The sequence below is a fragment of the Arachis hypogaea genome, chromosome 12 (assembly GCF_003086295.3).
Source record: "Arachis hypogaea cultivar Tifrunner chromosome 12, arahy.Tifrunner.gnm2.J5K5, whole genome shotgun sequence".
Classification (NCBI taxonomy): Eukaryota; Viridiplantae; Streptophyta; class Magnoliopsida; order Fabales; family Fabaceae; genus Arachis; species Arachis hypogaea.
Window position 1 is genome coordinate 29,394,288 of NC_092047.1, and position 72,089 is coordinate 29,466,376.

General features: G+C 38.2%; 3 non-coding genes across 3 annotated transcripts; 1 reads left to right on the top strand and 2 right to left on the bottom strand.

The window, feature by feature from the left end:
- The first annotated feature begins 37,541 nt into the window (after positions 1 to 37,541).
- On the top strand, positions 37,542 to 37,645 carry LOC112731672 (small nucleolar RNA R71). The gene has a single exon (XR_003167440.1). It is a non-coding gene; the product is annotated as a small nucleolar RNA R71 (small nucleolar RNA).
- Positions 37,646 to 48,220: 10,575 nt separating this feature from the next.
- On the bottom strand, positions 48,221 to 48,328 carry LOC112731365 (small nucleolar RNA R71). Its single transcript, XR_003167146.1, has one exon. It is a non-coding gene; the product is annotated as a small nucleolar RNA R71 (small nucleolar RNA).
- A 22,583-nt stretch (positions 48,329 to 70,911) lies between these two features.
- On the bottom strand, positions 70,912 to 71,018 carry LOC112731091 (small nucleolar RNA R71). Its single transcript, XR_003166883.1, has one exon. It is a non-coding gene; the product is annotated as a small nucleolar RNA R71 (small nucleolar RNA).
- Between the last annotated feature and the right edge of the window lie 1,071 nt (positions 71,019 to 72,089).

A 72,089-nucleotide genomic window follows, 5' to 3' on the forward strand; every position in this document is an offset into this window, starting at 1 on the left:
ACAAGTTCAGATCATACTTAGTAGGATCAAAAGTGATTGTGTATACTGATCATGCTGCTCTTAAATATCTACTCACAAAGCAAGATTCAAAACCAAGGCTCATCAAATGGGTGTTGCTTCTGCAAGAGTTTGATATAGAAATAAGAGACAGAGAAGGGACAGAGAACCAAGTGGCTGATCATCTGTCCCGGATAGAGCCAGTAGAAGGGACGTCCCTCCCCTCTCTTGAGACCTCTGAGACGTTTCCGGATGAGCATTTATTTGCCATTCAGGAAGCACCATGGTTTGCCGATATTGCAAACTATAAAGCTGCAAGGTTCATACCCAAGGAGTACAACAGGATACAAAAGAAGAAATTAATTACTGATGCAAAGTACTACTTGTGGGATGAACCCTATCTCTTTAAGAGATGTGCAGACGGAATAATCCGTAGGTGTGTACCTAGAGAAGAGGCGCAGAGGATCCTATGGCATTGCCATGGATCTCAATATGGAGGCCATTTCGGAGGTGAGCGAACAGCAACCAAGGTCCTCCAATGTGGCTTCTATTGGCCCACACTCTATAAAGATTCCCGAGAGTTTGTACGTAACTGTGACAGTTGCCAAAGAGCTGGTAATCTGCCTCATGGTTACGCCATGCCTCAACAAGGAATCTTGGAAATTGAGTTGTTTGACGTATGGGGAATTGACTTCATGGGACCTTTCCCACTATCATACTCAAACACTTATATTCTGGTGGCAGTTGACTATGTATCAAAATAGGTTGAGGCCATTGCCACACCCACCAATGATACTAAGACAGTGCTGAAGTTCCTCCAGAAATATATCTTTAGCAGATTTGGTGTCCCTAGAGTACTAATCAGTGATGGGGGCACTCACTTCTGCAATAAACAGCTTTACTCTGCCATGGTTTGGTATGGAATTCGCCACAAGGTGGCTACTCCATATCATCCACAAACTAATGGGCAAGCTGAAGTCTCTAACAGAGAATTAAAGAGAATCCTAGAATGGACAGTAAATACCCGTAGAAAGGATTGGGCACGGAGCTTGGATGATGCTCTGTGGGCTTACAGAACAGCATTCAAGACCCCTATAGGGACCTCTCCATACCAACTGGTGTATGGTAAGGCATGTCACCTGCCCGTGGAACTGGAACACAAGGCCTGCTGGGCAACCAGATTCCTAAACTTTGATGCCAAATTAGCAGGAGAAAAAAGATTGCTCCAGCTAAATGAGCTAGAGGAGTTCAGATTCACAGCTTTCGAAAATGCCAAGCTTTATAAAGAGAAATAAAAAAAGTGGCATGACAGAAAGCTGTCATCTAGAATCTTTGAACCAGGACAGAAGGTTCTGCTGTTCAACTCTAGACTCAGGCTATTCCCCGGGAAATTGAAATCCCGGTGGAGGGGACCATACGTGATTACAAGCGTATCACCATATGGTTATGTAGAGCTTCAAGATATTGACTCTGACAAGAAGTTCATTGTTAATGGACAGAGAATCAAGCACTATCTTGAAGGCAATGTTGAGCAAGAGTGCTCAAGGTTGAAGCTAGATTAAAAGCTCAGCAAGGTCCAACTAAGGACATTAAAGAAGCGCTTGTTGGGAGGCAACCCAATTTTTATTTATTTTCATGGTTTTTCATGTTTTATTAGGTTCATGATCATGTGGAGTCACAAAATAAATATTAAAAATTGAAAACGGAATCAAAAATAGCAGAAGAAAAATCACACCTTGGAGAAAGCACCTGTCTGGCGTTCAACGCCAGAACAGAGCATGGTTCTGGCGCTGAACGCCCAAAATGGGCAACATCCTGGCGCTGAACGCCCAGAACAAGCATGGTTCTGGCGTTCAACGCCAGAAATGGCTAGTAAATGGGCGTTGAACGCCCAAAATGGGCACCAACCTGGCGCTGAACGCCCAGAGTTGTGTGCAAGGGCATTTTGCATGCCTAAATTGGTGCAGGGATGTAAATGCCTTGACACCTCAAGATCTGTGGACCTCACAGGATCATTTCAAGATCTGTGGACCCCACAGGATCCCCACCTTCCCTCCTCATAATCCTAGTTTTTTTTTCACATCTTCTTCTTCATCTATTCCTTCTTCTTTTGCTCGAGGGTGAGCAACACTCTAAGTTTGGTGTGGTAAAACAATTATGTGAAGGATCTATAGCTCAGTGGTAGAACATATGGCTGCAATTCAAGAGATCCCTGAGATACCTCAGGGGATGCACTTTCCTCCACATAATTATTGGAAGCAACTGAGGATAGAAATACCAAAAATCACTAGGAATCAAGCCACAAAGGCAAGGAAGAGACATAAAAGAGCTCAAGAACATCATTGGTGCCTCAAGAAGGAAATGCCATCATCACTAAGGTGGACTCGTTCCTTGTTCTTACTTTCTCTGTTTTTCGTTTTCTCTATGTTAAGTGCTTATCTATGTTTGTGTCTTCATTACATGATCATTAGTAGTAAATAGTGTCTATTTTGATTTTATCCCCAATTAAGTTATAGTCTATTTTTCTCATCATCAGCAAACATGAATAAAATAGTAGATCTTTTGAATAAGAGGCAATAAAATTTCGAGTTTTTAATAAGAAAATTCTAATTAGTAACATGTGGTGGCAATGCTTTCTTCTGAATGAATGCTTGAACAGTGCATATGTCTTTTGAATTTGTTGTTTAAGACTGTTAAATATGTTGGCTCTTGAAAGAATGATGAACATGAGACATGTTATTGATAATCTGAAAAATCATAAAAATGATTCTTGAAGCAAGAAAAAGCAGCAAAGAACAAAGCTTGCAGAAAAAAAAAATATATATATATAATAAAATAGGCGAAAAAAAATTATAGAAAGAAAAAGAAAAAGCAAGCAGAAAAAGCCAAAAGCTCTTAAAACCAAGAGGCAAGAGCAAAAAGCCAATAACCCTTAAAACCAAAAGGCAGGGGCAAATAAAAAGGATCCCAAGGCTTTGAGCATCAGTGGATAGGAGGGCCTAAAGGAATAAAATCCTGGTCTAAGCGGCTAAACCAAGTTGTCCCTACCCATGTGCTTGTGGCGTGCAGGTGTCAAGTGAGAACTTGAGACTGAGCGGTTAAAGTCAAGGTCCAAAGCAAAAAGAAGAGTGTGCTTAAGAACCCTGTACACCTCTAATTGGGGGCTTTAGCAAAGCTGAGCCACAATTTGAAAAGGTTCACCCAATTATGTGTCTGTGGCATTTATGTATCCGGTGGTAATACTGGAAAACAAAGTGCTTAGGGCCACGGCCAAGACTCATAAAATAGCTGTGTTCAAGAATCATCACACTGAAATAGGAGAATTAATAACACTATCTGAATTCTAAGTTCATATAGATGCCAATCACTCTGAGCTTCAATGGATAAAGTGAGATGCCAAAACTGTTCAGAAGCAAAAAGCTACTAGTCCCGCTCATCTAATTAGAATCTGAGCTTCACTCAAAAACTCTGAGACATTATTGCTTCTCAACTTATTAGTCTTCTATTTTATTTGTCTAGTTGCTTGAGGACAAGCAACAGTTTAAGTTTGGTGTTGTGATGAGCGGATATTTTATACGCTTTTTGGGGTTAATTTCATATAGTTTTTAGTATGTTTTAGTTAGTTTTTAGTTTATTTCCATTAGTTTTTAGGAAAAATTCATATTTCTGGACTTTACTATGAGTTGTGTATTTTTCTGTAATTTCAGGTATTTTTCTGACTGAAATTGAAGGAGCTGAGCAAAAATCTTATTCAGGCTAAAAAAGGACTGCTGATGCTGTTGGATTCTGACCTCCCTGCACTCAAAGTGGATTTGCTGGAGCTACAAAACTCGAAATGGCATGCTTCCAATTTCGTTGGAAAGTAGACATCCAGGGCTATCCAGAAATATATAATAGTCCATACTTTGCACAAGGATAGATGACGTAAACTGGCGTTTAACGCCAATTCTCTGCCCAATTCTGGCGTCCAGCGCCAGAAAAGGATCAAAAGCTGGAGTTGAACGCCCAAACTAGCACAAAAACTGGCGTTCAACTCCACAAATGGCCTCTGCACGTGAATTGCTTAAATCTCAGCCCCAGCACACACCAAGGGGCCCCAGAAGTGGATCTCTGCATCATCCATCATAGTTTACTCATTTTTTGTAAACCTAGGCTACTAGTTTAGTATTTAAACAACTTTTAGAGACTTATTTTGCATCTCATGACATTTCAGATCTAAACTTTGTACTCTTTGACGGCATGAGTCTCTAAACTCCATTGTTGGGGGTGAGGAGCTCTGCTGTGTCTCGATGAATTAATGCAAGTATTTCTGTTTTCCATTCAAACACGCTTGTTCCTATCTAAGATGTTCATTCGCGCTTAATTGTGATGAAGGTGATGATCCGTGACATTCATCACCTTCCTCAAACCATGAACGTATGCCTGACAACCACCTCCGTTCTATATCCGACTGAGTGAGTATCTCTTAGATTCCTTAATTGGAATCTCCGTGGTATAAGCTAGAACTGATGGCGGCATTCATGAGAATCCGGAAAGTCTAAACCTTGTCTGTGGTATTCCGAGTAGGATTCAATGATTGAATGACTGTGACGAGCTTCAAACTCACGAGTGCTGGGCGTTAGTGACAGACGCAAAAGGATGAAGAACCCTATTCCAGTATGATCGAGAACCGACAGATGATTAGCCGTGCTGTGACAGAGCATGTGAGCATATTCTTCACTGAGAGGATGGGATGTAGCCATTGACGACGGTGATCCCCTACATACAGCTTGCCATAGGAGGACGTGCGTGCGTGAATTAGAAGACAGTGGAAAGCAGAGATTCAGAAGACAAAGCATCTCCAAAACTCCAACATATTCTCCATTACTGCATAACAAGTAACCTTTAATTTATGCTCTCTTGGTTATTCGCAATTCAACTGATAAACATAATTGACTTCCTGACCAAGATTTACAAGATAACCATAGATTGCTTCAAACCAACAATCTCTGTGGGATTCGACCCTTACTCACGTGAGGTATTACTTGGACGACCCAGTGCACTTGCTGGTTAGTGGTACGAGTTGTGAAAAGTGTGATTCACAATTTGTGCACCAGACACTCATCACCATTCTCACCTATGAACGCGTACCTGAAAACCACTTCCGTTCTACATGCAAACAAGCTTGAATGTGTATCTCTTGGGTTTCTAATCTAAGATTAGAACCTTCATGGTATAGGCTAGAATCATTGGCGGCCATTCCTGAGATCCGGAAAGTCTAAACCTTGTCTGTGGTATTCTGAGTTGGATCTGAGAAGGGATGACTGTGATGAGCTTCAAACTCGCGAGTGTTGGGCGTAGTGACAGACGCAAAAGGATCAATGGATCCTATTCCAACATGATCGAGAACCGACATATAATTAGCCATGCGGTGACAGCGCATTTGGACCATTTTCACTGAGAGGACGGGAGGTAGCCATTGACAACGGTGATGCCCAACATAAAGCTTGCCATGGAAAGGAGTATGAATGATTGGATGAAGGTAATAGGAAAGCAGAGGTTCAGGAGGAACAAAGTATCTTCATATGCTTATCTGAAATTTTCACCAATGAATTACATAAGTATCTCTATCCTATTATATATTTTATTCATCTTTTAATTATCAATTCTCTATAACCATTTGAATCCGCCTGACTGAAATTTACAAGGTGACCATAACTTGCTTCAAGCCGACAATCTCCGTGGGATCGACCCTTACTCACATAAGGTTTATTACTTGGACGACCCAGTGCACTTGCTGGTTAGTTGTGCGGAGTTGTGACAAAGAGTTGAGATTACAATTGTGCGTACCAAGTTGTTGGCGCCATTGATGATCACAATTTTGTGCACCAAGTTTTTGGCACCGTTGCCGGGGATTGTTCGAGTTTGGACAACTGACGGTTCATCTTGTTGCTTAGATTAGGTAATTTTATTTTATGTTTAAGCTTTTACATTTTATTTTCGAAAAATTTCAAAAAAAATTCTCTATTTTGTTCTTCAGAGTTTTTAAGAATGAATTCTAGAGTTTCATGATAATCTATTGAAGTCTGGCTGGCTGTGAAGCCATTTCTAACCGTTTGGACCGAGGTTTCAACTTATCATCACAAGAGCTTGTTGATTTCTATCAATTTTGCTGTTGAATGTAATGAACTATTAAAGCTTGGCTGGCCATTGGCCATGTCTAGTGTTTTGGACCAAAGCTTTCACTGAAGCTTGGCTGGCTAGTAAGCCATGTCTAATTCCTGGACCGGAGTTTTAGACTAACATTGCATGATTCCTGGAATTCTTATTAAGAATTTTGAAATCTTTATTTTCTTTTCCAAATAATTTTCAAAAAATTACAAAAAAAAAAATTAAAATCATAAAAACCAAAAATAATTTATGTTTATTGTTTGAGTCTAGTGTCAAATTTTAAGCTTGGTGTCAATTGCATCCTTTTTAATTTTTCTAAAAAAATTTTCGAAAAATTCATGCATGTGTCTTCATTGATCTTCAAGTTGTTCTTGATGATTTCATTGGGTCTGATCTTTAAATTCTCTTGTTTTGTGTGTTTTGTTGTTTCTCATATGCATTTTTAATTTGTTAGTGTCTCTAATATGAAAATTTCTAAGTTTGGTGTCTTGCATGCATTGTTTGTTTGAAGATTCAGAACATACAACAGAGGAATTACAGAGAAAAAGCTGGGCGTTCAAAACACCCAGTGAGGAAGGAAAACTGGCGTTTAAACGCCAGCCAGGGTACCTGGCTGGGCGTTTAACGCCAGGATGGCACAAGAGGGAAGATTTTGTTTTCAATTCAAATCTTTTTCAAATTTTCATAATTTTTTAAAATCAAATCTTTTTCAGATCATATCTTTTCAATCATATCTTTTCAAAATCAAATTTTTTCCATTTTTTTAAGTATTTTCGAAAATCCTTGCTACAATTAATGATTTAATTCAAAATTTTCTAAGTTGTTACTTGCCTATTAAGAAAGGATCAAATTTTAAATTCTAGAATCATGTCTTTTAATTTCTTGTTAGTTAAGTAATCAACTTTAATTTTAAAAATTTCTTTTAAATTGATTTTCAATCATATCTTCTCAATCATATCTTCTCAATCACATCTTTTTCAAAATCACTTAACTACTTTCTCAATTTTAATTTTCGAAAATCATCAATCAATTTTTTTTCAAAATTTCTTTTAATTATTTCAAAATCTTTCAAAATTTAATTTCGAAAATTCTTTTCCCCCCTCTCACCTTCTTCTATTTAAGGGAGTAGCACTCTTCCTCAATGTGCAATTCGGACTCCCTCTCTCTATAAGTTCAAATTCTCTCCTTTCTACCTCCTCCTTCTATTCTTCTTTTCCTCTGACATCTCAAGGAATCTCTATACTGTGACATAGAGAATTCCATACTTTCTTCTCCTTTCTTTCATATGAGCAGGAGCAAGGACAAAGGCATTCTTGTTGAAGCTGATCCTGAACCTGAAAGGACCTTGAAGAGAAAGCTAAGAGAAGCTAAAGCACAACTCTCTGGAGAGGACCTAACAGAAATTTTCAAACAAGAAGAAGCCATGGCAGCCGAAAACAACAACAATGCCAACAATGCAAGGAAGGTGCTTGGTGACTTTACTGCACCTACTCCCGACTTCTATGGGAGAAGCATCTCTATCCCTGCCATTGGAGCAAACAACTTTGAGCTGAAGCCTCAATTAGTTTCTCTAATGCAACAGAATTGCAAGTTTCATGGACTTTCATTGGAAAATCCTCATCAGTTTTTAGCTGAATTCTTGCAAATCTGTGACACTGTCAAGACCAATGGGGTTGACCCTGAGGTCTACAGACTTATGCTCTTCCCTTTTGCTGTAAGAGACAGAGCTAGGATATGGTTGGATTCACAACCTAAGGAAAGCCTGAACTCTTGGGAAAAGCTAGTCAGTGCTTTTCTGGCCAAATTCTTTCCACCTCAAAAATTGAGTAAGCTAAGAGTGGAGGTCCAGACCTTCAGACAGAAGGAAGGTGAATCCCTCTATGAAGCTTGGGAAAGATACAAGCAATTGATCAGAAGGTGTTCTTCTGACATGCTTTCTGAATGGAGCATCATAGGTATCTTCTATGATGATCTGTCTGAACTGTCCAAGATGTCATTGGACAGCTCTGCAGGAGGATCTCTTCATCTAAAGAAGACGCCTATAGAAGCTCAGGAACTCATTGAGATGGTTGCAAATAATTAATTCATGTACACTTCTGAAAGGAATCCTGTGAATAATGGGACAAATCAGAAGAAAGGAGTTCTTGAGATTGATACTCTGAATGCCATATTAGCTCAGAACAAAATATTGACTCAGTAAGTCAATATGATTTTTCAGAGTCTGTCTAGCATGCAAGCAGCAACAGGCAGTACCAAAGAAGCTTCATCCAAAGAAGAAGCTTATGATCCTGAGAACCCAACAATGGAAGAGGTGAATTACATGGGAGAACCCTATGGAAACACCTATAATCCTTCATGGAGAAATCATCCAAATCTCTCATGGAAGGACCAACAGAGGCCTCAACAAGGCTTCAACAACAATAATGGTGGAAGAAATAGGTTTAGCAACAGCAAGGCTTTTTCATCATCTTCTCAGCAACAGACAGAGAATTCTAAACAGAGCCACTCTGACTTAGCAACTATAGTCTCTGATCTATCTAAGACCACTCAAAGTTTCATGACTGAAACAAGGTCCTATATTAGAAATTTGGAGGCACAAGTGGGTCAGCTGAGTAAGAAAATTACCGAACTCCCTCCTAGTACTCTCCCAAGCAAGACAGAAGAAAACCCAAAGAGAGAATGCAAGGCCATAAACACGTCCCACATGGCCGAATGCATAGAGGAGGGAAAGGCAGTGATTTCCACTGAGGAAGATCTCAATGGACGTCCACTGGCCTCCAAGGAGTTCCCTAATGAGGAACCATGGGAATCTGAGGCTCATACAGAGACCATAGAGATTCCATTGAATTTACTTCTGCCATTCATGAGCTCTGATGAGTATTCTTCCTCTGAAGAGGATGAAGATGTTATTGAAGAGCAAGTTGCCAAGTACCTTGGAGCAATTATGAAGCTAAATGCCAAGTTATTTGGTAAAGAGACTTGGGAGGATGAACCCCCTTGCTCACCAAAGAACTAAATGACTTGACTAAGCAAAGATTACCTCAGAAGAGACAGAATCCTGGAAAGTTCTCAATACCTTGTACCATAGGCACCATGACACTTGAGAAGGCTCTGTGTGACCTGGGGTCAAGTATAAACCTCATGCCTCTCTCAGTAATAGAGAAGCTAGGGATCCTTGAGGTACAAGCTGTAAGAATCTCACTGGAGATGGCAGACAATTCAAAGAAACAGGCTTATGGGCTTGTAGAGGATGTCTTGGTAAAAGTTGAAGGCCCCTACATCCCTGCTGATTTCATAATCCTAGACACTGGAAAGTGTATTGATGAATCCATCATCCTTGGCAGACCCTTCCTAGCCACAGCAAAAGCTGTGATTGATATTAACAGAAGAGAATTGGTCCTTCAAGTGAATGAGGACTCCCTTGTGTTTAAAGCTCAAGGATCTTCCTCTGTAGTCATGGAGAGGAAGCATGAAAAGCTTCTCTCAATGCAGAGTCAATTAGAGCCCCCACATTCAAACTCTAAGTTTGGTGTTGGGAGGCCATCATCATGCTCTGAGTATCTGTGAGGCTCCATGAGATCCCACTGTCAAGCTATTGACATTAAAAAAGTGCTTGTTGGGAGGCAACCCAATTTTATTTAATCATATCTATTTATTTTCCATTGTTATTTTATGTTTTCTGTAGGTTGATGATCATGTGAAGTCACAAAAACAACTGAAAAAGCAAAAACAGAATGAAAAACAGTATTAAAAACAGCACACCCTAGAGGAGAAACTTACTGGCGTTCAAACGCTAGTAAGGGTAGCAGAATGGGCGTTAAACACCCAGTCTGGCACCATTATGGGCGTTTAACGCCAGAAATGGGCACAGAGATGGCGTTTAACACCAGAAAAGGGAGAAAAGCTGGCATTTAAACGCCAGAAAGGGGAGAAAAGCTGGTGTTAAATGCCAGAAATGGGCAGCAACCTGGCGTTTAACGCCAGGATTGGCAATCAAGGGGGCGTTTACATGCCAACATGATGCAGGGATGAGAAACCCTTGACACCTCAGGATCTGTGGACCCCATAGGATCCCCACCTACCTTATCTCTCTCTCTCTTCTTCACACCTTCCCATAACACCCTTCCCCAAAAACCCTCACCTATCAAATCCTACCCTCTTCTCCATAATCTCTTCACCAATCCACATCCATCCTTCATAAAAACCCCACCTACCTCACCATTCAAATACAAACCACTTTCCCTCCCAAACCCACCCATACATGGCCGAACCCTACCCCTCTCTCCACTCCTATATAAACCAATCTTCAATCCTTTATTTCCACATATCACAAACACTACTTCTCCCCCTTGGCCGAAACTTCCACCACCCTACGTCTCCCTTAATTCTTCTTCTTATACTCTTTTCTTTCTTCTTTTGCTCGAGGACGAGCAAACCTTCTAATTTTAGTGTGGTAAAAGGTTGCTTTTTGTTTTTCCATAACCATTTATGGCACCAAAGTTCGGAGAAACCTCTAGAAAGAGGAAAGGAAAGGCAAAAGCTTCCACCTATGAATCATGGGAGATGGAGAGATTTATCTTAAGGGTGCATCAAGACCACTTCTATGAAGTTGTGGCCAAGAAGAAGGTGATTCCCGAGGTCCCCTTCAAGCTCAAAAAGGGTGAATATCCGGAGATCCGACATGAGATTCGAAGAAGAGGTTGGAAAATTCTCACCAACCCCATTCAACAAGTCGGGATCTTAATGGTTCAAGAGTTTTATGCCAATGCATGGATCACCAAGAACCATGATCAAAGTGTGAACCCGGATCTAAGGAATTGGCTTACAATGGTCCGGGAGAAATGCTTAGATTTCAGTCCGGAAAATGTACGTTTGGCATTCAACTTGCCCATGATGCAAGGAGATGCACGCCCCTACACTAGAAGGGTCAACTTTGATCAAAGGTTGGACCAAGTCCTCATAGACATTTGTGAAGAGGGCGCTCAATGGAAGAGAGATTCAAGAGGGAAGCCAGTTCAACTAAGAAGGCATGACCTCAAGCCCGTGGCTAGGGGATGGTTGGAGTTCATCCAACGCTTAACCATTCCCACTAGCAACCGGTCTGAAGTTACTATAGACCGGGCTATCATGATCCATAGCATCATGATTGGAGAGGAAGTAGAAGTTCATGAGGTTATATCCCTAGAACTCTACAAAGTTGCGGACAAGTCCTCTACTTTGGCAAGGTTAGCCTTCCCTCATCTCATTTGTCACCTCTGCAATTCAGCTGGTATTGACATAGAGGAAGATATCCTCATTGATGAGGACAAGCCCATCACTAAGAAAAGGATGGAACAAACAAGAGAGCCCACTCATGAACCTCACCAAGAGCATGAGGAAATTCCTCATCATGAAATCCCTGAGATGCCTCAAGGGATGCATTTTCCTCCACAAAACTATTGGGAGCAAATCAACACCTCCCTAGGAGAATTAAGTTCCAATATGGGACAACTAAGGATGGAGCACCAAGAGCATTCCATCCTCCTCCATGAAATTAAAGAAGACCAAAGAGTCATGAGGGAGGAGCAACAAAGGCAAGGAAGAGACATTGAGGAGCTCAAGCACTCCATAAGATCTTCAAGAGGAAGAACAAGCGGCCATCACTAAGGTGGACCCGTTCTTTAATCTCTTTGCTCCTATTTTTCTGTTTTTCAAAAATTATGCTTTATGTTCTATCTCTGTTTGTGTCTTTATTACATGATCATTAGTGTCTTAGTGTCTATGCCTTAAAGCTATGAATGTCCTATGAATCTATCACCTTTCTTAAAATGAAAAATGTTTTCTGAAAAAGAAAAAGAAGTACGTGAATTTTAAATTTTAAAACAGTTTAATTATTTTGATGTGGTGGCAATACTTTTTGTTTTTTGAATGAATGCTTGAACAGTGCATATTTTTGAACTTGTTGTTCATGAATGTTAAAATTGTTGGCTCTTGAAAGAATAATAGAAAAGGAGAAATGTTATTGATAATCTGAAAAATCATAAAAATGATTCTTGAAGCAAGAAAAAGCAGTGAAAAGCTTGCAGAAAAAAAAAAGAAAGAAAAAAATGAAAAATAAAGAAAAAAAGAAAAAAAAGAAAGAAAAAGCAAGCAGAAAAAGCCAATAGCCCTTTAAACCAAAAGGCAAGGGTAAAATAAAAAGGATCCAAGGCTTTGAGCATCAGTGGATAGGAGGGCCCACAGGAATAACATCCTGGCCTAAGCGGCTAAACCAAGTTGTCCCTAACCATGTGCTTGTGGCGTGAAGGAGTCAAGTGAGAAGCTTGAGACTGAGCGGTTAAAGTCGTGGTCCAAAGCAAAAAGAGTGTGCTTAAGAGCTTTGGACACCTCTAATTAGGGACTCTAGCAAAGCTGAGTCACAATCTGAAAAGGTTCACCCAGTTATGTCTCTGTGACATTTATGTATCCGGTGGTAATACTGGAAAACAAAATGCTTAGGGTCACGGCCAAGACTCATAAAGTAACTGTGTTCAAGAATCAACATACTGAACTAGGAGAATCAATAACACTATCTGAATTCTGAGTTCCTATAGATGCCAATCATTCTGAACTTCAAAGGATAAAGTGAGATGCCAAAACTGTTCAGAAGCAAAAAGCTAATAGCCCCGATCATCAAATCAAGACTGATCTTCATAGATGTTTTTGGAATTTATTGTATATTCTCTTCTTTTTTTATCCTATTTTGTTTTTAGTTGCTTGGGGACAAGCAACAATTTAAGTTTGGTGTTGTGATGAGCGGATAATTTATACGCTTTTTGGCATTGTTTTTAGGTAGTTTTTAATATGTTTTAGTTAGTTTTTATTATATTTTTATTAGTTTTTAAATAAAAATCACATTTCTGGACTTTACTATGAGTTTGTGTGCTTTTCTGTGATTTCATGTATTTTCTGGCTGAAATTGAGGGACCTGAGCAAAAATCTGATTCAGAGGCTAAAAAAGGACTGTAGATGCTGTTGGATTCTGACCTCCCTGCACTCGAAGTCGATTTTCTGAAGCTACAGAAGCCCAATGGGCGCTCTATCAATTGCGTTGAAAAGTGGACATTCTGGGCTTTCCAGCAATATATAATAGTCCATACTTTGCCCGAGATTTGATGGCTCAAATCGGCGTTCCAAGTCAGCATAAAAATTCTGGCGTCAAAACGCCAGAAATGGCATAAAAGCTGGAGTTAAACGCCCAAACTGGCACAAAAGCTGGCGTTTAACTCCAAGAAAAGTCTCTACACGTGAAAGCTTCAATGCTCAGCCCAAGAACACACCAAGTGGGCCCGGAAGAGAATTTCTGCATTAATTACTTATTTCTGTAACCCTAGGCTACTAGTTCTCTATAAATAGGACCTTTTACTATTGTATTTTCATCTTGGTCATTCTGGTTCCCCCTCTGGGGCCGAAGCCAATGAACACCATTATCACTTTTGTATTTTCAACGGTGGAGTTTCTACACCCCATAGATTAAGGTGTGGAGCTCTGCTGTTCCTCATGAATTAATGCAAAGTACTATTATTTTTCTATTCAACTCAAGCCTATTTCTTCTCCAAGATATTCATTCACACTCAAGAACATGATGAATGTGATGATTATGTGACACTCATCACCATTCTCACCTATGAACGCGTGCCTAAAAACCACTTCCGTTCTACATACAAACAAGCTTGAATGTGTATCTCTTGGGTTTCTAATCTAAGATTAGAACCTTCGTGGTATAGGCTAGAATCATTGGCGGCCATTCTTGAGATCCGGAAAGTCTAAACCTTGTCTGTGGTATTCCGAGTAGGATCTGGGAAGGGATGACTGTGATGAGCTTCAAACTCGCAAGTGTTGGGCGTAGTGACTGACGCAAAAGGATCAATGGATCCTATTCCAACATGATCGAGAACCGACAGATGATTAGCCGTGCGGTGACAGCGCATTTGGACCATTTTCACTGAGAGGACGGGAGGTAGCCATTGACAACGGTGATGCCCAACATAAAGCTTGCCATGCAAAGGAGTATGAATGATTGGATGAAGGCAATAGGAAAGCAGAGGTTCAGGAGGAACAAAGCATCTTCATACGCTTATCTGAAATTCTCACCAATGAATTACATAAGTATCTCTATCCTATTATATATTTTATTCATCTTTTAATTATCAATTCTCTATAACCATTTGAATCCGCCTGACTGAGATTTACAAGGTGACCATAGCTTGCTTCAAGCCGACAATCTCCGTGGGATCGACCCTTACTCACGTAAGGTTTATTACTTGGACGACCCAGTGCACTTGCTGGTTAGTTGTGCGGAGTTGTGACAAAGAATTGAGATTACAATTGTGCGTACCAAGTTGTTGGCGCCATTGATGATCACAATTTCGTGCACCACTGGTGCACTAAGCAACCTAGAACATATTTAAAAAATGAGTTTCCTTGATTTAATTATTTTATTATAAGAAATTGAATATTCCAGTAACTAATTATTATATGTATATGCATATAATTTTTAATATTGATGGAACCTTTTTAATTCACTTTATCTATCTATCAATCGGTCCACATATGTATATACAAACACCTTTGGTACAACTCATGCTTATGAACTTGCAGATAGTTTCTTTTTTTTATAAGCATCAAGAACCATCACAAAATGCCAATCATTAAAAATACATAACAGAATCATGGCTCTACCAACCTGCTTCTAAAAGCTTCAATCTCTTTTTGCTGTGAGTTGATGTGAATTTTTGACACCTCAAAGTGACTCTGCAGAGAAGATTTTTCCTGCATTTTGACATTATGATATGTTGATCAAAAACATACTTGAACAAATATTTTCATAACACAGATTAATGTAAAACAATCATGCAGGATATACCATTCCACCGTATAGCCTTGACGAATTATAGCATAACAATCACAGGTTCCCCCGTTCCATCGTCAACGTGTGGGAGTATTTGATCAACCATCTTTCCGAATAAAATGCAGTCAATCTTGTTGTATCTACAAAAAATTACCAAATTAGGTGAGAGATGCGTCTCAAGTGTTTTGCAAATGGAAAAAATCACCAAAAAAATTGTAATTCAGAAAATAGCAAAGTTAATGTATGTAATACATACTCTAAATCTTCCAAAACAACTACCAAATGTTTAGTGTCTTTTCCCTTAGTGATAACGAAGTCCTTGGGATCCTCCTTACCAACCACTTCCGCAATCACATCTTCAAAAAAAAGGAACATTAAAATGTACCTGAACATTCCAACTGTATAAATAGAAATATTATTTATATCGATTAGAAGTGGAACGTACCAAACAAATCGCTTTAGTGATTCTTATCAGTGTTGAGAAGCTCAACTATGGTTCTGAATCTAAAGGCTTCCAGCGGAAAGATTAGTTCTTGAATATGATTTACTGTTGTCCTATGTGAAAAAGTCAGTATCCAGTGACTTGGGATTGTCTGTGCTATTCTGGTGTTCTTCACAACAATAAATTTTTTTATTGTAACATCCTACCACACAGAGCTTTATGCTTAAGCCGTAAAACTAAAGTGGTGTAGTATTACGACCTCTAAAATAAAAATATATTAATGGTAGTTAAAAAATATAATATCCGAGGAGTCTTGAAGGTTGGTTTAAGCAAATCATGAAAAATAAAAATGTAACGCTCAAGAAAACGATTACTTGCGTACAAAGAACGTATAGATAAATACATATGTAATAGGATTGAAGTGTCAAGGATACAAAATAGTCAAGCTTCGGGATCAACCTGCGAAACTAAGGCTGGCCGGAGAATATTTATATACATATATACAATCCCAAGATCCAAAATACTCAAAGCAGATCCTATGTCTCCATCAAGCCTCTTTGAGGCACAAAAGTAAAACATATATACAAGGAGAGTTCTATACATATAGATATATCTAAACATAGTAAAATACAACATTTAAAAGTCTCACTTCGCTCCAGAGTAAATCCAGACACCTAGTGAGATGGCTATTGACCTGCATCTGAAAAAGACAACACATGTATGGGATGACAACTGGGGATTCTCAGCATGATAATGGTGTCAGCATACATAATATATAAGGTCCTGGGAAAGCCATAGATGATCCTAGAACTCCGACACTCAGATATAAAGTTTAGAGTTAAAGTTTAAAGCCATAATACAAGGTGAGCTATCTAAGGTTCCAAAGTCTAACTCAATTCTACTTATTCCCTCAGCTTCTCACCTTCCTCCAATCTTGCAGAACTCCAGTGCACAGAAAAGCAAACAAAGCAAGCACAAGTAGGATACAGATACAACAGGTAGCAAATATAGCAAGTAAGCATAATAATCACATAGCCAAGCCCAATTAATGCACAATCACACAAAAAACACATATGTATATGATGCATGTCTGTCATGTGGCTGATGAGTCTCATCTGTCAGTTATAAAGCCAACCTGACATGGTCGGTAGCTAACCTTGGACTATCCCTCGTGTGCGCATCCCAAGAGTCTACATAGCTTTTTCTCAACTATAATCAAATTCAGCTCATTGGGGGAATCCGGGAAATTAAAATGCCCGGCCACATCTTGCGACGTAGGGTCAATAAAGTATCGAGTCTCGACATGGAGCAAGTGGTGGCAAGCCACTACATCTACCCAAGGAAACTCGTATCTCATATATAAAGTGCACAAGCCTATATATCATCCAATATCATTATAGCCAATATTCATCAATTATATAACAATTTCGAACTTCTCAATCATAATTCATCATATCTCAAACTTCCTTCACTTCCAAGTTACTACCCCTTCATAGTTCAACCCCCTTCACTATCATTACAACTATGTTTTAGGGTCTTAGAGAGTAAAAATAGGGGTTTAGAAGTTTGAAATTATGTTAAAATCACAAAATATAATGTTGCTAAAAAACAGGGTCCCGCATACACATGCCTGATCTCGCGTATGCGGGGGTGCATTTTACCCTGCTCGCGTACGCATATACACTCCTGCGTACGCGGGACATCAAAACAGAATAAAATGCATGCGTCGTGTATGAGTGTCCGCGTACGCAACCCCTTAAATTTTCATTCTCGCGTACGCATACACTCTCCCGCGTACGTGGGACATCAAAACAGAATAAAATACCCGCGTCGCATGTGTGCTTACGTACGCAAGTTCTGCAGAATGGTTAAAAATTGTTAAGTGCTGTAGAATCCACTTTTACACACCAAACTTTCGAAGTGCATAACTCTTCCGTTAGAAATCATTTTTAGTCTATTCTTCAAATAATGTAAATCTCACGGACCCAATTTTTATTTAAGACAAATTTAGAAAAGTTTGGGGGTCTGAAAGCCAAGTTATGACCCATCAAAATTCGGTCAAAAATTAAGCTTTTCTCAAAAACCACAAACCTCATATTTTTACAAGTTTGATTTTCCAAAACCAAAGTTGCAAATTCCATACTCAAAACCAAGAATATCCAAACATACCTAAACACTTTTCATTTGGTCTACCATGTATCAATAATCAACATTCATACTTCTCTCCCAACATCACAACATAATTCATTAATATGCCAATATCGATTGTCAAACAAACATCATCATTTTACCAACACCAATCACACTCATATTCAATGAATCTTTAATCCAATCATACCACATTAATTTATCATACAGTGTATTAACTAAAAATCATTAAGCATGTCCCAAACTCATAATTCAACTTATTCTAGGTCGTCTAACCTAAGTTTTCACAAAATATTATATATTACATATGAGAAACCAAAACCATACTTTGGCCAATTTCTCCCTAAACTAGAAACACCACAAATTGGCACCAAAATTCAGCCTCCAAAGTTTCCAACCTCCAAGATTTTAGCACTTAAGGTTCAACCAAGCTTACAACCTCCACAATTGTGTTCCAAAATCACATATACACTTCCTAATACATATTATTACATACATATATAAAATTCCAATACTCAACCACAAATAATCAAAGAATTTACTAGGGTTTGAGAATCCTTACATTACCCATGTCTTAATTGAACAAAATCCGCTAATCTCTCAAGTTTAATTTGAGCCTAAACACCAAGACATCAAATTTCAATAATCAAACTCTCAAATTTTTGAAAATTAGGGAGGGAGGAGAGGCTGAGATAAAAATGAGGTTCCTTACCAAAATTGGTTACCTGGCTTTGTATAGTTCGACGTGATGAATGTGTGGCCATAGACGGTGCGGCGATCGGAGCTCGGAGTTGAGTTACATGGATTTAAATTCAATTTAAGGATTTGTAACTTGGGAGTGTTCTACCTCCCCTCATGTGTGTTTCAACGTGAGTTTCATTTGGTGGAGGAGGGAAGAGCTTAAGCTCTTTAAGTGTTGATGGGTTGATTGGGTCTTAGGCTCGGTTCAAATCCGATTTACTTGGTTTGGTCTGTTTGACCTAATTTTAGGCCAAAATTTTTAAAATTAGTATCAAAATTCATGTTATAATTAAGTCTACCTTATTAAACTATAAAATTAAATTTTTAATTTTTTAATTTAATTATTAATTTATTTACTAATTATTCGTTAATTGTGTGATGTTTACATTTATGGCATACATTTGGAACTGAACAATCAAACCGCTCCATTTTTAGACCAACGCCTTAGGTATTGAAGCAATCATCCTATTCCCCTGGCATTTTACAAAATTACGAAAATGATATGAGTAAGTCACTCTAGGTAAATAATTTTAATTTTTTTAAATACTCTACATATGTAAAATACTCACCTTACTATTTTGCAGGACATCTCAATACTTTGCACTTCTTTTTTATTAAATTTGCTTAGAAGTTCTCATATCCTAATGACATAAACTTTAAAGCTCCACCAAAATTTCTTTGTATTAATATCATCTAGATAGTCATATGATTCCGCCGTCTCAATAGAATTTTTGTTTTTCGATCAGCAAATGATATACTCTCTCTTGCTCTAATAGGGGATCTAAATTTTTTGTGAACAAATCAAAGTGGATGTATACGTCTATATATAAACAAATTTGAAAAAAAATATTGTTGACAGCTAATAATTTTTTATCCATCAGATTCTGTGTTAGTTGTCCTCATTTGGATGCATTTGAGATGAAAATATATTTCATAATCATGTCAACCATTGAAATATGGTACTTGTCAATTATTGGGACTACAATTGTTCTCCTTTTATATATAAAAGAGATAAAGGAAATTGGCCAGGTGTAAACTAAAACTCACCGAATTAGAAAACGCTGACTTATGTTGAGCCATGGCTGGAGTGCCTTAATCCGAGGAGGGAATTGAAGTCTTAACTTTCAACATTGGTGTGGGGTGAGTGACCTATAATTTTTGTGTGACTTTTCTTATTTGGAGAATGGGCCACATCCTTTTTGGCTGACGATGAAGAAGGAGTTATTTTACCCTGCTTAGTTTGTATTAGGTCTTTATTTTTTTAGACTTCAAATTCAGTTTATGTACCAAAAAAAAAAGGAAAAAACTAAATGGGAAGACTCCAACGATGTGCACAAAGATACGTGGGATAGCTAAATGTGAATTGGGATTTTTTTATTTAAATTAAATAAATATAGTATTTATCAAAATAAATAAATGTTGAAAAAATTCTCAAAATATATCTTCAGTCGCATCTCAGATACTGAGGATTATTGTCCATAATGGCCACATCTCGGGTGCACTAACCCCGTGTTATGATAGAGTGTCTTCGAATCATATCTCGAATACAACCGAGATATGCGTGTTTTCTGATTTGGGTTAGTGCATCCGAGACAAGAAAAAATATCGAAATCTCCCCCTCAGCATCTGAGATGTTTTCCCTTATCGAAAGGCATTTCGATATTTTCTCTTATCTCGGATGCACTGACTCGAATAAGAAAACGTGCGTATCTCGGGTGCCATGTATCCGACATATGCTTATATTCATATCACGATTGTATCCAAATATGATTCGCAGACATCCTATTACAATACGGAGTCAGTGCACCCGAGATGTGGTCATTTTGGACAATGACCCTCAGTACTCAAAATGTGATTGAAGATGTATTTTAGTAATTTTTTAACGTTTATTTATTTTGGTAAATATTATGTTTATTTAATTTAGGATTAAGTATTGTTTTGGTCCCTAAAGTTGCGCGTGAAAATCGAAACAGTCCCTCATCTAATTTTCGATTTAAAATCATCCTTAACGTTTTTTTCGTATTAAAATCGTCCTTTTTAATAAAATTTTTATGTTATTCCTAAACTATCCCTATTCCTATTTTAATAATAAAAGTTATAAAATTTTAAAAAGAAAAAAAGAAAACGCGTGTTGGGGGGGGAAGAAAACGCGTGGGAAGGAGGGGGGAAGAAAAGGGTATACGAAGGGGGAGGGGAGGGGAGGGGAAGGGAAAAGAGGGAGGAGGAGGGGGACGGCGCCAGCGGCGGCAAAACTTAGAGCTGTCGTCGTCGACAGAAAGGAGAGAAAGGGATACAAAGAAGCGGGGGTGGGGAGAGAAAGAAAAGGGGGAGAAACAGGAAGGAAGGGGGAGAGAAGGGGTCCTCGCCGCCGCCGCTCCTCGTCGCTCCTCGCCGCCGCCGCTCCTCGTCGCTCCTCGCCAACGCCGCTCCTCGTCGCTCCTCGCCAACGCCGCTCCTCACCCTCGCGCCGCCGCCGTGCCCTCGCGCCTTGCCCTCCTCGTCGAGCCGTTTCTGCTCTTCCCCTCGCCCTCGTCATCGCCTCGCCCTCGTCGTCGTCGCCGTGACCTCGTCGCCGCCGCCGCCTCCTCCAAAACTCTGATGATGATGACAATGATGATGATTTTCTGAGTTCTGGGTTCTGATGATGATGATGATTTTCTGAGTTGAGTTCTTATTTTTTTGAGTTTGAGTTCTAGGTTTGTTTTTCTGAGTTTGAGTTCTGGATCTGAGCTCTGGGTTCTGATGAGGATGACGATGATGATGTTAATTTTTTGAGTTTTGGTTGGTGTGATGCAGATGGTGATGGAGTGGCAGTGGGTGGGGGTGGTGTTGGTGCTGGTGTTGGTGCTGGTGGTGCTGGTGGTGGTGTTGGTGCTGATTGTGGCGGTGGTGTTAGTGTTGGTGGTGGTGGTGGAGGAGGAGGTAATTGTGTTGGTAGTGGTGAGAGTATTTTTGTCCAAAAAAAATTAAAAGGACGATTTTAATACGAAAAAAAATGTTAAGGAAGATTCTAAATCGAAAATTAGATAAGGGACGGTTTCGATTTTCACGCTCAACTTTAGAGACCAAAACAGTACTTAACCCTTTAATTTAAATAAAAAAATCCATGTAAATTGCTATTGCCCTATTAGTACGTGAGATGGTTCCCATTCATGTAACTAAAAAGAAATTTTTAAATAAGAGTAACAAATTTATAAATATTGATCATTAATATTATTTTTTTGGACATGGATCTATATATATTACAATCATTTTTTAAATTTTTTATAAACTGTTTTTTGTAGTTTTATTTTGATATCCACTCATTTTTAATTATTTAATTTTTTCATTGAAAATCTGTTACGATAAACTTATTCGAATGTTTTTACTTTTCCAAAATTTACAATTTTAATAACTTTATGGTGCAACTTTAGGAAACACTTTAGGAATTGAAGATTGCTAAGTCTTGAGATTAAGAAGGATGTTAATGAAATGTAATTCAGAGACCGTCCTAAAGCTTATTAATAGAGTGTTGATTGTCTATTTAGAAAGAGTATAGATTTAGAAAAGAGATTTTTATTCTTGGATCACTCTCTCTAAAAGTAGTTAAAATTTTCCATTAAGATACTAGAGGGATTATCTTATCCCATTTTGTTGAATACCATTTTCTTTTAATGTCTATAACTCTAAAATAAACATTAAGTGCAAAGTCGAGGAGGAGAAAAATATCCTTATATAAAAGAGTGTTTTATGAATTTATAGAAACTAAGTAAAATTTTTTTTATTTTTATAATTTTTGAAAGGTCAACAGTAGTGGTGTGTCTAAAATGAATACAAAAAATTTTGTATGCATTGGATGTACAATTTTTATGAACTACTGAATTTCGTTAAATGAAAATCAAAAGATGTTATAAAAGAAGAGAATTAATAAATTTTAATAAATACAAAATATATTAGTACATAAATAAATAAGTATATATATTATATTTTTATATAATATATTTTAAATAAAAATAAATACAGAATATATCAATATAAAAAATCATAAATCTTTTTTATTTACTAAATTAATTAGTATGGAGTAAAATTTTATTATATTAAAATAAATTCATATTAAGATGTTATTTTTTATTATAATATATACAATATAAAATAATTAAATTTTATTTTATATTACTTCATGGATGATAGGTTATTTTACATTAAAATAAAAATATTTTAAATAATTTTTTTTGTTAAAAATATATCTTTATTTAAAATATTACACATATACTTATATGGAAGGGTTGATGTTTTTATAAATATCAAAATTTAATCACTTTGAGCTTTTTGAGTTGTTTTATATATTAATAAATGTAAAGAGAAAATTGAAACACAAAATAAGCAATATTGTTTAGGTTTTTTAATAATTTTAAGTATTTTTATAGAAATTAGTTCGATTGAGATAGAGCATGAATATTATATATAGGAATGTTCATGGATCGAATTCGATTTGCGGTGTTTATCTAAATTCGTTAAAAAAATTGTGGATATAATCCGATTCACAAATTAATAGGATCGAATCGCAGATTTCTGTATATAAATGGTTTTGATAATTAAGAACATGTAATATCAGACAAAGCTACCAAATCAAAGAGGTCATTTGTCCTGACAAGGGCTAGCAATTTGATGGCGATTTTGAAAAATATCAATCATCACCTTATAGTTCAATCTATTTGAAAAGAGTCCCGCTAAGGAGGGCTATTGAGTTATAAAATGAACATCTCCCATACTATCTAGAATAACCATCCGAGTATTAGGGATAATAAACATCTTTTCAAAAGTTTAAATTGATTTTTGAGTTCACCAAGGATCGAACTCTTGACCTTTCTGATTTAGAGCTCTAATACTATGTCATGATACCACTCATTCCAAAAGTTTCAACTAATGGAAAAAGGTAACACTAATGGTCATATCTCTAATACTCCCTAAATCTCCATTGTACACATTGTACAAATATTCCATTGGCTTCTCATACTTTCCCATTTGAAAATATTCTAACATTTCCTACTTCCAAAAAAAGATAAAGTTTTAACAAAAAAAATAACCAAATTAAAATGCTCTAGTACTCTACTACTAACCGTAATGAATAAGTGAACAGAGAAGAGATTTTAAAAGAAGTAATATCCAATTTGGTTCCTCAAGTTCCCAATTTATTTTAGATTAGTCCTTTACTTTTTAAAATGATTAAATAAGTCTTACTCTCAGAATCGTGAATCTTCGTTGGTCTAAAAGTTAAGAGATATTTTAACAACGCTGAAGTATACAGTTACGTGCTGATGTCGACACACAATGAATTCAACTCAAATTGATGTCTCAAATTTGATTAAAACACTCAAATTAATCCATTCACATTTATAAAATCCTAATCCCCAAATGTTTATCTTCATCATTCTGATATGTTCTTCATCTACGCTTTTGCGTTGTTCGTCGTCTCCTCTCTAAAGCTCTCTTATTTGCTCTTTCTGCATGACCCATAATTAACTCTCTCATTCACTAGACTGAAACCATATTTTACTGTGAAATCGTAGTTTTTCTCCTTACTAGTGCTTAATGAAGAACATGTTAGCATGTTGCTACAAGTTATAATCAATCAAATAAAATTTAATAAGATTTAGTTTTGGGAACATACGATTATAGAAAAAAAATTCTCTGTTTGCTCAAAACATTCACTCTGCAATCATTTCAACATCAAAAACTAAATTTAAAAATAAAAAATAAATATTATAGTACAAAGTGACTTCTAAATCTAAAAATGATAGTAAATATCAATATAAAATATGATAACTAGTTGTTCAAAAAATATTTTCAGATGAAAAAAGTAATATTTCATTAGCAATATGCTATTACACAAGCAGCAAGTACTTTTGTTAGCAAAATAACTTACTTCCACCGCCATTCATGGTCTTCCACAAATAATTGAATTTATGTCAAGCCAATATTGATCAATGTAATTACGACAATGGCAACAATAAATGTGACGAACAAAATGTTAGAAATAATGTATATTTTGTAGCTCTACATACTAGCATATACCTAATATAATTGCGGGATAATTGCACTAAATGACACAAGACTGCCAATAAATATTTGAAATGGTGTTCTCCTATACCAAGCAAATTATTGCACTGTCATCTTTAATAGATGTAACTATCCTTTGAATTTTACAAGAAGAGTAATAGAGTATGCTATGCATCTTTAGATTAGAAGCATGTTTTTCATCCATGGTAATTATATTGAAAGATAGAACAATGAAAATCAATATAACATTTTTTACTACTAAAAGAATTTCTAATACAAGACTGAAAGCCATGTACTTACTACTTGGTTATAGTATGAGACATCAACCCACTTCACAAGGGATTTGATGATGAGTTCCGACCCCTAAACCCGACAACACGGAATTTAGAATTTGTTGATTTGGTGACACTGGTCCTTTTACTAGTTCGCTTATTCTTTGAAGAAGCTTTTCTCGAGCTATTTGCACTGGAGGATTTTATAGAATTTGAAACCTTAATCCCTTCATATATTTTGCTGATGATAATCCTTTTTCGGATTTCAAATTTGATCCTTTATTCCCTAAATGGGCACGTCCACCAGGATTTTCTTAACTTTAGAAACTTTAACTAATTTTCTGTCCTTTCCACTCTGTTCATTAACTTGGGTCCTGGCGATATTCCTTCGTACTCCTTTTGTGATAGCCTCCAAACTCTCATTCTTCCTCATTGTCTCCTTTATTCTAGTTTCTAAGATCAAGTTCTTCTTTGTAACCAAACTGGTTACTTTCCCTGCAATAAAGAAAGAGTGTTTACGGTTATTGTTCTAACAAAATAAAATACAAAAAATTGGTTGTATAGAGAAGTACATGATAAGATTTTATCTTTTGCACCCATACCTCGGAAGGACTCCAACTATCCTCCTCAAAATTCCCAATAAACCCCCAAAATAGAAGGTCATCCAAGTAAAACTGGAAGTAGTAGTCACAGTTAATAGCTTCCTTGAAGCTAAGCTTGCAACCTCATCAACATAATCTATTTTTGGCACAATGTCTCATCAATTTTGTCCTCCCTGAACTTAAATTCATACAAAGCAGTGCACAAATAAAAAGCCACAATAACAGAATTGAAATCCCCTTCTTCTTTTTTACACTTCACTTTACCAATTACTCCCTTTATTCCTTTATTCTTTTTTCCTTTTTTCTGTCACTATAAATCTTTTGAACATCATTGGAGCAATTTATCTCAATATAAATTATATCCAAGCATTTAAGATTGTACCAAAAAGAGTGACAGTGAGAGATAACAAAAACCTAAGCACTCACATTTCACCTTCTGCAATGTGTGAATACGATGATGCTTCATGCAAAAATTGCTTCACTGAACACAAGCGGAGGTACCACGGAGGAGCACCTATGAAGCTCAGCAACTACGAGCTGAAAGAGATGAAGAGATGATGCAGAAGAGAAGAAATTGTTTTTGATAGGAAACGACATCGTTTGGCATGTTCCTCTTAACCAGCGTCGCTTTTTAAACACATCAGCAGTATTATAACCTTTGGTAACTTTTGGACTAACAGAGATTCATGATTCTGAGAGTGGGGGACTTACCTGGTCATTTTAAAAAGTAAAGTATTAATCTAAAACAAATTGGAAATTTCAGGGACCATTTTAAGCATTACTTTAATTTTAAAAGATCGTAGTCAAGAGAATTTATTGCTATTTGTAAAAAAGAAGAAAATTGATAGAATCTGATTTTAATGTAAAAATCATATAAAGAAAGTAGTATGATTAGAAATTAGCCACCCTAAATTACCTACTAAATACACTATTTCCTTTTTATATAAGACAGATACTATCAAATAAAAAGAACGAAAAAATTTGAAAAGTAGGGTTTAGTGGGAGTACGTACTCCGTATTCTATACAATTTTGGAAATCGAAGATGAGCGGTGGAGTGAGCAGGGAAGAGATCTTGAGGGTGAAACACGGCGAGACAACCATTAATATCGGCGTAAGAGATAAGGGGGAGAGCGAGGGAGGGCTTGCATCAGGGGAAAAGGAGGATCATATTTTGGGAGGGGTTTTTAAGCCTTTGAAGGTTTCTTTTAGGGACAAAGTTATGGATTTTAAGATTGCTAAAAGTTTTTCACTCGTTGAAATTTTGTCAGGAGATAACATTGCGGTAGTATGGAGATCTCTTGCCACCGAGTGTAACGTTTACCCAAGAAGCTAAGAATTGTTTGGCAGAACTTATAAAGATGTGGTACACGAAATTGACTCCGCAATATTCGCACAAATAGACCGACAAGTGTACCGGGTCGTCCAAGTAATATCTCAGGTGAGTGAGGATCTATCCCACGAAGATTGTTGGTTTGAACAAGCAATGGCTATCTTGTAGATCTTAGTCAGGCGATTAGAAAAGATGATAGTTGTTGCAAACAATGCATAAAACAGATAAATAAATAAAACGTTACTAGATAGGTGTGAAATCAGTGATGAGAGAACGGTTGAGGCTTCGGAGATGCTTCCTCCTTCTGGATCAACTTTTCTCACTGTCTACTCCAACTTTTGATTGATTCATTCCATGGCAGACTGTAAATGACTAATTAATGACAAGTCAGTGGTCATTAGTCTCCTCTACTTCAGATAAAATGCTGAGTCAACGGTCATCCAATCTGGACAGGGGTGAAGCTTTAGCAGTCCATTTCCCTTGGTGATCCTACTCAAAATGCCACAGACAAGGTCAGATCTTCTGGATCAGAGAACGCTGCTCTGTTGATTCTAGCCTATACCACAAAGGCCCTAATCGCCCCGTACCTCAGCTTCACTGATGTCTCCAAATACCCAACGAAGTCATGGATTAGCCGTCTAAGAGATGTAAAATCAAGCTTGTGGTTCAGCACTATCCCGTCAAGGACTCGCAAGAACCCATGTGAAATAGGGATGACGGTCAAGTTACATTCGCAATTCATTAGGATGAAGAACGAAGATACATCTTAGAATGGAATCAAGCATAGATTGAAATAGAATAGTGATATTATTAATCCATAAGAATTAGCAGAGCTCCTAACCACCTTAACCTAGGAGGTTAGTGACTCAAAACTTACAGAAAAGTAATGTAAAACGTGTAGAGTGGGCAAGAGTGAGGTCGAAGATCCTAAACATGGGTGATCTTCTCCTATATATACTAATCTAATAACTAAGGATTACAGAAATAGGATAAACTAGTCTTGTAGTGCGAAAATCCACTTTCCAGGCCCACTTGGTGAGTGTTTGGGCTGAGCTTGAGTGAGGCCACGAGTTGGTACTCCCTATGGGGCATTGAACGCCAGCTTTGGACTCCTGAATGGGTGTTGGACGCCAGCTGCTCCCTTTTGGGCGTTGGACGCCACGAATGGGGTTGGTGGCTGGCGTTGAACGCTAGTTTTGGGCCTTTATTTCCAAAGAAAAGTATGGACTATTATATATTTCTGGAAAGCCCTAGATGTTAGCTTCCCATAGCCATTAAGAGCGCGCCATTTAAACTTCTGTAACCCCAGAAATGCTCTTTTGAGTGCATGGAGGTCAGAATCTGACAGTATTTGCAATCCTTTCTTTGTCTCTGAATTAGACTTTGCCAAAACTCCTCAATTTCAGTTAGAAAATACCTGAAATCATCACAAAACACAAAAACTCAAAGTAAAATCCAAAAATATGAATTTTGCACTAAAACCTATGAAAATATAATAAAACTTAAAGAAAATATAACAAAAACTATATGAAAATGATGCCAAAAAGCGTATAAAATATCCACTCATCAGAACACCAAACTTAAACTGTTGCTTGTCCCCAAGCAACCGAAAATAAAGTAGGATTAAAAAGAAGAGAAGGATACAATAAATCTCAGAGTTTTTAATGAAGCTCAGTTTCAATTAGATGAGTGGGTCTATTGGCTATTCACTTCTGAATAGTTTTGGCATCTCACTTTCCTTTTGAAGCTCAGAATGATTGACATCTTTAGGAACTTAGAATCCAGATGATATTATTGACTCTCCTAGTTTAGTTCTTTTTTATTCTTGAACACAGCTTCTTTTGAGTATTGGTCGTGACCCTAAACGCTTTGTTTTCTAGTATTACCACTGGATACATAAACGCCACAGACACTTAACTGGGTGAACCCTTTCGAATTGTGATTCAGCTTTGCTAGAATCCCCAGCCAGTGGTGTCCAGAGTTCTTAAGCACACTCTTTTGCTTTGGATCACAACTTTAATTGCTCAGTCTCAAGCTTTTCACTTGACACCTTCACACCACAAGCATATAGTTAGGGAAGCAGCTCATTTGAACTGTTTAGGCCAAGATTTTGTTTCTTTTAGGCTCTCCTAACCATTGATGCTCAAAGTCTTGGATCCTTACTCTTGCCTTTTAGTTTAAAGAGCTATTGGCTTTTTCTATTTCTTTCTTTTTCTATTTTTTTCATTTCTTTCTCTCCCCTTTATTTTCTTTTTTTTCGATTGCTGCTTTTTTTTGCTTCAAGAACTAATTTTTGGATTTTTCAGATCACCAATAATACTTCACTTTTATCATCATTCTTTCAAGAGCCAACATTCTTAACTCCGACATCAAATATGCACTGTTCATTCATACATTCAGAAAGTAAAAGCAATGCCACCACATCAACATAATTGAACTATTCTTATTATATAACTCAAAATTTATGTATCTCCCTATTCGTTTTCAAATAAAATTTTCTTTCAAGTATGGTGAGAGATGCATGGAATATTTCATAGCTTTAAGACATAAATAAAGATGATCATGCATTAGAAACAGACAATAAAATAAAATACACAGAAAATAGAAAAATAACATAGGCAACAGGGAATTAAGGAATGAATCCACCTTAGTGACGGCGGCTACTGCTCCCTCTAGAGAATCCAATGGAGTGCTTGATGTCTTCTATGTCACGCCCCTACCTTTGTTGTTCTTTCCTCATGGCTCTTTGATCTTCTCTTATATCATGGAGGATGGTGGAATGCTCTTGATATCCCATCTGTAACTGATCCATGTTAGAGCTCAATTCTCCTAGAGAAGTATGCAATTGGTCCCAATAGCCTTGGGGAGGAAAACGCATCCCTTGATGCATCTCAGGATTTCTTATTGAGGCAGCTCCAGATGCTCTTGTTGTGGTCCATGTGTTGGCTCTCTAGTTTGCTCCATCCTTCTTTTAGTGATGGGCTTGTCCTCCTCAATGGAGATGTCTCCTTCTATGACAATTCCAGTTGAATTGCATAGGTGACAGATAAGGTGGAAGGCTTTTCAGCTTTTTTGTACAACTCTTGAGGTATTACCTCATGTACCTCCACCTCACTCCCAATCATGATGCAATGAATCATGATGGCTCTGTCAATGGTCACTTCTGACCGATTACTAGTAGGGATGATAGAACGTTGGATAAATTCCAACCATCCTTTAGCTACGAGCATGAGGTCAAGCCTTCTTAGTTGGACAGGCTTGCCTTGAGCATCGCTCTTCCACTGAACTCTTTCCACACAAATGTCTGAAAGGACTTGGTCCAGCCTTTGATAAAAATTGACTCTTCTAGTGTAAGGATGTGGGTTCACACTAGTGTCATGGTTTTTAGTGATCCATGCATTAGCATAGAACTCTTGCACCATCAAGATTCCAACTTCTGGGATAGGATTGGTTAGGACTTCCCAACCTCTCCTCTGTATTTCTCTTCGGATCTCCGGATACTCATTCTTTTTTAGCCTAAAGGAGACTTCCGGAATCACCCTTTTCTTTGCCACTACTTCATAGAAGTGGTCTTGATGAGCTTTGGTGATGAATCTTTCCATCTCCCAAGGTTCGAAGGTGGAAGCAACAGCTTTCCCTTTCCTCTTTCTAGAGGGTTCTTCGACTTTGGGTGCCATAAGTGTGAATGGAAAGCAAAAAGCAAGGCTTTTCCAATACCAAACTTAAAATCTTTGCTCGACCTCGAAAAAAAAGGAAGAAAAGAGTAGAAGAAGAAGAAGAAGAAGAAGAAGAAGAGAGGTGGCAGAGAAAGGGGGAGAGGAGGATTCGGCCAAGTAAGGGCTTTTGTGTAAGAAGTGTGTGTATGAAGGGTAGGATGAAGGGGTATTTATAGGGGGTGGGATAGGGTAGGGTTCGAATGAATGGGTGGGAAATTTTGAGTTTGAAGTGGGTGGGGGTTGGTGGGAGTTATGATGGTTTTGGGAACAAATATGGATGTGATTGGTTTAGGGTTTATGGGGAAGAGTGTGCGGGGAAGAGTGAAAGTAAGAGAGAGAAGAAGGTGGGGTACGTGGAGATTCTGTGGGACCCACTTATCTTAAGAGGCTAGGGAATTCAAATTTCCTGCACTCTTGTGGGCGTTGAACGCCCAGTTCCTGCTCCTGGCTGGCATTCAACGCCAGCTATGTGCTCCCTTTAGGGCGTTGAACGCCCATTGGGGGCCTCTTTCCTGGCGTCCAACGCCATGTCTATGCCTCTGTTGGGGCGTTGAATGCCCAATCTCTGCCCCCTGGCTGGCGTTCAATGCCAGCAATGTGCTCCTCATGGGCATTGAACGCCCACTCTGGCCTCCTTGTCTGGTGTTCAACGCCAGCAAGGTACCTGCTCCAGGGTGTTCTGTTTTCTGTTCTGACTATCTCTGTTTTTGTTCTAACTACTGCACATGATCATAAACTTAAACAAATATAAAAATTAAACTGATATAACTGAAATAAACTTAATGAAAAACAAAAATAACTTTAATTATGGTTGGGTTGCCTTACAACAAGCGCTTCTTTAACGTTACTAGCTTGACGGTTAGCTCCTTACGGAGATCGATAGGGGACCAGAATTTTGCCCTTTACATTGAACTTCTTGCCTGTGCTTTCATGGATGAGTTCCACATATTCTAAAGACAGGATCTTGTTCACAGTATGTGGAATGACTGGGTTGTCAGTGAAGGCAACTCTCATGCCAGGTGAGACGCCTTCAGTGGGGATTTTCTTATCCTTCTAGCCCTTGGGCACTTTCTTACTGCCATTCCACTCAGAGCTTGATGATGGTTGCCCCACACCAAACTTAGAATTGGTGTCTAGGGGCTCTGTTAGGCTCTGTACTGAGAGGAGTGGTTGAAGCACTTCATGTTTGTTAATGGTACTTCTTTCACTTGGGGTAGAATGAGGTTTATGAACCTTGAACACAAGATAGTCCTCATCTAATTGCAGGACTAGTTCTCCTCTATCTACATCAATTACAGCCTTGGCTATAGCTAGGAAAGGTCTTCCAAGAATGATGGATTCATCCTCTTCCTCCCCAGTATCTAGGATTATGAAATCAGCAAAAATGTAAAGGTCTTCAACCTTTACCAAGACATCCTTTACCAGTCCATAAGCCTTTTTCATGGACTTGTCTGCCATCTCTAGTGAGATTCTTGCAGTTTGTACCTCAAAGATTCCCAGCCTCTCCATTACAGAAAGAGGCATGAGGTTTATGCTTGATCCTAGGTCACACAGAGCCTTATCAAAGGTCATGGTACCTATGGTACAAGAAATTAAGAAGCGTCCAGGATCCGGCTTCTTCTGAGGTAACTTCTGTGAAACCAAGGCATTGAGTTCCTTGGTTAGCACTGGAGGTTCTTCTTCCAAAGTCTCTGTTCTAAATAAGTTGGAATTCAGCTTCATCAGAATTCCTAGGTACCGAGCAATTTGTCCCTCCCTACTTTTCTCTTCCTCATCAGAGGAAGAGTACTCTTCAAATGCTATGATCCTTAACCAAGCATTCAAGGGAACTTCAATGGGCTCCTCATGAACCTTAAGTTCTATCAGTTCTTCAAAAGGGAAGTTCTTAGTGGGCTTAGGGTCGCCAACTATCCCTATTGTAGCGTTCAACGCCAAGACCTGTATCTCCTTGGGTGTTGAACGCCCAGCTTGTATCACTTTACTAGCATTCAACGCCAGTTGTTGTGCCTCTTTGGGCATTGAACGCCCAGTAAAGACCTCCTTACTGTCGTTCAACGCCAGTGATGGTGCTTCTTTGGGCGTTGAACGCCCAGTAAGGACTTCCTTACTAGTGTTCAATGCCAATGATGGTTCCTCTTTGCGCGTTGAATGCCCAGTAAGAACTTTCTTACTGGCGTTCAACGCCAGATCATCTCCTTCAGATTCGGCCTCAATATCCACTGTGATGGCCTTGCACTCTTCTCTTGGGTTTACTTCAGTGTTACTTGGGAGAGTGTTAGGAGGGGTCTCAGGGATTCTCTTACTCAGCTGACCAACTTGTACCTCCAGATTTCTTATGGAGGACCTAGTTTCGGTTATGAAACTGTGAGTAGTCTTAGAGAGTTTAGAGACTATGGTTGCTAAGTCAGAAAGGCTCTGCTTAGAGGTCTCCATGTTTTGCTGAGAAGGTAAGAGTGGTGGTCTGTTGTTGAACCTATTTTGGTTTCTTCTACCTTAATTATTGTTGAAGCCTTGTTGAGGCTTCTGTTGATCCTTCTATGAAAGGTTAGGATGATTTCTCCATGAGGGGTTGTAGGTATTTCCATAGGGTTCTCCCATGTAATTCACCTCATCCATCAAGGGTTGATCTGGATCATAGGCATCTCCATCATAAGAGGTGTCTTGAGTGCTGCCAGCTTGATAAATCACTATTTTATGGTTTATCTTGTGCTCAATTGAGTGGATTTTATCAACTCTTTACCCACTTATTCATACTATTTGCATGGTTTTACATTTGCCTTCCTAATTATGTGCTATGATTGAAAACATGCTTCTTTGGACTTATAATTGCTAATATTAATCCTCTCTTATCACCATTAGATGCATTAATATGTGTGTTAAGTGATTTCAGATATTATAGGGCAGGAATGGCTCAGAGGATGGAAAGGAAGCATGCAAAAGTGAAAGGAATACAAGAAGATGAAGAAGTTGCTAAGCTGTCCAGCCTGACCTCTTCGCACTCAAACGGCTATAACTTTAGCTACAGAGATTCAAACGACACGGTTTTAGTTGCGTTGGAAAGCTAACATCCGGGGCTTTGATTTCATATATAATATGCTATAGTTCCCCTGATGCTAGGCGACGCGACCGCGTGATCCATGCGGCCACATTGCAGTGACGGAAATCAGCGTGTTTGAATTCTTCTCCAGCGATTTCCGGGCTGTTTTCGACCCAGTTCGCGGCCCAGAAAACACAGATTAGAGGCTATAAAGTGGGGGATTGTATCCATTTATAAGGGAGGCTCTCATATTCACAATTTTAGGAGTAGATGTAGTTTTTAGAGAGAGAGGTTGTCTCCTCTCTCTTAGGATTAGGATTTAGGACTTCTCTTAGGTTTAGGAGTGACTCTCAATCCCAGGTTCAATGTTCTTTTTATTTATTTTCCTAATTTAATTTATGAATGTCCATGTCAGATTTAAGTTCTTTTGTGAATGCAATTCGAGGTATTTTCAGATTTAATTTTGCTTTGCTTCATTTATAAATGTTTTAATTTAATTTAGATTTTTCTTCCTTTTGGCTTTGGTTAAAGTAATTGGTGACGCTTGAGCTGTCAAATAAAACAGTGGTTGAAATTGGCAGATTCTGATTGAACTAGGATTGCTCTAAAGCTAGTCTCTCCACAGGAGTTGACTAGGACTTGAGAATCAAGCCAATTAGCCCACTTAACTTTCCTTTGTTTAGTAAAGGCTGACCAAGTGGGATTAAAAATCCAATTCTCATCACAATTGATAAGGATAGGACTTCCAGTTCTTATACTTTGCCAAGAGTTTATTTTATAGTTATTTATTTATCTTATTCTTCTTGTGTAACATACTGCTCCCTTACTTTCTAAAACCCCTAATTTACAAGACTCATAACCAATAATAAGAACATACCTCCCTGCAATTTCTTGAGAAGACGACCCGAGGTTTAAATACTCGGTTATCAATTTTAAGGGGTTTGTTACTTGTGACAACCAAAACGTTTGTACGAAGGGATTTCTGTCGGTTTAGAGACTATATCTACAACGTGACTGTTTTTTTATGAAATTCTTTACTGGCAAAAATCCTAACGTCAAAATGGCGCCGTTGCCGAGGAATTGCAAACGTGTGCCTTATTATTGGTTATTGTAAATATTTTTTGCTTTTTGTTTGTTTATTTGTTTTTATTTTTGTTTTTATTTTTACTTTTTCATAAATTAAGAGGTTATTGGTTTTTATTTAGTCATCAAAAAAAAAATTTTCAAAAATTTGTTCTTAGTGTTCATCTTGATCTTCAAGTTGTTCTTCGCATTCATCTTGACCTTCAAGTTGTTCTTAGTTGTTTTCTTCGTTTTGATCTAAAAATTTGAAATTTGGTGTCATTTTATTGTTTTTCTCTTTCCTCATTAAATTCAAAAATATTTTTAATTAATTTTTTCGAAAAAAAAATTTTCAGATTTTTATTTTTAAAATTTTTATCTTATCTTATCTTATTTCAAAAATCAAATTTCAAAATTTCAAAATTTCAAATTTCAAAATTTAATTTTCAAATTCAAAATTTAAATAACCTTTTAATTTAAATTTATTTTTATTTTCATTTTTAATTGCTACTATGAACTCTCACCCCTTTGGCTATGAGTCTGGTTATAATTATGTTGCAGGAAGAAGAAATTACAATGAGAACAGGCATCAAGGTTGGAACAATCAAAGATGGGAGGAGCCACAAGGATTTAATCAACCCTCATGGCAACAACCACCTCCAATAGACTATCAACAACCACCATCATATGCCTATGAACCTCCTCAACACAACTTGGGACCACCATACTCACAAGCTTTTTTCCACCACTCACCTCCATATGACCCTAACCCTCATCCACCATACTAACCACCTTATGAACCAAATGAACCCTCCTATCTACCCCAAACCTCCATGGAGAAAGCACTTGCCGATCTAAACTCTACTATACAAGCTCTTTTCACCCAAATCAGACCACCGAATACCTTCAACAATCAACCCTCAAGCTCTAGTGCACTTCCTTGTCAACCATAGAATAATCTCTCCATCCCATCACCACCATCCATGGAAGAGCACCCACATCCATCAATCCAAGAGCAAGATGATCCCAATTATGCTATTGATATGGAACAGGAAAGAAGGAATCATCTTGGCGAATCCATACTTCATAAAGAGCTAGAGGAGGCTCTACGGGTAAGGGTAGGAGAGACCCTTGAAGATGAAAGAATAGTTGAAAGAAGTTGTCATGGAAAGAAAAACATCGAGGATGAGTACGATTTTATACTTAAACAACTGGACAAAGCAGCAATTATTAAAAAAGAAGAAGTGGTTGCAGACTTAAGAGATGTTGTACCTCCATTGGAAAGTCCAGTCACAGAGCCTCCTTCCACGGTGTTTGATGTTGATGTTGAGAAGAGCGTACAACCTCCAAGGCAGATCATGGTTGAAGATTTTGTAGAGGTTGATCAAGAGGTAGAAGATGTCAAAGAAGAGCACAAGGGAGTGGAGCTTGAAATTACCTTGCCAAAGTTTTTGGAAACCCCTCCCCCTAAGTTGCCATCATCCTTCACAACATTCAAGTGGGTAAAATTCATATCCCTTAGCTTTCTAATCCCACTTGAATATGGGCTACTGGAGACGGATGGTCAACTTAGAGATCTTTGTGGCATTAAGGGTAAGAGGAAGATGGTCAGTAGTAAGAATTGTCCTGCAAGGTTCATCATGGTTGGAAGCTTTAAGTTTAAACGAAAAGGTTGGTTTAAAGCTCAACTGAATGGGTCTAGGAAGCTGTTTGGTAGCTGCAGTGAGAATTCAAATTACTTATCACCCAGTTGGAAAAATACAGATCCCGATAAAGATGGGTGTAAAAGCAAGATTTGGGATCCTGGAATCTGCTCTGACATTTGTCACCCCGGGAGCCTAAGAATCTGTTTGAAGCTTCTTAAGGGCTTTACATGCCTAGTTTGGGACCCCGGAGGTGACTGGAGATACAAACATTGGTGGAGATTTCTGGATGAGTTCAAGCACAAGCCACCATAACAGGGAGCTCGCTAATTTTCACTTTCCATGATTTAGATTTAGTTTGAGAGAGGTTCTCTCCTCTCTCTCCTAGGATTAGGATTTAGGATTTAGTACTTCTCTTAGTGTGTAAGAGTAACTCTCGATCCAGGTTTAATATTTATTTTAATGCTTTTATTCGTACTTATAAATGTTGCCAACTTGACTTATGAACCATTTCCATGTTATGATTTGAATTAATGATTATTTGAGGTATTTCAGTTATTGATTGCTTTCTTCTTAATTTGTGTTACCATTGCTTTCCATCTAAGGACATTTTTATTCCAGCAATTTACTTTTTCTCTTTTTGGTCTTTGGTTAAGAAATCAGTAACTCAACAGTTATCAAACTCAACATAATTGATAATCGTTATCTTGCTAATTGAACTGAACTTCAATAATCCCAACTTTTTCTTAGGAAATAAATAGGATTCGAAGATCAAACTAATTAGTCCCTTGACTTTCCTTTACTTTAGTAAAGGTTAACTAAGTGGAATTTAGATTCAACTTTCATTATTGTTGAGGGAGATAACCAAGTTGTACTTCCAATTCTTTTTACCTTGCCAGAAGTTTGCTCTACATTATTTATTTATTTTAATTGCCATTTAAATTATTTGTCATATCTACTCTTCACTCTCAACCCCGATTTTACAACCTCCATAACCAATAATAAGAACACACTTCCTTGCAGTTCCTTGAGAAGACGACCCGAGGTTTGAATACTCGGTTAACAATTTTTAAGGGGTTTGTTACTTGTGACAACCAAAACGTTTGTACGAAGGGATTTCTATCGGTTTAGAGACTATATCTACAACGCGACTATTTTTATGAACTTCTTTACTGGCAAAAATCCTAACATCACAGCTGCAGCTTGCATTCCATTCAAATGCTGAGAGATCATATTGACCTGTTGAGTCAAGATCTTGTTTTGAGGCATTCAGAGTGTCAACCTCTAGGACTCCTTTCTTTTGAGGTTGTTCACAGGATTTCTCTCAGAAGTGTACATGAATTGGTTGTTTGCAACCATTTCAATAAGTTCTTGTGCCTCTGTAGGCATTTTCTTCAAGTGGAGTGATCCACTAGCAGAATGGTCCAGTGACATTTTGGACATCTCAGATAGACCATCATAGAAGATTCTTAGGATATTCCACTCTGAGAGCATGTCAGGAGGACATCTTCTGATCAGTTGGTTGTATCTTTCCCAAGCTTCATAGAGAGATTCACCCTCTTTTTGTCTGAAGATTTAAACTTCCACCCTGAGCTTGCTCATCTTTTGAGGTGAAAAGAACTTGGCCAAGAAAGCATTGACCAACTTTTTCCAAGAGTCTAGGCTTTTCTTGGATTAAGAATCCAACCACATGCTAGCTCTGTCTCTAACAGCAAAGGAGAAAAGCATAAGCCTGTAGATCTCAGGATCCACTCCATTGGTCTTAATAGTATCACATATTTGAAAGAATTCATATAAGAATTGATGTGGATCTTCCAGTAGAAGTCCATGGAATCTGCAATTCTGTTGTATTAGAGAGACTAACTGAGGCTTAAGCTCAAAGTTATTTGCTCTAATGGCAGGTATGGAGATACTTCTTCCATAGAAGTTAGAAGTGGGTACAGTGAAGTCACCAAGAACCTTCCTTGCATCTTCTCCATTATCCTGATCGGCTGCCATGTTTGTATTTTCAGTTTTTTGTTCGAAAATTTCTGTAAGGTCTATTCCGGAGTGTTGTGCTTTAGCTTGTTGTAAACGCTTCCTCAGGGTCCTCTCAGGTTTAGGATCAGGATCAAAGAGAGGTTCTTTATCTCTGTTCCTGCTCATAAACAAGAAAAAGAAAAACAAGAAAGAAAGAGAATGGAATTTTCTATGTCAAAGTATAGAGAACTCCGTGTGAGATGTGAAGAAAAAAGAAGAATGAAGATAGAGGAATGAGAAGAGGAATTCAAAAATTAAGTAAAAGGGAAAATTAGAAGTAAAATATTTTTGTTTTTATTTTATTTATTTATTAAATTCGAAAAACAATAAGAAAATTAAAAGCTAATTAACTAAAAGAATTTGAAAATTGAGTAGGTGATTTTCGAAAAAGAAGAGAGAGAAAGAGTAAGAAGTTTTCGAAAATAGAAGAGATAAGAATTAGTTAGGAAGTTTTGAAAAAGAGGGAAGAGAAAACAAGTAACTAATTAAGAAAGATTTGAAAATAAGTTAAGATAGGAGATTTGAAAAATATTTGATTTTAAAAAAAAATTTTGAAATTTAAAATTGAAAAGGAAAAGTTAACAAGAAAAGATAAGAATTGAAAAGATTTGAAAAAGATTTGATTTTGAATTTTGAAAAGATTTGATTTTGCAATTTGAAATTAAGATAAGATAATGATTTGAATTTTAAAGAAAGATAAACCAAAGATAGGATAAAGATTTAAAAAGTTTTGAATTTTAAAATTTTAAAAGAAAGCTAAGATAAGAAAGAATCAAATTAAAAGAAAAGATTTTAAAAGATTTAAAAAAAAAAAGATAAGATTTGAAATTTGACTTTACTAACAAGAAGACACCAAACTTTAAAATTTTCAAAGCAAAATAAGAAAAAAGGCAAAATTTTCAAAATTTTTTTAATAAAGATAGAAAAGATATTTTTTTATTTTTCAAATTAATGAAGAAAGAGAAAAACAACCAAAAGACACCAAACTTAAAATTTTTTAGATCAAGGACACTAGTTTTTTTTTCGAAAATTAAAAAGAAAAACACCAAAAGACACCAAACTTAAAAATTTTAAGATCAAAACAAGAAAGGAAACAAGAACAACTTGAATACCAAGAAGAACACTTAAGCACCAATTCGAAAATTTAAAGAAAATAAAGAACACACAAAGGACACCAAACTTAAGAACTGACACTAGACTCAAACAAAAGACAAAGAAAAGATGGATTTTGAAAAAGTTTTTGAAAAAGGAAACAAAAGACTCAAATAAAAGTAAAAAGTACCTAATCTAAACAACAAGATAATCCGGTAGTTTGTTAAATCCGAACAATCCCCAGCAACGGTGCCAAAAACTTGGTGCGTGAAACTGGCTCCGCAGTATTCGCACAGATAGACTGGCAAGTGCACTGGGTCGTCTAAGTAATACCTCAGGTGAGTGAGGGCCGATCCCACGGAGATTGTTAGTTTGAGAAAGCAATGGCTATCTTGTAGATCTTAGTCAGGTAGATAGAAAATATAGTTTGTCATGAAAAACACATAAAACAGATAAATAAATAAAATGTTACTAAATAAATGTGCAATTAGTGATAGGAGAATGGTTGAGGCTTCGAAGATGCTTCTTCCTTCTGGATCAACTTTTCTCACCATCTACTCTAACTTCTAATTGATTCATTCCATGGTAGGCTGTATATGATTAACGCCGGGTCAGCGGTCATTAATCTCCTCTGCTTCAGATCAAACGCCGGGTCAGCGGTCATCCAATCTGAACGAGGGTGAAGCTCTAGCAGTCCATTCCCTAGGTGATCCTACTCAAAATGCCACAGACAAGGTCGGATCTTCCGGATCAGAGAATGCTACTTCTTTGGTTCTAGCCTATACCACAAAGGCCTAATCGCCCCGCACCTCGGCTAAACTGATGTCTCGAGAAGTCCCCAACGAAGCTATGGATTAGCCGTCTAAGAGATGTATAATCAAGCTTGTGGTTCAATACTATCCCGTCAAGGACTCGCAATAACCTATGTGAATAGGGATGATGGTCAAGTTACACTCCCAATTCGTTATTAGGATGAAGAACGAAGATACATCTTAGAATAGAATCAAGCATATATTGAAATAGAATAGTGATATTATTAATTCATAAGAATCAGCAGAGCTCCTAACCTTAACCAAGGAGGTTAGTGACTCATACTGTACAAAGAAACATTGTAATTCGAAAATATCGCATATAAGTCTCCCCGCAAAACAAGGGTGATCCTTGTGCTATATATATTAATCTAATAACTAAGAATTACAGAAATAAGTTAAAATAGTCTTGTAGTGCAAAAATCCACTTTTAGGACCCACTTGGTGAGTGTTTGGGCTGAGCTTGAGTGAAATCCATGAGCTAGTACTCCCTTTAGGCTTCCAACGCAAACTTTGGACTCCTGAATGGGCGTTGGACGCTAGCTACTCCCCTTTGGGCATTGGACGCTAGGAATGGGGTTGGTAACTGGCGTTGAATGCCAGTTTTGGGCCTTCATTTCCAAAGCAAAAGTATGAACTATTATATATTTCTGGAAAGCCCTGGATGTTAGCCATTGAGAGTGCATCATTTGGACTTCTATAGCTCCAAAAATGCTCCTTCAAGTGCATGGAGGTCAAATCTTGACAGCATCTGCAGTCCTTTCTCTGTCTCTGAATCAAACTTTGCCAAAACTCCTCAATTTCAGCCAGAAAATACCTGAAATCATCATAAAACACACAAACTCAAAGTAGAATCCAAAAATATGAATTTTGCACTAAAACCTATAAAAATAGAATAAAACTTAAATAAAACATAATAAAAACTATATGAAAATGATAACAAAAAGCGTATAAAATATCCACTCATCTGGGACCCAGTGGTCCTGGGAGGCTAGGAAATTCGAATTCTCTGCCCCCTTGTGGGTGTTTGGTGCACGAAATTGTGATCATCAACAATGGCGCCAAAGGACTTGGAGCTCTTAAAAGTGAATCACACTTTGTCACAATTCCGCACAACTAACCAGCAAGTGCACTGGGTCGTCCAAGTAATAAACCTTACGTGAGTAAGGGTCGATCCCATGGAGACTGTCGGCTTGAAGCAAGCTATGGTCACCTTGTAAATCTCAGTTAGGCTAATTCAGATGGTGATGGAGAATTGATAATTAAAAGATAAATAAAACATAAAATAAAGATAGAGATACTTATGTAATTCTTTGGTTGGAATTTCAGATAAGCGTATGAAGATGCTTTGTTCCTCCTAAACCTCTGCTTTCCTATTGCCTTCTTCCAATCATTCATACTCCTTTCCATGGCAAGCTTTATGTTGGGCATCACCGTTGTCAATGGCTACTTCCCGTCCTCTCAGTGAAAACGTTCCAAATGCGCTGTCACCGCACGGCTAATCATCTGTCGGTTCTCGATCATGTTGGAATAGGATCCATTGATCCTTTTGCGTCTGTCACACGCCCAACAATCGGGAGTTTGAAGCTCGTCACAGCCATCCCTTCCCAGATCCTACTCAGAATACCACAGACAAGGTTTAGACGTTCCGGATCTCAGGAATAGCCGCCAATAATTCTAGCCTATACCACGAAGGTTCCAATCTTAGATTAGAAACCCAAGAGATATACATTCAAGCTTGTTTGCATGTAGAACGGAAGTGGTTGTCAGTCACGCATTCATAGGTGAGAATGGTGATGAGTGTCACATAATCATCACATTCATCATGTTCTTGGGTGCGAATGAATATCTTAGAGAAGAAATAGACTTGAGTTGAATAGAAAAACAATAGTACCTTGTATTAATTCATGAAGAACAGCAGAGCTCCACACCTTAATCTATGGTGTGTAGAAACTCCACCGTTGAAAATACATAAGAACAAGGTCTAGGCATTGCCAAATGGCCAGCCTCCAAATGTGTCTAAGATAGCATAAGACTTATCAAAGATCTCCCTAATACAATAGCAAAAGGTCCTATTTATAGAAAACTAGTAGCCTAGGGTTACAGAAATGAGTAATTAATGCAGAAATCTTCTTCCGGGCCCACTTGGTGTGTGCTTGGGCTGGACATTGAAGCTTCCATGTGTAGAGACTTTTCTTGGAGTTAAACGCCAGCTTTTGTGCCAGTTTGGACGTTTAACTCCAGCTTTTGTGCCAGTTTTGGAGTTAAACGCCAGAATTCTTGAGCTGACTTGGAACGCCTATTTGGGCCATCAAATCTCGGGCAAAGTATAGACTATTATATATTGCTGGAAAGCCCAAGATGTCTACTTTCCAACGCAATTGAGAGCGCACCAATTGGGTTCTGTAGCTTCAGAAAATCCACTTTGAGTGCAGGGAGGTCAGAATCCAACAGCATCTGCAGTCCTTTTTCAGCCTCTGAATCAGATTTTTGCTCAGGTCCCTCAATTTCAGCCAGAAAATACCTGAAATCACAGAAAAATACACAAACTCATAGTAAAGTCCAGAAGAGTGATTTTTATTTAAAAACTAATAAAAACATAATAAAAACTAACTAAAATATACTAAAAACATACTAAAAACAATGCCAAAAAACGTATAAATTATCCGTTCATCAGTGTTGAACACCCAACTCCTGCTCCTGGCTGGCGTTTAACGCCAGCTTCATGCTCCTCATAGGGCGTTGAACGCCCATAAGAGACCTCTTTCCAGGCGTTCAACACCAAGTCTCTACTTCCTGGCTGGCGTTCAATGCCAGCAATGCTGCTCTGCTTGGGCGTTGAACGCCCATTCTTACTCCTTGGCTGGCATTCAACGCCAGCAATATTTCTCTTCTTGGGCGTTGAATGCCCATTCTTGCCCCCCTTGTCTGGCGTTTAACGCCAGCAAGGTACCTGCTCCAGGGTGTTTTGTTTCCAGTTCTGACTATTTCTGTTTCTGTTCTAACTACTGCACATGATCACAAACTTACTGAAATAATTATATAAAATAAACTTAAAGAAAAACAGAAATAACTAACTATGCCTCCTAACAAGCGCTTCTTTAACGTCACTAGCTTGACGGTCAGCTCCTTTACGGAGTTAGATAGGGGCTCAAAATTTTTCACCTTACAGTGAACTTCTTGCCTGTGCTCTCATGGATGAGTTCCATATGTTCTAGAGACCGGATCTTATTCACAGTATGAAAAATGACTGGGTTGTCAGTGAAGACAACTCTCACGCCAGGTGAGAGGGCTTTAGTGGGGATTTTCTTGTCCCTCTAGCCTTTAGGTACTTTCTTCTTAGTACTTTTATTCTCAGTGCTTAATGATGGCTGCCCAACACCAAACTTAGAATTTGTGTCTGGGGGTTCTGTATAGCTTTACACTGAGAGAGAGGGTTGGAACACTAAGTGTTGCACAACTGCCTCTCTTTTGTCAGAGAGAGAGTTGGGGATAGGCATCTTGAACAAGATATGGGACTCCCATAATTGTAGAATCAACTCTCCCTTTGCTACATCAATGATGGCATTGGCAGTGGCTAGGAAAGGTCTTCCAAGGATGATGGATTCATCCTTGTCTTCCCCAATATCCAAGATTATAAAGTCCGCAGGAATGCAAAGGTTCTCAACCTTTACTAAGACATTCTCAACCAGACCATATGCCTTTTTCATTGACTTGTCTGCCATCTATAGTGAGATTCTTGCATCTTGTACCTCAAAGATTCCCATTCTCTCCATTACAGAGAGTGGCATGAGGTTTATGCTTGACTCTAGGTCACACAGAGCCTTCTCAAAGGTAATGGTGCCTATGGTGCAAGAAATTAGTAAGCGTCCGGGATCTGGCAGCTTCTGAGGTAGTTTCTGTTGAACCAAGGTATTGAGTTCCTTGGTGAGCACTGGAGGTTCTTCTTCCAATGTCTTTGTTCCAAATATCATGGCATTCAGCTTTATGAGGACTCCTAGGTACCGAACAACTTGCTCTTCCCTAGTTTTCTCTTCCTCATCAGAGGATAAGTGATCCTCATAATCCATGATTTGCAACAAGGCATTTAATGGAACTTTTATGGTCTCTGATGAGCGGATAATTTATACGCTTTTTGGCATTGTTTTTAGTATGTTTTTAGTAGGATCTAGTTACTTTTTGGGATGTTTTCATTAGTTTTTATGTTAAATTCACATTTCTGGACTTTACTATGAGTTTGTGTGTTTTTCTGTGATTTCAGGTATTTTCTGGCTGAAATTGAGGGACTTGAGCAGATTTCAGAGGTTGAAAAAGGACTGCTGATGCTGTTGGATTCTGACCTCCCTGCACTCAAAGTGGATTTTCTGGAGCTACAGAACTCAAAATGGCGCTCTTTCAATTGCGTTGGAAAGTAGATATCCAGGGCTTTCCAGAAATATATAATAGTTCATACTTTGGCCAAGAATTGACGACGTAAACTAGCATTCAATGCCAGCCTTTTGCCCAAATCTGGCGTCCAACGCTAGAAAAGGATCCAAAACCAGAGTTGAACGCCCAAACTGGCACAGAAACTGGCGTTCAACTCCACAAATGGCCTCTGCACGTGCTACACTTAAGCTCAGCCCAAACACACACCAAGTGGGCCCCGGAAGTGGATTTATGCATCAATTACTTACTCATGTAAACCCTAGTGACTAGTTTAATATAAATAGGACCTTTTACTATTGTATTAGGCATCTTTTGATCATCTTAGGATCTTAGGATCATCTTTGAACGCATTGTTCTTAGATCAAGGGGGCTGGCCATCTCGGCCATGCCTGGACCTTCACTTATGTATTTTTAACGGTAGAGTTTCTACACTCCATAGATTAAGGTGTGGAGCTCTGCTGTTCCTCAAAGATTAATGCAAAGTACTACTGTTTTCTATTCAAATCTTCTTATTTCTCTTCTAAGATATCCATTCGCACCCAAGAACATGATAAAGGTGATGATTATGTGTGACGCTCATCATCCTTCTCCCTTATGAACGCGTGCCTGACAAACACTTCTGTTCTACATGAATTAAGCTAGAATGAGTATCTCTTAGATCTCCTAACCAGAATCTTCGTGGCGTAAGCTAGAATGATGGCGGCATTCAAGAGAATCCGGAAGGTCTAAACCTTGTCTGTGGTATTCCGAGTAGGATTCAGTGATTGAATGACTGTGACGAGCTCCTAACTCGCGATTGCAGGGCGTTAGTGACAGACGCAAAAGGATAGTAAATCCTATTCCAGCATGATCGAGAACCGACAGATGAATAGCCGTGCCGTGACAGGGTGCGTGAGCATATTATTCACTGAGAGGATAAGATGAAGCCATTGGCAAGGGTGATGCCTCCAGACGATTAGCCGTGCCGTGACAGGGCAGTGGATCATTTTCCCGAGAGATGACCGAAAGTAGCCATTGACAGTGGTGATGTATCACATAAAGCCAGCCATGGAAAGGAGTAAGACTGATTAGATGAAGATAGCAGGAAAGCAGAGGTTCAGAGGAACGAAAAGCATCTCCATTCGCTTATCTGAAATTTCTACTAATGATTTACATAAGTATCTCTATCCCTATTCTATTATTTAATATTCGAAAACTCCATGATTATTTTATATCCGCCTGACTGAGATTTACAAGGTGACCATAGCTTGCTTCATGCCAACAATCTCCGTGGGATTCGACCCTTACTCACGTAAGGTATTACTTGGACGACCCAGTGCACTTGCTGGTTAGTTGTATCGAGGTTGTGACAAATTATGAATGTGTAATCACAATTTCGTGCACCAAGTTTTTGGCGCCGTTGCCGGGGATTGTTTGAGTTTGGACAACTGACGGTTCATCTTGTTGCTCAGATTAGGTAATTTTCTTTTTATTTTCTTTTCAAAAATTTTTCAAAAATAATTTCAAAAATCTCTCATCTGTTTTCGAAAAAAAATAAAAATGTTTTCAAAAAAAAAATTCATTCAAAATTTTTAAGAATGAATTCTAGTGTTTCATGAAGCATGCGAAGCCTGGCTGGCTGTAAAGCCATGTCTAAATTTATTTGGACTGAGGCTTGCAATTTGTTATAAAGAGCAATATACTCTCGTGTTAAAGACTAAAGCTTGGCTGGCCATTGGCCATGTCTAGTGTTTTGGACTGGAGCTTTTTCATTGAAAGCTTGGCTGGCTAGTGAGCCATGTCTAATTCCTGGACTGAAGCTTTAGATTAAGAATGCAAGATTCCTGGAATTCATATTAAAAATTTTGGAATCCTTATTTTCCTTTTTCATATAATTTTCGAAAAAAAAATCCAAAAAAATTAAAAAATCATAAAAATCAAAAATATTTTTTGTTTCTTGTTTGAGTCTTGAGTCATGTTATAAGTTTGGTGTCATTTGCATGTGCATCTTGCATTTTTTCGAAAATTCATGCATTCATAGTGTTCTTCATGATCTTCAAGTTGTTCTTGGTAAGTCTTCTTGTTTGATCTTGATGATTTTTTGTTTTGTGTCTTTTCATGTTTATCATATGCATTCTTGAATTCTTAGTGTCTAAGCATTAAAGAATTCTAAGTTTGGTGTCTTGCATGTTTTCTTTGCATAAAAAATTTTTCAAAAATGTGTTCTTGATGTTCATCATGATCTTCATAATGTTCTTGGTGTTCATCTTGACATTCATAGCATTATTGCATGCATTCATTGTTTTGATCTAAAAATTTCATGCATTGCATAATTTTCATGTTTTTCATAAAAATTTCAAAAATCAAAAAAAAATATCTTTCCTCTTTTCTCTCATCAAATTCGAAAATTTGGATTGACTTTTTCAAAAATTTTTGAAAATCAAATTGTTTCTCATGAGTCAAATCAAATTTTCAATTTGAAAATCTTATCTTTTTCAAAATCTTTTTCAAAAATCAAATCTTTTTCAAAATTATTAGTTATTTTTGAAAATTCCAAAAATATTTTTCAAAAATCTTTTTCTTATTTTTATACCAAATTTTCGAAAATAACATAAACAATTAATGTTTTGATTCAAAAATTTGAAGTTTGTTACTTGCTTGTTAAGAAAGATTCAAACTTTAAGTTCTAGAATCATATCTTGTGATTTCTTATGAATCAAGTCATTAATTGTGAATTTAAAAATCAAATCTTTTTTTCAAAACTAATTCCTATCATATCTTTTCAAAAAATATCTTCTTATCTTATCTTTTTCAAAAATTTGATTTCAAAATATCTTCTCTAACTTCCTAACTTCCTATCTTTTCAAAATTTGTTTCAACTAACTAACTAACTTTTTGTTTGTTTCTTAACTTTTTCAAAACTACCTAACTAACTCTCTCTCTCTCAATTTTCGAAAATATCTCCCCCCTTTTTCAAAATTTCTTTTTAATTAACTATTATTTTAAATTTTAAATTCTAATTTTCAAAAAAAAAAATATACTAAACATTTTTCAAAAACTATTTTCAAAAATCACTAACTCCTTTTCAAAATAATTTTCGAAAATTATACCTCCCCCATCCTATTCTATTTATTCATTCATATCCTAACATCTCATCTCACATCTCTTCCATTCGTACAGTTGCATTTCTTCCTTTACATCACATTCTTTGTCTCCCCCTCTTTTCTTCCACTCACAAAGGGATCCCTATACTGTGGTATAAAGGATCCCTATTATTATTATCATTTTTCTGTCCATTCTTCCTTGTCATATGAGCAGGAGCAAGGATAAGAACATTCTTGTGGAAGCATATCCAGAACCTGAAAGGACTCTGAAGAGAAAATTAAGAGAAGCTAAAATACAACAATCCAGAGATAACCTTTCAGAAATTTTCGAACAGGCAGAGGAGATGGCAGCCGAAAATAATAATAATGCAAGGAAGATGCTTGGTGACTTTACTGCACCTAATTCCAATTTACATGGAAGAAGCATCTCCATTCCTGCCATTGGAGCAAACAACTTTGAGCTGAAACCTCAATTAGTTTCTCTGATGCAGCAGAACTGCAAGTTTCATGGACTTCCATCTGAAGATCCTTTTCAGTTCTTAACTGAATTCTTGCAGATATGTGATACTGTTAAGACTAATGGAATAAATCCTGAAGTCTACAGGCTCATGCTTTTCCCTTTTGCTGTAAGAGACAGAGCTAGATTATGGTTGGATTCTCAACCTAAAGACAGCCTGAACTCTTGGGATAAGCTGGTCACGGCTTTCTTAGCCAAGTACTTTCCTCCTCAAAAGCTGAGCAAGCTTAGAGCTGATGTTCAAACCTTCAAACAGAAAGAAGGTGAATCTCTCTATGAAGCTTGGGAAAGATACAAACAGTTGACCAAAAAGTGTCCTTCTGACATGCTTTCAGAATGGACCATCCTGGATATATTCTATGATGGTTTATCTGAGCTATCAAAGATGTCACTGGACACTTCTGCAGGTGGATCCATTCACCTAAAGAAAACGCCTGCAGAAGCTCAAGAACTCATTGACATGGTTGCTAATAACCAGTTCATGTACACTTCTGAAAGGAATCCTGTGAGTAATGGGACGCCTATGAAGAAGGGAGTTCTTGAGGTTGATACTCTGAACGCCATATTGGCTCAGAATAAAATATTGACTCAGCAAGTCAATATGATCTCTCAGAGTCTGCATGGAATGCAAGCTGCATCCAACAGTACTCAAGAGGCATCTTCTGAAGAAGAAGCCTATGATCCTGAGAACCCTGCAATAGCAGAGGTAAATTACTTAGGTGAACCTTATGGAAACACCTATAACTCAACATGGAGAAATCATCCAAATTTCTCATGGAAGGATCAGAAGCCTCAACAAGGCTTTAATAATGGTGGAAGAAACAGGTTTAGCAATAGCAAGCCTTTTCTATCATCAACTCAGCAACAGACAGAGAACTCTGAACAAAATGCTTCTAATTTGGCAAATCTAGTCTCTGATCTATCTAAGGCCACTGTAAGTTTCATGAATGAAACAAGGTCTTCCATTAGAAATTTGGAAGCACAAGTGGGCCAGCTGAGTAAAAGGATCACTGAAATCCCTCCTAGTACTCTCCCAAGTAATACAGAAGAGAGCCCAAAAGGAGAGTGCAAGGCCATTGACATAAGTGCCATGGCCGAACCTGTGAGGAGAGGAGAGGACGTTAATCCCAAGGAGGAAGACCTCCTGGGACGTCCAGTGACCAATAAGGAGCTTCCCTCTGGGGAACCAAAGGACTCTGAGGCTCATCTAGAGACCATAGAGATTCCATTGAACCTCCTTATGCCCTTCATGAGCTCGGCTGAGTATTCCTCTTCTGAAGAGAATGAGGATGTTACTGAAGAGTAAACTGCCAAGTTTCTTGGTGCAATCATGAAGCTGAATGCCAAATTATTTGGTATTAATACTTGGGAAGTTGAACCTCCCTTGTTCATCAATGAACTTAGTGATCTGGATCAACTGACATTGCCTCAGAAGAGATAGGATCTTGGAAAGTTCATAATACCCTGTACCATAGGCACCATGATCTTTAAGGCTCTGTGTGACCTTGGTTCAGGAATAAACCTCATGCCCCTCTCTATAATGGAGAAACTGGGAATCTATGAGGTGCAAGCTGCTAAAATCTCACTGGAGATGGCAGACAGCTCAAGAAAACAGGCTTATGGACAAGTAGAAGATGTATTAGTAATGGTTGAGGGCCTTTACATCCCTGCTGATTTCATAGTCCTGGATACTGGAAAGGAAGAGGATGAATCCATCATCCTAGGAAGACCTTTCCTGGCCACAGCAAGAGCTGTGATTGATGTTGACAGAGGTGAAATAGTCCTTCAATGGAATGAGAACTCCCTTGTATTCAAAACTCAAGGATCTCCCTCTGCAACCATGGAGAGGAAGCTTGAAAAGCTTCTCTCAAAGCAGAGTCAACCAGAGCCCCCACAGTCAAACTCTAAGTTTGGTGTTGAGAGGCCACAACCAAACTCTAAGTTTGGTGTTGAAATCCCATATCCAAACTCTAAGTTTGGTGTTGGAAAGTTTCAACAAAGCTCTGCACATCTGTGAGGCTCCATGAGAGCCCACTGTCAAGCTATTGACATTAAAGAAGCGCTTGTTGGGAGGCAACCCAATGTTTATCTAATTCTTATTTTTATTGTTTTTCATGTTTTCTTAGGTTCATGATCATGTGGAGTCACAAAATAAATATAAAAATTGAAAACGGAATCAAAAACAGCAGAAGAAAAATCACACCCTGGAGGAAGCATCTGCCTGGCGTTCAACGCCAGAACAGAGCATGGTTCTGGCGCTGAACGCCCAAATGGGCAGCATCCTGGCGCTGAACGCCCAGAACAAGCATGGTTCTGGCGTTCAACGCCAGAAATGGCAACAAATGGGCGCTGAACGCCCAAAATGGCCACCAACCTGGCGCTGAACGCCCAGAGTTGGATACAAAGGCATTTTTACATGCCTAAGAGGTGCAGGGATGTAAATCCTTGAAAACCTCAGGATCTGTGGACCCCACAGGATCCCCACCTACCTCCACTCACTTCTTCTCACCACTCTCTTTCACACAACCCCATAAACACTCTTCCCCAAAAACCCTTCACCAATCACCTCAATCTCTCTTCCCCATCACCTCTTCACCACTCACATCCATCCACTCTTCCCCATAAACCTACCTCATAAACCCCACCTACCTTCAAAATTCAAAACCAATTTCCCACCCATATGGCCGAACCAATACCCCCCTCCCTTCCCTATATAAAGACCTCCATTCTTCACCAAATTCACACAACACACCCCTCTACCCTCTCCTTAGCCGAAACCACAACCACCTCCCCCCCTCCACATTTCTTCTTCTTCTTCTTCTATTCTTTGGTTTATTGCTCGAGGGCGAGCAATATTCTAAGTTTGGTGTGGTAAAAGCATAGCTTTTTTGTTTTTCCATTACCATTGATGGCACCTAAGACCGGAGAATCCTCTAGAAGAGGGAAAGGGAAGATAAAAGCTTCCACATCCGAGTCATGGGAGATGGAAAGGTTCATCTCCAAAGCCCATCAAGACCACTTCTATGATGTTGTGGCCAAGAAGAAGGTGATCCCTGAGGTCCCTTTTAAACTCAAAAGAAATGAGTATCCGGAGATCCGACATGAAATTCAAAGAAGAGGTTGGGAAGTTCTAACAAACCCTATCCAACAAGTCGGCATCTTAATGGTTCAAGAGTTCTATGCCAATGCATGGATCACCAAGAACCATGATCAAAGTAAGAACCCGGATCCAAAGAACTATGTTACAATGGTTCGGGGGAAATACTTGGATTTTAGTCCGGAAAATGTGAGGTTGGCGTTCAACTTGCCATACATGGAAGAAAACGCACGCCCCTACACAAGAAGAGTCAACTTTGATCAAAGGTTGGACCAAGTCCTTATGGACATATGTGTAGAAGGAGCTCAATGGAAAATTGACTCCAAAGGCAAGCCGGTTCAACTAAGAAGATTGGACCTCAAGCCTATAGCTAGAGGATGGTTGGAGTTTATTCAATGCTCAATCATTCCCACTAGCAACCGGTCTGAAGTTACTATAGACCGGGCCATCATGATCCATAGCATCATGATTGGAGAAGAGGTGGAAGTTCATGAGATTATACCTCAAGAACTCTACAAGGTGGCTGACAAGTCCTCCACCATGGCAAGGTTAGCCTTTCCTCACCTCATTTGCCATCTATGCAATTCAGCTGGGATTGACATAAAGGGAGATATCCTCATCAAAGAGGACAAGCCCATCACTAAGAAAAAGATGGAGCAAGCAAGAGAGCCCATTCATGGAGCTCAAGAGGCGCAAGAAGCTCATAACCATGGGATTCCGGAAATGCCTCAAATGCACTTTCCTCCACAAAACTATTGGGAGCACATCAATACCTCCCTAGAAGAATTGAATTCCAATATGGGACAACTAAGGGTGGAACATCAAGAGCACTCCATCATGCTTCATGAAATAAGAGAAGATCAAAAAGCAATGAGGGAGGAGCAACAAAGACAAGGAAGAGACATAGAAGAGCTCAAGGACATCATTGGTTCCTCAAGAAGGAAATGCCACCATCACTAAGGTGGATTCATTCCTTGTTCTTGCTTTCTCTGTTTTTCGTTTTCTATGTTATGTGCTTATCTGTGTTTGTGTCTTCATTACATGATCATTAGTAGTTAGTAACTTTGTCTTAAAGATATGAATGTCCTATGAATCCATCACCTCTCTTAAATGAAAAATGTTTTAAATCAAAAGAACAAGAAGTACATGAGTTTCGAATTTATCCTTGAACTTAGCTTAATTATATTGATGTGGTGACAATGCTTCTTGTTTTCTGAATGAATGCTTGAACAGTGCATATGTCTTTTGAAGTTGTTGTTTAAGAATGTTAAATATGTTGGCTCTTGAAAGAATGATGACTAGGAGACATGTTATTTGATAATCTGAAAAATCATAAAAATGATTCTTGAAGCAAGAAAAAGCAGCAAAAAAACAAAGCTTGCAGAAAAAAAAAGAAAAAAAAATAGGCGAAAAAAAAAATAGAAAGAAAAAGAAAAAGCAAGCAGAAAAAGCCAATAACCCTTAAAACCAAAAGGCAAGGGCAAATAAAAAGGATCCCAAGGCTTTGAGCATCAGTGGATAGGAGGGCCTAAAGGAATAAAATCCTGGTCTAAGCGGCTAAACCAAGCTGTCCCTAACCATGTGCTTGTGGCGTGTAGGTGTCAAGTGAAAACTTGAGACTGAGCGGTTAAAGTCAAGGTCCAAAGCAAAAACAAAGAGTGTGCTTAAGAACCCTGGACACCTCTAATTGGGGACTTTAGCAAAGCTGAGTCACAATCTGAAAAGGTTCACCCAATTATGTGTCTGTGGCATTTATGTATCCGGTGGTAATACTGAAAAACAAAGTGCTTAGGGCCACGGCCAAGACTCATAAAGAAGCTGTGTTCAAGAATCATCATACTGAACTAGGAGAGTCAATAACACTATTCGAAATCTGAAGTTCCTATAGATGCCAATCATTCTGAACCTCAATGGATAAAGTGAGATGCCAAAACTATTCAAGAGGCAAAAAGCTATAAGTCCCGCTCATATGATTGAAGCTCTGTTTCATTGATAGTTTGGAATTTATAGTATATTCTCTTCTTTTTATCCTATTTGATTTTCAGTTGCTTGGGGACAAGCAACAATTTAAGTTTGGTGTTGTGATGAGCGGATAATTTATACGCTTTTTGGCATTGTTTTTAGTATGTTTTTAGTAGGATCTAGTTACTTTTTGGGATGTTTTCATTAGTTTTTATGTTAAATTCACATTTCTGGACTTTACTATGAGTTTGTGTGTTTTTCTGTGATTTCAGGTATTTTCTGGCTGAAATTGAGGGACTTGAGCAGAAATCAGATTCAGAGGTTGAAAAAGGACTGATGATGCTATTGGATTCTGACCTCCCTGCACTCAAAGTGGATTTTCTGGAGCTACAGAACTCAAAATGGCGCGCTTCCAATTGCGTTGGAAAGTAGATATCCCGGGCTTTCCAGAAATATATAATAGTCCATACTTTGGCCAAGAATTGACGACGTAAACTGGCGTTCAACGCCAGCCTTCTGCCCAAATCTGGCGTCCAGCGCCAGAAAAGGATCCAAAACCAGAGTTGAACGCCCAAACTGGCACAGAAACTGGCGTTCAACTCCACAAATGGCCTCTGCACGTGCTACACTTAAGCTCAGCCCAAACACACACCAAGTGGGCCCCGGAAGTGGATTTATGCATCAATTACTTACTCATGTAAACCCTAGTGACTAGTTTAATATAAATAGGACCTTTTACTATTGTATTAGGCATCTTTTGATCATCTTAGGATCTTAGGATCATCTTTGAACGCATTGTTCTTAGATCAAGGGGGCTGGCCATCTCGGCCATGCCTGGACCTTCACTTATGTATTTTTAACGGTAGAGTTTCTACACTCCATAGATTAAGGTGTGGAGCTCTGCTGTTCCTCAAAGATTAATGCAAAGTACTACTGTTTTCTATTCAAATCTTCTTATTTCTCTTCTAAGATATCCATTCGCACCCAAGAACATGATAAAGGTGATGATTATGTGTGACGCTCATCATCCTTCTCCCTTATGAACGCGTGCCTGACAAACACTTCTGTTCTACATGAATTAAGCTAGAATGAGTATCTCTTAGATCTCCTAACCAGAATCTTCGTGGCGTAAGCTAGAATGATGGCGGCATTCAAGAGAATCCGGAAGGTCTAAACCTTGTCTGTGGTATTCCGAGTAGGATTCAGTGATTGAATGACTGTGACGAGCTCCTAACTCGCGATTGCAGGGCGTTAGTGACAGACGCAAAAGGATAGTAAATCCTATTCCAGCATGATCGAGAACCGACAGATGAATAGCCGTGCCGTGACAGGGTGCGTGAGCATATTATTCACTGAGAGGATAAGATGAAGCCATTGGCAAGGGTGATGCCTCCAGACGATTAGCCGTGCCGTGACAGGGCAGTGGATCATTTTCCCGAGAGATGACCGAAAGTAGCCATTGACAGTGGTGATGTATCACATAAAGCCAGCCATGGAAAGGAGTAAGACTGATTGGATGAAGATAGCAGGAAAGCAGAGGTTCAGAGGAACGAAAAGCATCTCCATTCGCTTATCTGAAATTTCTACTAATGATTTACATAAGTATCTCTATCCCTATTCTATTATTTAATATTCGAAAACTCCATGATTATTTTATATCCGCCTGACTGAGATTTACAAGGTGACCATAGCTTGCTTCATGCCAACAATATCCGTGAGATTCGACCCTTACTCACGTAAGGTATTACTTGGACGACCCAGTGCACTTGCTGGTTAGTTGTATCGAGGTTGTGACAAATTATGAATGTGTAATCACAATTTCATGCACCAGTCTCCTCACGAGCCTTAGTTGCATTCAGTTCTTCAATAGGGGAGTTTTTAGTGGGCGTTGAACACCCAGCTGCCCCATTACTGGCGTTCAACGCCCGCTTTTGTGCCACTTTAGGCGTTGAACGCCCAGTAAGGACTCCTTTACTGGCGTTCAACGCTAGGAATGGCTCCTCTTTGGGCGTTGAACGCCCAGTAAGGACTTTCTTACTGACGTTCAATGCCAGATCATTCCTTTCAAATTCAGCCTCAATGTCCACTGTGATGGCCTTGCACTCTTCTCTTGGGTTTACTTCAGTGTTACTTGGGAGAGTGTTAGGAGGGGTCTCAGGTATTCTCTTACTCAGTTGACCAACATGTACCTCCAGATTTCTGATGGAGGACCTGGTTTCTATTATGAAACTATGAGTGGTCTTAGAGAGTTCAAAGACTATGGTTGAAAAGTCAAAGATGCTCTGCTTAGAAGTCTCCATATTTTGCTGAGAAGATGGGAATGGTTTATTAATAAACCCATTCTGGTTTCTTTTACCTTGATTATTGTTGAAGCCTTGGTGAGGCTTCTGTTGATCTCTCTATGAAAGGTTAGGATGATTTCTCCATGAGGAGTTGTAGGTATTTCCTTAGGGTTCTCCTATGTAATTCACCTCTTTCATCATGGGTTGATCTGGATCATAGGCATCTCCATCATATAAGGTGTCTTGAGTGCTACCAGCTGCAGCTTGCATTCCAGTCAAATGCTGAGAGATCATATTGACCTGTTGAATCAACATCTTATTCTGAGCCAATATGGCATTCAGAGTGTCAATCTCCAGGACTCCTTTCTTCTGAGCTACCCCATTGTTCACAGGGTTTCTCTCAGAAGTATACATGAATTGGTTGTTTGCAACCATTTCAATGAGTTCTTGTGCCTCTGTAGGCATTTTCTTCAAGTGGAGTGATCCACAGAAGAATGGTCCAAGGACATCTTGGACATCTCAGATAGACCATCATAGAAGATACCTAGGATAGTCCATTCTGAAAGCATGTCAGGAGGACATCTCCTGATCAGTTGCTTGTATCTTTCCCAAGTTTCATATAGGGATTCACCCTCTTTTTGTCTGAAGGTTTGAACTTTCACCCTGAGCTTGCTCATCTTCTAAGGTGGAAAGAACTTGGCCAAGAAAGCATTGACCAACCTTTCTCAAGAGTCTAGGCTTTCCTTAGGTTGAGAATTCAATCATATCCTAGCTCTGTCTATAATAGAAAAGGGGAAAATCATAAACCAGTAGACCTCATAATCCACTCCATTGGTCTTAATAGTATCTCAGATTTGTAAGAATTCAGATAGGAATTGATGTGGATCTTCCAATGGAAGTCCATGAAATTTGCAATTCTGTTGTATCAGAGAGACTAACTGAGGCTTAAGCTCAAAGTTATTTGCTCTAATGGCAGATATGGAGATACTTCTTCCATAGAAGTCAGAAGTGGGTGCAGTGAAGTCACCAAGAACCGTCCTTGTATCTCCTCCATTATTCTAATCAGCTGCCATGTTTGTATTTTTAGTTTCTTATTCGAAAAGTTCTGTGAGGTCTCTTCTGAAGTTTTGTGCTTTAACTTGTTGTAAATGCTTCCTTAGGGTCCTCTCAGGTTCAGGATCAAGATCAAAGAGACGTTTTTTTTATCTCTGTTCCTACTCATAAACAAGAAAAAGAAAACAAGAAAGAAAGAGAATGGGAGTTTCTATGTCAAATTATAGAGAACTCCCTGTGAGATGTGAAAAATAAAGAAGAATGAAGATAGGGGAATGAGAAGAAGAATTCGAATAAAGGGGAAGAAGAATTCGAAAAAGAAGTAAAAAGGAGAATTATAAGTAAAATATTTTTGTTTTTATTTTATTTATTTATTGAATTCGAAAAACAAGAAGGAAATTAAAAGCTAATTAACTAAAAAGATTTGAAAATTAAAAGATGATTTTCGAAAAAGAAGAGAGAGGAATTAGTTAGGAAGTTTTGAAAAAGAGGAAAGATAAAACAAGTAACTAATTAAGAAAGATTTGAAAATAAGATAAAATAGGATATTTGAAAAAGATTTGATTTTAAAAATTTTTAAATTTAAAATTTGAAAGGAAAAGTTAACAACATAATATCAGGATTGAAAAGATTTGAAAAAGATTTGCTTTTGAAAATAAGTTGAAAAAATAAGATATGGTAAAGATTTGAAAATGATTTGAAAAGATAATAAAGATTTTAAAAAGATTTGAAATTTGATTTTTGAAAAAGATTTTTTTGAAATTTGAAAGTTGAATTTTTTAATTTTAAATTTTGAAATTAAGTTTTGAAATTTGAATTTGAAAAAAGATGAGATAGGATTTTTTAAAAATTTAAAGAAAGATAAAAAAGTAAAATAAAGATTTGAAAAAGATATGAAAAGATAAGATTTGAAATTCAAAATTCAAACTTCACTAACAAGAAAATACTAAACTTAAAATTTTTAAATCAAGATAAGAAAAAGGGAATAAGATTTTTGAAAATTTGAATAAAGATAGAAAAATATATTTTTTTTATTTTTCAAATTAATGAAGAAAGAGAAAAACAACCAAAAGACACCAAACATAAAATTTTTTAGATCAAGGACACTAGTTTTTCAAAATTTTAAAGAAAAACAACCAAAAGACACTAAACTTAAAATTTTTAGATCAAAATAAGAAAAGAAAAAGAAACAACTTAAATGCCAAGAAGAACACTCAAGAACAAATTCGAAAATTTAAAGAAAATAAAGAACACACAAAGGACACTAAACTTAAGAATTGACACTAGACTCAAACAAAAGACAAAGAAAAGATGGATTTTGAAAAAGTTTTTGAAAAAGAAAACAAAAGACACAATTAAAAGTAACTAATCTAAGCAACAAGATAATCCGGTAGTTTGTCAAACTCGAACAATCCCCGACAACGGCGCCAAAAACTTGGTGCACGAAATTGACTCCGCAATATTCGTACAAATAGACCGGCAAGTGCACCGGGTCGTCCAAGTAATACCTCAGGTGAGTGAGGGTCGATCCCACGGAGATTGTTAGTTTGAACAAGCAATGCCTATCTTGTAGATCTTGGTCAGGCGATTAGAAAGATGATAGTTGTTGTGAAAAACGTATGAAATAGATAAATAAATAAAACGTTACTAGATAGGTGTGAAATCAGTGATGAGAGAACGGTTGATGCTTCAGAGATGCTTCCTCCTTCTGGATCAACTTTTCTCACTGTCTACTCCAACTTCTGATTGATTCATTCCATGGCAGGTTGTAAATGACTAACGCCAGGTCAGTGGTCATTAGTCTTCTCTACTTCAGATCAAATGCCGGCTCAGCGGTCATCCAATCTGAACGGGGGTGAAGCTCTAGTAGTCCATTCCCTTGGTGATCCTACTCAAAATACCATAGACAAGGTCAGATCTTCCGGATCAGAGAATGCTACTCTATTGATTATAGCCTATACCACAAAGGCCCTAATTGCCCCGTACCTCGGCTGCACTGATGTCTCCAAGTACCTAACGAAGTCGTGGATTAGCCGTCTAAGAGATGTATAATCAAGCTTGTGGTTCAGTACTATCCCGTCAAGGACTCGTAAGAACCCATGTGAAATAGGGATGATGGTCAAGTTACACTCCCAATTCATTAGGATGAAGAACGAAGACACATCTTCGAATGGAATCAAGCATAGATTGAAATAGAAGAGTGATATTATTAATCCATAAGAATCAACAGAGCTCTTAACCTTAACCTAGGAGGTTAGTGACTCATAGCTTACTGAAAATTAATGTAAAACGTGTAAAGTGGGCAAGAGTGAGGTCGAAGATCCTAAACATGGGTGATCTTCTCCTATATATGCTAATCTAATAACTAAGGATTACAGAAATATGATAAACTAGTCTTGTAGTGCAAAAATCCACTTTCCAATCCCACTTGGTGAGTGTTTGGGCTTAGCTTGAGTGAGGCCACGAGTTGGTACTCCCTCTGGGGCGTTGGACGCCAGCTTTAGACTCCTGAATGGGGGTTGGACGCCAGCTACTCCCTTTTGGGCGTTGGACACCAGGAATGGGGTTGGTGGTTAGCGCTGAACGCTAGTTTTGGACCTTCATTTCCAAATAAAAGTATAAACTATTAAATATTTCTAGAAATCCTTGGATGTTACCTTTCCATAGACGTTAAGAACACACCATTTGGAATTCTGTAGCTCCAAAAATGCTCTTTCGAGTGCATGGAGGTCAGAATCTAACAACATCTGCAGTCCTTTCTCTGTCTCTGAATCAGACTTTGCCAAAACTCCTCAATTTCAGCCAGAAAATACCTAAAATCATCACAAAACACAACAACTCAAAGTAGAATCCAAAAATATAAATTTTGCACTAAAATCTACGAAAATATAATAAAACTTAAACAAAACATAACAAAACTATATAAAAATCATGTCAAAAAGCGTATAAAATATCCGTTCATCAGGATGCTATATGATTAAGGTGCTAGGTAAACATTATAGCTACAATGCATTGTCTCATAAACACCGAACGGTATGGCAGATTAAATGAGGTTTTGATTTGTTGGACGTGGGGTTTGACTATTTTTTGTGAAGTTTGATGTGGCTGAGGAGCGAGAAAAGGTTCTCTTAGGAGGTCCATGGATGATTGAGGAAAATTATGTGGCAATGAAGCCTTGGGATCAAGAGTTCAGATCAAGTGAAAACTGTTTTGGAGCAACTTTACTGTGAATTAGAATTTCTGAATTACCAATTTGGTGCTACCAAGAAGATGCAATGTTCCGTATTGTGCCTGTAGTTGGCATCCCCGTCAAGGTTGATTTAGCAACAAAATTAGCTGAAAGCGGACGATATGCTCGTGCATGTATTCAGATAGATTTAGGATTGCCAGTGACTAAAAAGATTTTTGTTGAAGGTGTTAAATATGAGGTTGAATATGAAAGTCTTCACCTTATTTGTGGTTCCTGTCTCAAGTTTGGTCATGATATGAAAGTGTGCAAGACTGACAGTAATGCGGGAGGAGGAACTAATGCCAAGGAGGTCGGCAATGTAGCAAAGCAGCCAGAAAGTTCAAATTCAAAAAATCTGGTGCATATGGAAATGGCAAGTTTTCATTTGGCAAGAATCTTGGAGGTCAGACCTTAATTGTTGCTGTCCCGGATTTGGTGGAGAGTGATTTGCATGTTGTTCATATGGACCATGCACAACATGAGGCTTTGGAAGGTTGGACTCAAGTGATTAGGAAAGGAAAGTATAAAATGGGTCAAAAGCCTTCTCCTTGCATCTATCAAGTCCAACCAAAAGCAAAGAAGACTCCTAACAAGGCTACCAATACTTAGACAATGCCTAATCATCAATGTACAACACATACTATTAGATCCAGAGTAAAATTAAGCAGGGGTATAAATATTGGAAAACCGGTTAATATGGCTTCTTCGGGGACCCGTCACAATGTCCATCATCAGCAGCAAGGTGAGACAACAAATGGCACTTGCGGAAGCATCCTCACCCAAACTCTTTGCAGAATTCGCTGGCAGATAAGGATGGAGCATCGGTGGCGGGTGTAGCGCAAGTTTCGACGGAGAAAATTACGTTGCAACTTGATAGTCCATTAAAGGCGGGATCGTCGAAGACATGGACATCATGTTCTCGGGTTTGTTATTGGGGCTCCCTTTTTGCTGTTTTTTACGGATAGTTTCAATATCATAGCCTGGAATGTGAGGGGTGCGTCTAACAAGATGGCCGGAGTGCATTGCAAAAATTTGGTGAGAATATATAAACCATCTTTCTTCTTTATCTTTGAGACTTATAAAGTGTTTAATAATTTGAAGAATTTTTAGGATAAGTTGAATTTTCATTGTATTGGTGTTGAGGAAGAAGTAGGACATAGGGGTGGCATTTGGTTCTCTCTTCTATTGCTAATGCTTCTTGCGTGATTACTAACCAAACTGACCAATGTATCACAATGAAAGTGAGTGTGGGTAGCTTAGTTTCGCTTTGTAGTGCAGTGTTTGGGAGTCCTCAATTCAAAAAAAGAAGTATGCTTTGTATAACACCCTACCACACAGAGCCTTACACCTAGGATGTAAAACTGAGGTGGTGAGGCACTACGACCTCTAAAAATAAAATATAAATATGTATAATAGTTGAAAGAAGGTAGTATACTAGGAGTCTTAAAAAATAGGTAAAACAAAACCGCAAAATTAAAAGCGCGACCCTCAGGAAAGAGATTACTTGCATACGAAGGAAGCTATGGTTCACTAACATATATATATATATTAAATGACAAGAGTAGAGAGTCAAAAGTACAAAATAACAAGCCCCTAACTCAGCCTGCGAAGCTAAGGCTGGCTGGAGAATATTTACATACATATATACATAACCCAAGGTCCAAAATACATAAATAAAACCCTGGTTCTCCTTAAACCTCTAAGAGGTGCAAAAGTAAAGTAAATATAAACATATGAGGAGAGTCTATACATACATACATATATATATATATCAAAAGTAAGCCCCAAAATGAAATCACTTCGCTGCAGAAGTTCCAAACGCCTACCGAGGTGCCTCTCAACCTACATCTGAAAAATAATAACATAGTATGGGATAATAACCGGGGGTTCTCAGCATGGTAAAGGTGCCATGTACATAAGATATAAGATCCTAGGAATGCTAGAGGTAATCCTAGAACGCCAACACTCAGATTATCAAACTTAAAAAACTAAAACAGAAACCATAAATTAGGGTGGCTCTCTAAGGCTTTCTAGACTTAACCAATTTCTTAAATCTAACTAAAAATCAACTAGAACCCTAAATCTCTCAACCTTTCCTCTGTTCCTACATCTTCGATGGAATTACACAGACAAACAAGCAGACAATGCAGACACAAGTAGATTACAGATAAAACAAGTAGCAAATATAGCAAGTAAGCATAATAATCACATAGGCAAGCCCAATTAATGCACAAGAAAACAAAACATACATATGCATATGATGAATGTCTATCCTACTGGCCACGAGCTCATGTGTCGGTTATATCGCCAGAACCTGACACATCTGGTAGCTAACCCAGACATTTGTCTCTAGGTTGCGCATCTCCAAGAGGATCATAAACGAAGGAGAGTGCCTTTCCACCTTCTCTTGGAGGTTTCACGAAGGAGAGTGTCTTTCCACATCAAAGGAGTGTGCCTTTCCACCTTGCAACCAAAGAAGAATATGGGAAAAACAATACGAAGGAGAGTGTATTTCCACCTTCCCCACATCCCCGTCACGACAAAAGAGGGAACTTCTGTCCTCAACTTGCCATCCGAACACATTTTCAAGTTAACACGCAAGCTGGATCGCACCCAGACCTTGTCATCTCGACCATTCCGGCCACACACACACCTCGACCATTTCGGCCATACACAGTCATCCCCAATCTCATCATTAAGATTTCAATTCAGTAACTCTAAACCATCCTTCACTTCCAAGTAACCTTACTTTTCATAGCTTAATCTCATCACTACACTTAAAACTAATCTTTAGAGGTTAAAAGAATAAAAATAGAGGTTTAGAGGTTAAAATTTGAAATTTAAAACACAAAAATCTATTTTTGCTGAAATAAGAGTCACGCGTATGCATGGGTCACGCGTACGCATGTACGCGAGGCAGTAGTGACACTTCACGAATGAAGGGTATGCGTACACAGAAATCCCAGGTCACGCATACGCGTAGGCCACGCATACGGGTCGGCGTACATTTTATCAAAAATTTTGGCTAAGTCTGAAAATCTGCGGAATTTCAATTTCGAATTCCAAACTTCTGACGCGCATAATTTCTTCCGTTCTTTAAACGGCGTAAACTTCACGAACCCAATTTTAAAACAAGTTTGAAATCATTCGAAGGTTCAAGAGTTGAGTTATGTCTTGTCGAAGTTTGGCTAAAATCCTACTTTACACAAAGTTCCTCAAACCTCAAGTTTCCATTAAAAACCAAACTCAATCAACATTTTATACTTACAAACAACCCACCAACACATCTTATCACAGCCATACTGCCTCCACATCTTACCATAATCAACCATACCTTAATTTTACATGATTCTCACACATGGACTTCACAATTTTAGCAACAAATTATCAACAATCCATCATCTAATCATATTCATCATTATCAACATATCAAGCATCATTGATCCATCATTTATCACCCTACTCTCATCATGAACAATAATCATCAATAAATACTCAATCCATATAAAAAATCATCATCAAAGGTGCTAGGCAATTAACATACTCATACGTTCCAACCTATCCTATGGTTATCTAGCCTAAGTTTTCACAAAACATTATATATTAAATATGAGAAACCTAAACCATACCTTGGCCGATTTCCTCGTATAATCCAAGACAAACCCACAAGGCAAGCTCACGAGTTCCACTTCCAAACTCCAGTCTCCACAGATTCACCAAGCATTCAACATCCACAATTAAGCTCCAATTTATATACACACACACCTAACACATATTATCACATATTCATACCCACAACTCAATACCCAACACACTAAATCAAGAAATTAGCTAGAGTTCTAGGATTCTCACCTTACACAAGCACCAAAGAAGTAAGATTGAACGGTCTCCTCAAGTTAATTTGAGTCTAAACACCAAAATTTAACAATTTTCAACATAATTGCTCATAATTTTCGAAATTGGAAAGGAAGAAATTGGAACATAGAAGTGGTTTTCTTACCTAATTATTGAATGGGCTTTGTAGAGCTCGTCGCTGTGGACGCGTGGTCACAAACGGTGCGGCAATTGGAGCTCAGAGCGAGAAGTTATGGAGGATTGAAATCAAATCATGGGTTAGGTTTTGATGTTCTTGTTCCTTCCTTCCCCAAACTATTTTCTGCGTGTTTCAATGTGTGAAGGGAAGGGAAATGAGCTGAGCTCTTGGGTATAGGTGGCTTGGGTTGGGACTTGGGCCCATTTTGGGTCTGGTTTGCCCGGTTTGGCCCGCTCAGCCTAATTTTGGTCCAAATTCTTTAAAATTTGTGTCAAAATTCTTGTTTTAAGTAGCTCTACCTCATTAAACTATAAAATTTATATTTTTAATTTCTTTTATTAAATATTAATTTATTAATTAATTATTCACTAATTTTACAGGGTTTACATCTTACCCACCTAATTAAGAATTTGGCCCTCAAAATTCAAATTCAGTTATCTGAAAAGAGGTGTGGGTAGTCCTTCCGCATACCTAAAGTTTCTTGAAGCTGACCTCATTACTCAAAACTTCCATCTTCTTTCATTTAAACTAATTTAGTTTGTAAGACATGAATTTGTTTTAGAAGCGTGTTTTAGAAGTTACAAAATGTGGAGTACGTCGAATAGGTTCGAAAGGTATGGCAAAAAAAGTATTTGGTATGCCACTGACCATCAATCCTCTTCCAAAAATGAAATGGACCAACTTAGCGAGGTTTAACTTCTTAGTTTTTCATTACTCATATGATTATAGTTTATTGAAGTAATCTTCACAAATGTGTATCTTCCTTCTTCAAACCTTAGAAGTCTTCTCTTTAGGTCCGCATAACTCTTTTGTCGGCTTTTCGTAGTAAGAATCTTAACTCGGCTTTTTCGTCATCTTGACTATCAAATTCGGGAGCTAAGATGTTTGATACTCCAGTTTCAGATCAATACAGAGGCGTTTAGTGCACCGTTAAGCCTCACCTTCTTTCTGATGTATAGTCTTGTCGATATCTCTAGTAAATAGTTTACTTCGATGGACGGAATGGACTCGGTTAATTGATCCGTGATTATTTATCAGTGTTACTTCCAACCCTAATCCTTGGTAACTCCTTTCATAATTAGTAGCAATCCCTTTTTGCTTTCATTGTGAAACCTTTCGTGGTCGCCACATCTCGGATGACTCTTGGTGCTCGCTCCTCATCTTCGAACATGTCAGATATTCAGTCACACGCTTTGCCATGCTATCCATCATTTTGGGCCACTGAAATATATCTCCTTACAATCATGATACCTCTTAATAGTTCTTGGATGAATTAAATTCTTCCCTCGATGGGTTCAGGCAATGGTTTACATCTCTATTTCGGCATTAGGCATATAAATCTCTTCTTGTACTTTCGAATCCATTTTTTCATCCCTCCAAGTTTCCTTCTTTGTCTCCCTCGATATCTTCTTGATTTCCTTTTGTTTACCAAACTTTGACATCCTCGGTAGCTCTCTATCGTCTAGTTACATTTCTCGTACCTCATCTTTGCCATGTTTTAAGACTACAATGGATCTACACCTCCAGCTACACCCTCATTATCCAACATAGAGCTCCAACTTACCTAGCATTCCTTCCTCTGAAATTTACATCCAAGCATTCCTCAGAAACTTCTTGCTCAAGGCATCCGCTACTACCTTACGATGTTGTATTAGTACGTATTCTAAGTCCTCCAATAACGTATTGCATTCAAGCGTCCTCAAGGATTAAGGCTCCAAAATTCTTCGTAGTGTTATAGGCTCATTTCCGCGTTCAAAAGTCTTGTTCTAGGGAATTAATACTTTAATGGTTGCGTTTAGGAGTTGTACATGAAGCAAAATCCAGTACAAGTATATTTTCGAAAAGATGTTATGTTCAAAGAGACGAACGAGCAACACGAATGAATGGTGTTCACAAGAAATCAAAAGAAAGTCTTATATATGATCAGACAGAGTTGTACCGAAATATTAGAATGCACAAGAAGAAGAATTAAGGTGCATCTCAAGGAAAGAGTGCAAATCAAGAACCCTTGATAAAAAGAGCAAATCATTTAGAGTCAAAGAAATCTCAGCTGATTTTGAAGAACATGATTTGCAAATAAGAGCAACTCTACTCACAGCGAGCTCTCAAGATTCAAGGATTACGTAATTATACTATTACAAGCTCAAACTCATCCTGGAAGAATCAAGATTCATGGTATCCTAGAATGATACATTACTACTTAAATTCGGTCATTGCAATTACCTTAACCTTGTGGTTGTGGTCGATCTGCATCATGAGTCCTCCCATGTGGACTAGGACAGTTCCTAACCAGGTACCCTGGTGATCTGCACTGGTAACACAGACCTTGCTTATTTTTATGCTGCCTATCCAAACGGTAGTTCTCAGTCCTCTTGAATTTTTGACTCCTCGGTGCCAAGTTCTGATGGTGGTCTCCTCGGCGGGATTCCCGATTATCATTCTCTGCCACAGCTGCCTTTCTCACACATTCTTCAGCTATTCGGCTCTTGTTCACAAGTTCAAGAAAAAACTCTAATCTCCATCAGTCCAACGGAGCTCAGAATGTCACTCCGAAGTCCTTCCTCGTACTTAATACATTTCCACTAAGCAAAGTCCTCCAGAGCACTTTGACAGATTCGGGAAAATTGGCACAGTTCTTCAAATTTGTTGGTGTACTCCGCAACAGTCATCTGACCTTGCTTTAACTGCAACACCTCAAGCTCCTTTGCATTTCGGACAAAACTAGGGAAATATTTCTGGTAGAACTCAATTCGGAACACTTCCCAAGATATCACCGTGCCGTCTGGTTGTAGAACTCGTCGTGTTCCCTACCACCAGTATTGAGCTTCACCCTATAACTGGTAGGTTGTGAACTCTACCCACTGTTCCTTGAGAACCTGTTGAGCTTGCAAGGCCCGCTCTACTGGTTGGAGCCAGTTATCTGCCTCTGTAGGGTATGTGGTCCCTCTGAAGGTTGGAGGGTGCACTTTTAGAAAAACAGCAAGTGTCATCGGCCCTTCATTTCCATTGTTACCATTTCCATGGTTCGCTTGATTTCCTAACGCCTCGGCTGTCACCTGCATAGCCACAGCCATGTTTCCCAGGGCAGCCATAAAGTCTGCAGGGTCGTTCCCTGCCATTCCAGGGTTCGCATCACCTATTCTACCTCTACCTCGCCCGCGACCATGTTCGCGAGTCAACATCTAGTTCCTTGATGAGTCCATATTTGACGATATATTTTAGCTTGAATTGGATGGATTTCATCATATAAACCTACACTTATTCCCTTGAATAGCATGCTTTTGAACTTTCCTCCCAAATTGCGCTTGATTATGAAAATATGCTCTTTTATGCCTAATCTAATCTATTTTATTCCATTTGCCTTCCATTCGATGCCTTGATGTTGTTTGTGAGTGATTTCAGGTGTATAAGGTAGGAATGGGTTGGAGAAAATAGAAGAAGAGCATGCAAAGTGGAGGAAACATGAAAAATCAAAGGAGATGAGTTCAGAGACGTGTGCGTATGCACAGCTGCCTGATGAGCGGATAATTTATACGCTTTTTGGCATTATTTTTAGTATGTTTTTAGTATATTTTAATTAGTTTTTATTTAAAAATCACATTTTTGGACTTTACTATGAATTTGTGTGTTTTTCTGTGATTTCAGGTATTTTCTGGCTGAAATTGAGGGACCTGAGCAAAAATCTGATTCAAAGGCTGAAAAAGGACTACAGATGCTATTGGATTCTGACCTCCCTGCACTCAAAGTGGATTTTCTGGAGCTACAGAAGCCCAATTGGCGCGCTCTCAATTGTGTTGGAAAGTTGACATCCTGGACTTTCAAGAAATATATAATAGTCCATACTTTGCCTGAGATTTGATGGCCCAAACAGGCGTTCCAAGTCAGCTCAAGAATTCTGGCGTTTAACTCCAAAACTGGCACAAAAGCTGGAGTTAAACGCCCAAATTGGCACAAAAGCTGGCGTTTAACTCCAAGAAAAGTCTCTACACATGGAAGCTTCAATGCTCAGTCCAAGCACACACCAAGTGGGCACGGAAGAAGATTTCTGTATTAATTACTGATTTCTGTAACCCTAGGCTACTAGTTTTCTATAAATAGGACCTTTTGCTATTGTATTTGACACACTTTTCACACTTTTTTTTACACTTGATATACTTTGATAGACCTTTTCACGTTTGGGGGCTGGCTTCACGGGCATGCCTAGACCTTGTTCTTATGTATTTTCAACGGTGGAATTTCTACACACCATAGATTAAGGTGTGGAGCTTTGCTGTTCTTCATGAATTAATACAAGTACTACTGTTTTTGTATTCAACTCAAGTCTATTTCTTCTCCAAGATATTCATTCGTTCTTCAACTTGATGAATGTGATGATCCGTGACACTCATCATCATTCTCACCTATGAACGCGTGACTGACAACCACTTCCATTCTACATGCAAACAAGCTTGAATGTGTATCTCTTGGGTTTCTAATCTAAGATTGGAACCTTCGTGGTATAGGCTAGAATTATTGGCGGCCATTTCTGAGATCCGGAAAGTCTAAACCTTGTCTGTGGTATTCCGAGTAGGATCTGGGAAGGGATGACTGTGACAAGCTTCAAACTCGCGATTGTGGGGCGTGTGACAGACGCAAAAGGATCAATGGATCCTATTCCAACATGATCGAGAACCGACAGCTGATTAGCCGATGTTGTGACAGAGCATCAGGACCATTTTCACTGAGAGGACAGGATGTAGCCATTGACAACGGTGATGCCCAACATAAAGCTTGCCATGGAAAGGAGTATGAATGATTGGAAGAAGGCAATAGGAAAGCAGAGGTTCAAGGGGAACAAAGCATCTTCATACGCTTATCTGAAATCCACCAATGAATTACATAAGTATCTCTATCTTTATTTTATGTTTATTTTCATCACCTTAAACTCCATAACCATTTGAATCCGCCTGATTGAGATTTACAAGATGACCATAGCTTGCTTCAAGCCGACAATCTCCGTGGGATCGACCCTTACTCACGTAAGGTTTATTACTTGGACGACCCAGTGCACTTGCTGGTTAGTTGTGCGGAATTGTGACAAAGTGTGATTCACGTTTGAGAGCTCCAAGTCCTTTGGCGCCATTGTTGATGATCACAATTTCACATACCAAGTTTTTGGCGCCGTTGCCGGGGATTGTTCGAGTTTGGACAACTGACGGTTCATCTTGTTGCTTAGATTAGGTATTTTTCAGAATTTTTAAGAATGAATTCTAGAGTTTCAAGGTGATGTTCCCATCATCATAAAAGCTGATTGATTCTTATCAATTTAGCTATTGAATGTAATGTCCTGCTGAAGCTTGGCCAAACATGTCTAATCTTTTTAGACTGAAGCTTTAGACTAACATTGCATGATTCCTGGAATTCTTATTAAAAGTTTTGATTCTCTTTATTTTCTTTTCCATATAAATTTCGAAATTCACAAAAAAAATTATAAAACCATAAAAATAAAAAATATTTTATGTTTCTTGTTTAAGTCCAGTATCAATTTTTAAAGTTTGGTGTCAATTGCATGTTTCTGTTCTTCTTGCATTTTTCGAATTCATGCATGTTCTTCATTAATCTTCAAGTTGTTCTTGATGATTTCATTGCTCTGATCTTTAAATTCTCTTGTTTTGTGTGTTTTGTTGTTTCTTACATGTATTTTTAAATTGTTATAGTCCTTAGTATACAAACTTCTAAGTTTGGTGTCTTGCATGCATTGTTTATTTGATCTTAGTTGCATTTTTATTGATTCTCATCATCAAAAATTCAAAAATATTTTTAAAACTATGTCTTTTTAAGTCAATAATATAGAGAATTGAAGATTCAGAACATTCAGCAGAGGAATCAAACAAAAAAAGCTGGGCGTTCAAAACGCCCAGTGAAGAAGGAAAATTGGCGTTTAAACGCCAGCCAAGGTACCTGGCTGGGCGTTTAACGCCTAAAAAGGTAGAGATTTGGGCGTTAAACGCCAGAATGGGCACCATTCTGGCCGTTTAACGCCAGGATGACACTAGAGGGAAGATTTTGTTTTTAATTCACATTTTTTTCAAGTTTTCATAATTTTTCAAAATCAAATCTTTTTCAAATCATATATTTTCAATCATATCTCTTTCAAAATCAATTTCTTTCCATTTTATATTTATCCTTGCTTCAATTCAAGATTTACTTCAAAAATTTTCAAGTTGTTACTTGCCTATTAAGAAAGGATCAAATTTTAAATTTTAGAATCATATCTTCTAATTTCTTGTTAGTCAAGTAACCAACTTTAGTTTCAAAACTTTCTCTTTTTAATTTGATTTTCAATCATATCTTCTCAAACATATCTTTTCAATCACATCTTTTTCAAAATTAATTTTTCAATCATATCTTTTCTAATTTCAAAATCTTTTTCAAAAATCACTTTATTTCTTTCTCAATCTTAGTTTTCGAAAATCTCAATCAAATTTTCAAATTTCTTTTTAATTATTTCAAAATCTTTTTAATTAATTTTCGAAAATTCTTCCCCTCTTCTCACATCCTTCTATTTAAGGGACTAAGACTCCTCATCAAGGTGCAATTCGAACTCTGTCCCTCTTGATAAGTTCGAATTCTCCTCTATCTACCTCCTCCTTCTATTCTTCTTTTCCTCTGACACCTCAAGGAATCTCTATACTGTGACATAGAGGATTCCCTACTTTCTTGTTCTCTTCTCTTTCATATGAGCAGGAACAAAGATAAAGGCATACTTGTTCAAGCTGATCCTGATCCTGAAAGGACCTTGAAGAGAAAGCTAAGAGAAGCTAAAGAATAATTCTCTTTAGAGGGCCTACCAGAGCTCTTCAAAGAAGAAGAAACCATGGCAGCTGAAAACAACAATGCCAACAATACAAGGAAGGTGCTTGGTGACTTTACTACACCTACTCCCGACTTCTATGGGAGAAGCATCTCTATCCCTGCCATTGGAGCAAACAACTTTGAGCTTAAGCCTCAATTAGTTTCTCTAATGCAACAGAATTGCAAGTTTCATGGACTTCCATTGGAAGATCCTCATCAGTTCTTAGCTGAGTTCTTGCAAATATGTGACACTGTCAAGACCAATGGGGTTGACCCTGAAGTCTACAGACTTATGCTCTTTCCTTTTGCTGTAAGAGACAGAGCTAGAACATGGTTGGATTCACAACCCAAAGAAAGCCTGAACTCTTGGAAAAAGCTAGTCAATGCCTTCTTGGCAAAGTTCTTTCCACCTCAAAAATTGAGCAAGATTAGAGTGGAAGTCTAAACCTTCAGATAAAAGGATGGTGAGTCCCTCTATGAAGCTTGGGAGAGATACAAGCAATTGATCAGAAGGTGCCCTTCTGACATGCTTTCAGAATGGAGCATTATAGGAATCTTCTATGATGGTCTGTCTGAACTATCCAAGATGTCATTGGATAGCTCTGCTGGAGGATCTCTTCATCTGAAGAAGACGCCTACAGAAGCTCAAGAACTCATTGAAATAGTTGCAAATAACCAATTCATGTACACTTCTGAAAGGAATCCTGTGAATAATAGGACAACTCAGAAGAAGGGAGTTCTTGAGATTGATACTCTAAATACCATATTGGCTCAGAATAAAATATTGACCCAACAAGTCAATATGATTTCTCAGAGTCTGTTTGAAATGCGAGCAGCAACAGGCAGTACTAAGGAAGCTTCCTCTGAAGAAGAAGCTTATGATCCTGAGAACCCAACAATGGAAGAGGTGAATTACATGGGAGAATCCTATGGAAACACCTATAATCTTTCATGGAGAAATCATCCAAATCTCTCATGGAAGGATCAACAGAGACCTCAACAAGGTTTCAACAACAATAATGGTAGAAAAAACAGGTTTAGCAATAACAAGCCTTTTCCATCATCTTCTCAGCAACAGACAGAGAATTCTAAGCAGAGCCACTCTGACTTAGCAACCATTGTCTCTGATCTAATCAAAACCACTCAAAGTTTCATGACTGAAACAAGGTCCACCATTAGAAATTTGGAGGCACAAGTGGGTCAGCTGAGTAAGAAAATTACTGAACTCCCTCCTAGCACTCTCCCTAGCAATACAGAAGAGAATCCAAAAAGAGAGTGCAAGGCCATAACCACATCTCACATGACCGAACATGGAGAGGAGGAAGAGGCAGTGATTCCTACTGAGGAAGACCTCAATGGACGCCCACTGACCTCCATGGAGTTCCCTAAAGAGGAACCATGGGAATCTGAGGCTCACGCTGAGACCATAGAGATTCCATTAAATTTACTTTTGCCATTCATGAGCTCTAATGAGTATTCTTCCTCTGAAGAGGATGAAGATGTTACTGAAGAGCAAGTTGCTAAGTACCTTAGAGCAATCATGAAGCTAAATGCCAAGTTGTTTGGTAATGAGACTTGGGAGGATGAACCTCCATTGCTCAT